The sequence below is a fragment of the Triticum aestivum genome, chromosome 3D (assembly GCF_018294505.1).
Source record: "Triticum aestivum cultivar Chinese Spring chromosome 3D, IWGSC CS RefSeq v2.1, whole genome shotgun sequence".
Taxonomy (NCBI): Eukaryota; Viridiplantae; Streptophyta; class Magnoliopsida; order Poales; family Poaceae; genus Triticum; species Triticum aestivum.
In genome coordinates, this window is record NC_057802.1 from 563,753,857 (window position 1) to 563,825,945 (window position 72,089).

The 72,089-nt window shown below is 45.2% G+C and overlaps 1 protein-coding gene and 3 pseudogenes across 1 annotated transcript; all 4 read left to right on the forward strand.

Moving 5' to 3' along the window:
• Nucleotides 1-30,077: 30,077 nt before the first annotated feature.
• Nucleotides 30,078-33,779, forward strand: LOC123076518 (uncharacterized; annotated as a pseudogene).
• Nucleotides 33,780-36,750: 2,971 nt separating this feature from the next.
• LOC123075470 (putative glutaredoxin-C2) lies at nucleotides 36,751-37,386 on the forward strand. Its single transcript, XM_044498066.1, has one exon. The coding sequence runs from the start codon at nucleotides 36,820-36,822 to the stop codon at nucleotides 37,126-37,128; it is 309 nt and encodes a 102-aa protein (XP_044354001.1). The 5' UTR covers nucleotides 36,751-36,819; the 3' UTR covers nucleotides 37,129-37,386.
• An 18,331-nt stretch (nucleotides 37,387-55,717) lies between these two features.
• LOC123080515 (uncharacterized) lies at nucleotides 55,718-57,233 on the forward strand (annotated as a pseudogene).
• Nucleotides 57,234-57,381: 148 nt separating this feature from the next.
• LOC123080516 (putative glutaredoxin-C2) lies at nucleotides 57,382-60,135 on the forward strand (annotated as a pseudogene).
• The last annotated feature ends 11,954 nt before the right edge of the window (nucleotides 60,136-72,089 follow it).

Sequence of the window (72,089 nt, forward strand, 5' to 3'; positions counted from 1 at the left end):
ATGAGCCGGCTCAAATCAATCTGGGGCCTAATGTTGAGGATATAAACCTTAGAGTCACCCGCCCGGAGGGGCCGGGTTACTCATAATGGTCATTGCCTGAAGCCCTGCGCCAAGCTTGAAGACGGTGGGCCAAAGATGGGCTTAAGACCCGGAGATGGCTTAAGGCCCGTAGTTACAACCGCTATTATGGTAGAACTTGTAGTGTAAGGCAAGAATAGTTGAGAGTCCGAGCCGGACACTCTTATGAGCCGGCCGGGACTCTGAGAGCTGCTGGGCGTCAACCTCTCTATATAAAGGGACGACCCGGCGGCGGTTTAGGGACAAGTAAGATCTCATCGAGAGCCAGGCATAGCAATCAAGCTCCCTGCTCATCGAAACCCTAATCAATACCACCTCAATTGGACGTAGGCTTTTACCTTCACCGTAAGGGTTCGAACCAGTATAACCCTCGTGTTCCTTGTCCCGCTTAACCCCTTTAAGCTTCCTAGTTGCGATGGCTCCATGACTAAGTCCTAGCTCGAGGACATCTGCCGTGACAATTCCACGACACCTTAGGTTCTTCAAACAAGTCTTCATATTGCAACAGTAACTGCTGTATTTGTGGAGGAGTTTTAAAATCCTCAGGGGCATCCATAAGGATATTATGGATTTGACAGAGAAATATTTCAGGTCCATTTTCTAGCAGCTTGTCCACTCTTTTAGGTGGTACTTCTTTTAGGTTAGCAACTATAGAGAACATTGTTGTTGATACAGTTTGTTTTCCTTCATGTGTGAATCCAAATTGTTGTGCAGGGATATCAAATGAGACGGGACTAACATCAGTGTGTAGGGTAACGCAGCAAAAAACAAAAAATTTCCGACCTACGCACCAGCCTAGGACCACTATGGAGACTGCATACATGGTTTGATCTTTTTCGTTACCGACTCGTAGCGCAGCGGGAAGTAGAGTCGATGACAATCGGCGGTGCAGATCCCCGCAGCTAGGATTTACAACCTCCCAACCGCGAGGATGTATACCCTCATCTGCTCCTCAGACAGCCCTCAGGGAGGCGGTCGAACAGCCCCCCCGGACGGTGTCGCGGACAGCCCTTCGGGAGGACCTTCGAAACTCGGACGGTCACATGGACAGCCCTTCGGGAGGCACTCACGAACTAAGACCGAAACTACGATCTCTCTACAGAGTTGCACACATAGGGTGTCATCTATCCGGCAGGGCTTCGCCGTCCAGAACTAGTTCCTGCCGGAACCCAGACAGCCTTTCGGCTCTACGAAACTATTTCGCGGGGAGGGAGAGAGAAGCCAGATCATTGCATGGCACTTGTATGTGAGAAGGGATGAGGTTTGGGCTGCCCACTCCTCCTCTATTTATAGGAAAGCCAAGGGGTAGGGATGGCTCACAAAAACCCAAAATGCCCCCATGTAAATGTCACACGTGAAGGGCATAATGGGGAGGGAAGTGGAGCTCCATGGAGCCCCACACATGTGGCCGGCCAACCCCATTGGGGGACCCCCATGAGAAGCATGCTTGGCCCCCAAGCCCTTCTAGAAGCCTTTTGGAAATATCCCAAAAGGTGACTCACCATAAAATATCCCAAAAAGCACTTTCACTATTCACGACGACATTTTTCAGCGTCTGTTCGAACTGAAAATATTTGTGTGGGCTTAGAACATTTCCAGTACCCACCAAAATTATTTTCAACGCGTTCCGAAACAATTCCGGTTTAGTGATTTTCATCTGCGAAAAGCATCTGAAGTGGTTCCGGCAGCTCCGGAGCATATCCGGTTATTATCCCGGAAAATTCCAGAAAGCTTCCAGAATGATTCTGGCACCCTCCAAGAATTATCAGGCATGTGCCGAAACCAATTTGACTTTATGGTATCCCCTGAAACAACTTTTCAGTTTCATCGAAACTCATCCGATGACCTCTTTCTGCGGAACCTTTTCCGCTGTCCGAAACTTTTCCGGTGTCCGAACTTTCGTGATTTCTCTCAGACTCCTTGTCTAGTATTCAGCAGATAGATGACCCTTAAGCGTGTGACCCTATAGGTTCGGTGAAGTATAGACATGACTGGAACCCTTTCCGATCAATGATCAACATCGGAGCCGTGGACACCCATATTGACCCCTATACCCACACGAATAAATATTCGAGTGAACCTCCAGTTGCCGTGTGCTATTCCTGTTGCTTCGCGATATGTTACAAATACCCGAGGTGAGACATGTTGGCATTCCCGTGGATCAACAACTTGTCCACTATGCTAGTTACCTCGTTACCGGTATTGTTCTCTTTTCTCGTTATCGTGTTCCGGCATCCCCGTGATCAAATCACAAAGTGTCTGGCCAGACGATGATGGATACCGTAACACCGAGAGGGCCCAGAGATATCTCTCCATCGTCGGAGGAGCAAATCCCAATCTTGAGCTATCAAGTTACTTGACACACTCCATGAAACCGTAAGCCGCCGTAATAGCCACCCATTTACGGATGACGTTTAACAAACCCCAAAGTTCATGAAGCAAGAATGAAGAAACTCGATACTCTCATGGTCTAAGGAATCATGCAAACGTTAACCATCTCTGTGTTATGTACCATTAACTTGTGATGAATGAATCTCATAGCATAACATCAATCCGGGTCGATTCAACACAAATGTTCTCTTAACATTGTGCCCTCAAAATTGCTGGCATAGACATGCCCATGATCAGGAAAACAGAACCATCATGCAACGCTTGAGCTAGTCTTAGAGGCCAGACTAGGAATACTTCTTACCGTTTATTATTCCACACGTGCATATGAGTCTTCCTCCGAGCCTCGTGGATATTGCAGACTCGAGAATCATTGCAGTTATAGCATGGAACATAAACATAATTATGAACTCGGAGATAAATAATATCATTTATTATTGCCTCTAGGGCATATCTCCTACAGACTCCCACTTGCACTAGAGTCAATAATCTAGCTTATGCTAATGCACTTCACACCTGTGGCACACCGGTGTAAATATGCTTCGCTTGTGGTATAGCCTGATGTCCAACGGATCTGACGACTTCAGTTCCGTGTGTATCTTTGCATGTCCTCGCGTTTTCACGTTTTCACAAAATTCATATTTTGTGTGGACTTGGCTTTGTATGTATGTGAATCACAGGTCGAACCTGGATTCCTCAGACTGAGTTATGGAGCAACTACCTGCAGTAGTGTCCCATTGTCAAAAGCCATCTTGGAACTATACTAAGTTCATGAATGAACTATATGATTCAACATTTTCTTTGTCGCTTCTAAAGCGTCAACATACTTAGCCCTTGTTATAGAATTCGCCACAGTAACTAGTTTGAACAAATTCCAACTAACTGTGCCACCACATTGTGTGTTACACAAAACCCTTAATTTAAATCGAAAATCGCATGGAGAAAAGATGAAGACTGTATCGATGTAACATTTTACAACGAACTCTTCATGATCTCTGCTTGCGAGAAAACCATGTCATCAGTACTTACTCTAGTACTCTGTGACATCTTTCACTGTTGTCCCATGATCAGTAATTTGATCACTTTGGTATCCATACTCGCAACACCTTGGGAGTATCGGACATATCTGGTTGTTTTACATACCATGGAATACATGATTAATCCAAACACAAAAGTGTGTGGAATCTGCATCATGTATTTTACTCATCAGTGTTTTGGGACACCGAGTCTTGCAAAAACTCTTTCCATGTGACTTTGGCAAGAATCACTCCTTGGCGTTTTAAATGCTAAAAAGTTTTAGCATCTTGTCAATATGTATTCATTGCTTAGCCCCATTAGGTAAATCTATCTCCATAGATCATCATGCCTAATATTGAGGCTATTTAGCCTAAGCACTTCATCGAAAAACTATTTTCAAATGAAGTCCTAATTTGTGTCAAGAAATTTATTTCCAATTACCAATGTGCCAAGCACATAAGGTTTTTAGAAATATTATTACGCTCCCACTTACTTTCTTGAATTACAAGCATCTTCGTTACCCATTGATGAAGTCAAAACCCCTTTGACCATTTCATCAAAACACGAAGATTCCAACTCCATTTTGCTCTCTTCTGTCCATTGCTGGAACTCTGAAGTTTGCATACCTACTAGCATCCTCTGGATTGACAAATTACTTTGGACTGTATCATATGCAAGTCCTAGCTTTCATTTCCATCAGATGGAAATCCTTTTATCATCCATGTTTCATATCTCATGATTGAAATATGTATTAATTGCTAGTTCAACCCGAACCGACTTTAAGCATCCCTACGATGAAAACAACCTCATCGTAGTCAACTCTTGAACTTGTTATTTCAACAAGTCGAGCTTTATGGATAAAACATTTTATCCGTATCAGTTTTAAGTTCCATAAATATTCGTTAGACTCTAAGTCTTCCGAAAGGTGTATCAAGGTTTTAATCTTGAATCACTTATATGGAAACTAACTCGGGTTGTATTGGCATTTAGCCAATTCCGGAGTCAGGGCCCATCAACGCTTCCTTGTGTATCGTAGGTATAATGTTGTCTAACAACAATATCTCGTTTGCGCACCTGAGAGGTTTGCACGAGCCTTGCCTACGTGGTTCAGCTGCAAGTTCGACCGAAGTTCATACATTTTATTGTAGAGACTTCCGTATCAGTCGCAGTAGGAAACTCTGGAATTTCTTCCAAGGTCTCTTTCCTTTGATCTGATGAAGATACTGTTTATCTCGTCGAGTTGCACTATTCTCCCACTCACCTTTTAGAAAGAACCATTCTCTTTTAAAGCATACCGTTCTTTGTGGCAAACCTATTTGCCTCGGTATAGTGAGGGAGGAATACCCAATGACTTGGGATAACCTACAAAGTAGCACTTGTCTGATTTGGAATAGGTTTGTAACCTTTTACACAAGCCCCATATTCCAAATGTTAAGAAAAGATACAACATGGTTGGGCGTACCATACCATGGCTTCATTTCAACAGACCTGATGAAGCTCTTTTCAGTGTAAAAGCCGTAGTCTCTAAAGCATCACTCTTTAAAAGGGATAATGGCAAATTTATTTATGCCATCTTTGATCTTACCATGTCATAAATGGTTCGATTACATCTTCACGGACTTTCCACTTGAAGTGGTGTTCCGGGAGGTGCAAGTTTATGAAACCCCTTTCACAACTCATCAGACATTCGCTAAACATGTAACTCAAATATTCCTTTGTGCAATCAAATTGCAGAAACATAATTTTCTTGTTACAATAACTTCTACTTCATTTTTGAGAACCTTTCGAATGATTTCAAAAGATCCAGACTTACGTCTCATCAAGTAAATATCCATATATCTACTTGAGTCATTTCTGAAGATAAATAAATCCACCACTAACAACACTTATCGGACTACACACATCAAATGTATGATCACTAATAAGTTTGTTGTTCGTTCCTTATGGCCTGTGAACGGTATTTTAGTCACTTCACTTTTCGGAGGAAAGTTGCAAGTGTCAGATGATTCAAAATCAAAAAGACTTCAAAATCCATCATAATGGAATTTTCCATGCGGGTTTCTCCAATGTGACCAAATGTAGTGCCACACTTGTGTGGTATTCTTTTAGTCTTGCGACATTTAGCGTCAGTGTTATGGATGTATCATATTACCCTCAATATTCATAACATACGTCCCATCGATGATGGAAGTATGGCCCTTATGTTATTCATAATACTTAACAATAATTGTTGTTTTTATGAACAACTCTTTTGCAACAAACATTGTGCAATGGGCTAGAGTGTATGAAACTCTAAAATGAATTATGAAAGTAAACCCAGAGGTATTGTATTATTATCAATATTCATAACATACATCTCATTCATAATGAAAGTATGGCCCTTGTGTTATTCATAACATCGAACATAAAAAGTTCTCTTATGAACAACCTTCTTGCAAGATACCTTATGCAATGGGATAGAGTTTGTAAAACTCTAAATGAATTATGAAAATAAATACAGACGGCAATACACCGATGGAAGGTATAGTAACATTTACTATGTTCCCTGTGTATACCTTAACCTCATTTCTAGCTAGTCTTTCAGGCCATAGTAGTTCTTACATCGAGTTGCAACAGAATGCAATCGAGCGGGCATTTTTGTGATGAACTCACAATACCCAAGAATTAGTGATTAACATGTTTAACCATAATTCGCAAGAACTATATCTTTGACCAGCCTTCTATACATCAAAAACTTGTATGACATTCATACATGAGCTGGATATTCCAGTCTTCTTTCCTTTTGCCTTTATACTTCTAGCAGTTTAACTTTTAGTATTTCTCCTACTTTCAGAAGAAGCACCCAACTTAAGAGTGGCATTAGCCCCGGACTTCCTAGGCGTGTAAGTCATACTAACACCCTTTGGACACTTCCTTTCTCTTTAAGTTGTTGTTTTATTCACCTTTCATTATATGACAGGCGTTCTTCTGGATCCCTTTCCCAACAGTCAAATGCATAGTAAACACTTTTACTAATACTTGCAAACAAACATTGCTTTGTTTGTATCTGAAAATAGTTTTCAGTTCCATGAATATCATATAACTATCCCAACTTTCGAAGTTTGGGTTTCATGGAAGCAAACATATTCCACTTGACCGTAACAGAATTCTAGCTTTTGGATCGAAGGACGAGAGTCACATGATCCATAGCATTAGCGGGAGGATACGGAAAGCATGCGATAGGACAAAGTCCTTCTCGGCACTTTTGAGGACAATCCTCATATTACGTTACCAATCGTAAAGTTTTAACCAGATATTTAACAGTTATTCAATTTTAATAGGGAAGGTGGAAATGCGAGCCATTATTCTACAACTATTATGCAAGAAACACTTAGACAGTGTTCATAATTAATTGCACTAAGAATTAAACATGTTAATTCAACAGTGCGCTCCCACTCAAATCAATATCTCTCATAATTGATTTAGAGTGATTCAAGATCCATATTTCTATTCGATGCCATTGACGGGTTCATCACTGATGACACGAATTTCAATCGGTAGGCCAACTTGCCGATCACATCTCTATGTGATTCTTGTTCATCTTTCGATGGGCGTGTTCCGAGCTCAGGACTCTCCTGCCTGAACGTCAAAGACAACCAAGTGATCTTGCTGCGAGGTCTGACCTCACCCGCCTCATTCCTCTCGATTCGTTCGTGCTCATGTGTACATGGCGCACCCCGAAAAGATACGAATTTCAGACGGTGCTACACTTGGGTGAACACTAACTACTTTGATATTTTAAGTGAGAGATCACCCTAATAAAAAGCGACTACCGCGCAATCAAGAAGGGTGCATCATAAGGGATAAACATCTCAGGCAATTCATAATAGCATGATATGGTATAGCCCTTCCTGACGGAGAAGTATTTCATTTCTTCGTCTCCGGCATTCGCGTCAGTGTTCACCTTCGCGAAGATTGCCACCACCTTGTCGATGCACCAGATAATATTGCTATCTCTATAGCTAACAAAATAATGCATTACAACAAGGTTGACACGCAGGTCATTAAAGTGCAATCATATGGCTCCAGCCATCATGCCGAATCATGACACGCAGGTCATGTTAATCAAATTACATCATATAGTCATCTCATACATAATCGAATTAGTATGAGCACTGCTATACCACATCACATGCACATCCTGCAAAACCAAGTTAGACGCCTCTAATCGGTTTATGCAAAATTTTATTTTATGTGGCTTCTAAGGTTTTGACTTAAACCGCAGCTACCAACATTTTATCATCAAGTATGATTATTCAAGTTGCTAGATTAACATCTCGGGGTGTATGAAACACGAGATAATTAAATCTCGAGCCCCATACTAAACTTCGTCATACGCATGACCCCCGTGCAGATAATATTTGCAATGCCCTTTCATCTGCGAATTTCATCTTTCTTTTGACTACGGCAGAACCCAAAGAACTAATAGCACTTCCATGATCAATCAGGATCACGGATTGCCAGAACTTTGTCAAATTCCACCATGCTGTCTTGAGATTGAGCAAACGCAAATTCTAGGGAAGCAACAAGAACCTCGGGTAACAGATTTCATCTGTCACCCGCATAAATAATTTTCAGCAATAGATCTCATCTACTACCTAATTATATTATGCAATACCCGTACATCTCCATGTATTCTAGATCGAAACCTGCATCTACGCATAGCAAGGCTCATGATGCCACTGTAGGGTAACACAGCAGAAAACAAAAATTTTCTGACCTACGCACCAGCCCAGGACCACTATGGAGACTGCATACATTATTTGATCTTTTTCGTTACTGACTCGTAGCGCAGCGGGAAGTAGAGTCGATGACGATCGGCGGAGCAGATCCCCGCAGCTAGGATTTACAACCTCCCAACCGCGAGGATGTATACCCTCATCTGCTCCTCAGACAGCCCTCAGGGAGGCGGTCGAACAGCCCCCCCGGACGGTGTCGCGGACAGCCCTTCGGGAGGACCTTCGAAACTCGGACGGTCACATGGACAGCCCTTCGGGAGGCACTCACGAACTAAGACCGAAACTACGATCTCTCTACAGAGTTGCACACATACGGTGTCATCTATCCGGCAGGGCTTCGCCGTCTAGAACTAGTTCCTACCGGAACCCAGACAGCCTTTCGGCTCTACGAAACTATTTCGCGGGGAGGGAGAGAGAAGCCAGATCATTGCATGGCACTTGTATGTGAGAAGGGATGAGGTTTGGGCTGCCCACTCCTCCTCTATTTATAGGAAATCCAAGGGGTAGGGATGGCTCACAAAAACCCAAAATGCCCATGTAAATGTCACACATGAAGGGCATAATGGGGAGGGAAGTGGAGCTCCATGGAGCCCCACACATGTGGCTGGCCAACCCCCTTGGGGGACCCCCATGAGGAGCATGCTTGGCCCCCAAGCCCTTCTAGAAGCCTTTTGGAAATATCCCAAAAGGTGACTCACCATAAAATATCCCAAAAAGCACTTTCACTATTCACGACGGCATTTTTCAGCGTCTGTTCGAACTGAAAATATTTGTGTGGGCTTAGAACATTTCCAGTACCCACCAAAATTATTTTCAACGCGTTCCGAAACAATTCCGGTTTAGTGATTTTCATCTGCGAAAAGCATCTGAAGTGGTTCCGGCAGCTCCGGAGCATATCCGGTTATTATCCCGGAAAATTCCAGAAAGCTTCCAGAATGATTCTGGCACCCTCCAAGAATTATCAGGCATGTGCCGAAACCAATTTGACTTTATGGTATCCCCTGAAACAACTTTTCAGTTTCATCGAAACTCATCCGATGACCTCTTTCTGCGGAACCTTTTCCGCTGTCCGAAACTTTTCCGGTGTCCGAAACTTTTTCGGTGATTTTCTCTCAGACTCCTTGTCTAGTATTCAGCAGATAGATGACCCTTAAGCGTGTGACCCTATAGGTTCGGTGAAGTATAGACATGACTGGAACCCTTTCCGATCAATGATCAACATCGGAGCCGTGGACACCCATATTGACCCCTATACCCACACGAATAAATATTCGAGTGAACCTCCAGTTGCCGTGTGCTATTCCTGTTGCTTCGCGATATGTTACAAATACCCGAGGTGAGACATGTTGGCATTCCCGTGGATCAACAACTTGTCCACTATGCTAGTTACCTCGTTACCGGTATTGTTCTCTTTTCTCGTTATCGTGTTCCGGCATCCCCGTGATCAAATCACAAAGTGTCTGGCCAGACGATGATGGATACCGTAACACCGAGAGGGCCCAGAGATATCTCTCCATCGTCGGAGGAGCAAATCCCAATCTTGAGCTATCAAGTTACTTGACACACTTTTCCATGAACCCGTAAGCCGCCGTAATAGCCACCCATTTACGGATGACGTTTAACAAACCCCAAAGTTCATGAAGCAAGCATGAAGAAACTCGATACTCTCATGGTCTAAGGAATCATGCAAACGTTAACCATCTCTGTGTTATGTACCATTAACTTGTGATGAATGAATCTCATAGCATAACATCAATCCGGGTCGATTCAACACAAATGTTCTCTTAACATTGTGCCCTCAAAATTGCTGGCATAGACATGCCCATGATCAGGAAAACAGAACCATCATGCAACGCTTGAGCTAGTCTTAGAGGCCAGACTAGGAATACTTCTTACCGTTTATTATTCCACACGTGCATATGAGTCTTCCTCCGAGCCTCGTGGATATTGCAGACTCGAGAATCATTGCAGTTATAGCATGGAACATAAACATAATTATGAACTCGGAGATAAATAATATCATTTATTATTGCCTCTAGGGCATATCTCCTACACAGTGAACCAGTCATAACCCAAGATCACATCATGACTTGGTAGGGATAATACTCTGAAGTTATGGGACAGTGTTAATTTTGCAATTTGGAACTCACACTTGGGAATTACTGCATCAGATATTAATAGTCCTCCCCCAGCCACTGAAATACTTCTAGGTTTTACAGGAAACAAGTTGCAATTGGCCTTTACTGCAAAATCCTGATTGATGAAGGAGGTAGTGCTGCCAGAGTCTAATAAAGCCACTGCTCTTTTTCCATTTATGTGAATTATTACTGCTGGAGTGGGTACGGCCAACTGCTGTCCCATGGCAAAAGCAGAAATGAACATAGCTTGATCTCCTTCAGAGATTGGTTCCATTTGTTCCTCAAGCTGTTGCTCTTCCACATCATAAGTTGCTTGTTCTTCCATTTCTTGCTACATTGCATGTATAGTTGGCACTAGTTTGCACTTATGACCATGCACCCATTTATCTCCACATCTCCAACACTCTCCCGCTTTTCTGACTTTTCTGTGTGCTGTTAAATGGAGCTTCAGTTTGTCTGATTGGAATTTGCTGCTGAACAGTGGAATTGATGACTTGTTTAGGAGGAAAATTTCCAGATGTTTTCTGATAATAGTTGTTATAAGGCACAGTATTTCTTTTGGGAACTGTTGATGCTGGTGGGTGACAAGGTTCTGCATCTTTGGCTAGCCAATAAGCATCAGTGAGTGTTTGTGGCCTCAGTGGTCTGATCTGAAATTTTATGCCCTCTCTCAATCCATTTACATAGCATCTGATAAACCAGGATTCCCCTAGCTCTGGATTTTCCCCTTGCACATCAGCCATAAGATCTTCAAACAGTTTTGTATATTCAGACACTGTACTGTTTGCTTGTTTAACTGAATTGAATTTCTCAGTTAAGTCATAGGAGCCTTGTGCAGAAAACCTCTTAGTAATTTCTGTGCAAAATTCTTTCCATGACACCTTTCTCTGTAACAAGCCTGCTCTTCTTAACCACACATCTGCCTCTCCAATGATATAAAGTTGGGTCAATGAAACCTTATATTCTTCTGGTGCTCCAGACATCTGAAAGTACTTGTTGCATTGCTTGATCCAACTAAGGATGGCAATGGGTAGGGTATGGGGCGGGTAGAGCAATACCATATCCATACCCATGTAGTTAATGAGTACAAAATTCAATCCATACCCGTACCCATGGGTATGAAGTTTTAGCCATACCCATACCCGACGGGTACCCATACCCATTGGGTACCCAATGGGTAGATCACAAAGTACACAAGTTATTCACAATTATACATTCATTGATAGCACATTTGACAAATTTATCTCAACTCAATAACAGATAGATGAGTACATGTGAATTATCTCAATTCAAATTGACAATTGGAGATAACTTTATGTTCACAAGTTCACGACACACTTCACGGATAAGGTCCACATGTCATGCTAAACGGGTAGGGTATGGGTATATCCATGGGTACAAGGCTATACCCGTGCCCTACCCATGACTTAGCGGGTAGGGTATGGGTACTACCCATGGGTATAAAATTATGCCCATACCCTGCCCATGCGGGTACGGTATCCGCGGGTACCCGTACCCATGGGTAAAATTGCCATCCTTAGATCCAACCCACTGGGTCTTCCCCTTCAAACCTAGGGAAATCCATTTTTGGCCCTTTTGTCAGAGATTTCATGAACTGACATTGCTTGTCTTGTTCATATGTTTTTGCATAACCCTGCCACAACTGTCTGTCTCTGTTCTGTTGATAGTGCTGCTGAAATGCAGGTGTGTAAGCATTGTGCCTAGCTGTTAGTGGTGTCCCCAGTGGACTTGCTTGCTCTGTTCTGCCCTGCTGATTGAATCCAGGTGGAACTGCAGGCCTGCTTGTTCCGATAGGAGGTAAATTATGTGCTTGTATTTCCTCTATCTGCCTTGTTTTCTCTTTTTCTGCTTCCAGTTGTTTCCTGAGTTGCTCTGTTCTGAGAGTTCGGTTTTGCAATTGCTCTTGAGACACTGTTGGTGATTTGGGCACTTGCTGCGAACTGGAAGCTGGATCAGTGGCCTCGCGCTGGACAGGAGCCCTAACCAAGGTCTGAAGCACTGCATTGATAGTTGATAGTTGCTTGCCCAAGTCCAAAACCACTTGCTCAACATTCCCCACCTGTATGGAAATTTCTCCCTGTTTTGAACTGACTAAATGAACATCATCATGCAATTTCGCCATATCTGCTTGCATTTGAGCTTGATCTTTCTGTAAAATTCCAAAATCATCACGCAGAGACAACATCTCTTGCAGATTTGACTTGTCAATAGTCTTTGCACGCCCCATCACCTTGATCTGAAGCGGAGCTTAGGAATTTTACCACTGGTAAACCAGCAACCCTGACTCGCCTTCAGATCCTGCCGTCGCCCCGATCCACGCCTCCAAGGTACATGGATCAGCGCTCAGACGTGGGATTTTACCGACCAGACAAGGTGCCTGATCAACCATGCACTCCGGCTCGACCGATCTGTACCCGAACGAATCGCTGCCACCAGCGCCTCCAAACACCGCCGCCAGAACTACAACCCCGACACCAACGCCTCTCGAAGCTCCACCGCCGATCAGAAGAAAAACGGGTGGGAATTCCGCTAGGAAGAAAAATTTCGCCGACTGAAACTCCTCTCCGCCAAGGAACGCATGCTCATCATACCAATTTGTCAGGATCTAGTTCATCAAGGAAGATAGAACTAGGGATTTTGGGCGGGAGGGTTGGGGAAAAGTCGCCCAGATCTGATGTGTAGTGTATTTGTATGAGTTTACTTGGCCATCAGGCAAATTCTCAAAAGATTCGATAGTGACTGCTAGCCACAACCCGGCAGCTTTATAGGCGAGCTCTCCCGGCAACGGGGTGAAACGGAATAGTAAAAGAAAACAGAGTAACGTTACAATCTAATCTAACGGCTAGCGACGAACGGTAACTGTGAGGCGCCATCTCAGCCGTTCGCTTGTCTGAAGCGTTTTCTTCTTGATCTGCTACAGCTAACTGAAGATTGTCGATGCAGGTTCAGTCCTGACAGCTCGCCAGCATGGTTGGCCAGAGCCTGATTTTGCTGGCCATATTTATCAGTGGTGCGATCATCAGCCCCGCGAACCAGGCCATGGAGCTGCATCTCGGGCTCCCAGCGTTCAGCTGGTGTCGCTCCTCTGCCAAGCAGGCTCGCCCTGTAATCCTGAGGCATTAATGACAATGGTTGCCGTGTACTTTCATACTGTATTTGTTTATCAGTTGTACCCCTTGTTAATACTCCCAGACATAATTCTTTGAAAGGGAAAGTGTTCATTCTGATGCAGATTAAAATTTATGCATATTTTTTAACCACAAAACAGCAGACACAGCTCCCAGGCTTCTCGCCACATAGAAATCTCTTCCATTGTGATGATCTGGCCGCCGATCTTCCTGCCACAGAACACATGACATGATCACGAGGAATGACCCCCATGTATTTTTATCTTTAGTTTCTCATGAGGTGACGGAAATAAATGAGAAATCAAAATTATCCTGATGGGATTGCATCTCTGCTGAATAATGTACTCCGTATGATACTATTTCATTGCATTTGAATCCTCTCCTTAGTTTGAAACCGTGTTTGTGTGCATAGTATTTTCCATCACTCTTGATGTGCAATCCTAGCTGCTATTTAGCTAATGCAAAACATAGTAGGTTACCAAATACTAAGCTTAGCAATGTGAATGTGTAGAGTTTATATCACAGTTGTAGAAAACTAGGTATTGCAGTCCTGTAAGTTTGATCTTAAGAGTCTGTTCATTTCAATAAAAGAATCTGAAGTTTGTACATAAGTGTACTGCCAGGTTTCCAATAAAACCGCGCAGAATCTTGTAAGATTGACCACAGTGTGTTAAGAAATTGTCTATATGAGGACTTGTCCGTAAAGAAGATTTTTTTTGTTAGCGATCAGTAATGCCAAATTCTTATTTGGATGACAGGCAAGTAAAAATGAGGAGCGGGAACTGGAACAGAAATAAAGGACTACATGTAGCAAGAAAACTTCAGTTGTGTTCTCAAATGATACAACAAGGTATGCATGCATGCTTTTCACATTAAAACTTAATTTGCTTTCGAAAAAAAGTTTGTCCACAAAGCTATTATTCCGTTCATCATCACCTGCTAGTAGTTCTAAGGGGGAAATCATTAGGTATGATCTGGAACTAGTTCACTGCTGAATTTTGTGATATCTCTATTCTTATAAAAAATCGAGTTGGTGATGATGGTGTGCCTGTCATCTTGCAATATAGACCGTCTGATCTATATATGACAGATAGAAAGCAACTATTGTAATTTTGCAAAAAGATACCCGCACATCTCTCCACATTTGTAGTAAGGCCTTTCCTCGTTCATCCTTATCTCCCACAACCTCATTGTTGAGCAATTAAAAAAGGAAGCCTCTGAAACAATCTGGCGTGGTTGCCTTTGTCGGCGTCGTCCATCCCCGTGCCTCCGCTCAATCCGACCATCAATCACCACCACGCCCCACTCCTCCTCACTTTATCTCTCGTCTTTCTTGAGATATCATTAGTTTTTAAATGGGTCAATCACAACAGGTGTTTTGTTAAAAAATGCATCTTGGTGTTCCGTGCAATGCACGGGCATCTTGCTAGTCCTCTTAAGATAAATGGGTTGTAGCCCAATGACATGCGGAGAAAAAAATGTGATGCAAGATGTCGACATTATGCACCGATGGTATTTCTCCCCACGCACAAATGACAAAAACAGACAATTAGAGTGGATCCAAGCCTAGCATATCAGGAATCGTTGGCTGAAGCACTGGATTTCGTTCTATACATAATACTAATACCTAAAGTTAAGCCTTTCTCAGATCTTTATTCTTCTTCATCTTTACTTGTTGAAAATAACACAAAAATACATCATATATTAGCTACAATCATGACCGTAGCTAACTGATCTTACACCTGCAATACTGCACAGAACACTACCTCCTCATTACCCGCCCCAGTCATCTAACCGTTGGGTCATCACCATCATAAAACTCCAAGAAAACTATCTTAGAAACACTAAACACTTGCAGATTGTTAAGTAGTACTCCTTTCGTTCCAAAGTAAGTGTTGTGGTTTTAATTCAAATTTCAACTAAAACCACGACACGTATTTTGGAACAGAGAGAGTAAGTACTAAGAAGGCCAATACTTGATAATGTTAGAATCAACATGCATATATAGTAGACACTTTCTGCAACGTGAAAGGGCATCGACACAAGCATAAATTTCATGCATCTATGTAACAGTCAGAGCTTCATCATTAGGATTTTATATGCACCAGCAAAGAAACTAGTAGGCTAGTGGATCCAATGCATACATATTGCAGCTCACGAGGATACAAACATCTAGGATATTAAGAAGCACCACCTCACTTAACAATCGTCACATGAAAGGCAGAGCATTCATAACATAACCCTCTAGTGTTGGAAAGAAGGTATGCGAAACAAGAGTTTGTTTAAGCTGAAAGTAAGTAAGATCGACTTCTTTGAGATGGAAAGTGGCGACCAACTTGCCATCCATGCCAACCTGAAGTAGCCACTCAGAAAATTTGACCAGCATGAGCAACCTACCATCCTCAGGCATGACTATCACATCCAAAATCAACTCAAGGTCATACTTGTTGCATTGCGGCATTATAAAGAAAAGGGACCAGCCAGGACTAGCCTTTGGCGGCATATTTTAATAGAAGAAATATCTCTAAGCACCCGCAGCTGAGTGGGAACTCGACAGGGGTGGGCTGCCTGCGCTCCCGCGGAGCTAGCCAACAGATCGACGTTCTGTTCTCTAAACAGGCCATTATAATGGATCCTAATCTAGCTTAACAGGAACGTCGCACACATGGCAAAACAGGCCATTAGAATGGGTCCTAATCTAGCTTATCAGGAACGTACAGAATCAACAACTGAAGCATTCAATTCGATGATCTATATCACCATCCTATTCTTTATATATGATAGTAATGAGTAAAGTCCAACTTATTTTGAATATTATTCATCTTCATTTTTACTTATTCAAAACATCATAATCAAAGGTTATCCACAAGAATGCCCATAGCTAAATGCATATTTTGGCCCCTCCCAGAAGCAATGACTACAGAAGGTGCTAGAATAGAACGTTTCAATTCAACTGATAATATATATTCCTTCCGATTACCTACATCTCCTAGCGACCCCTTAGACCTCAGTTAACCCTGCAAAATACTGCACCGACCATTCCCTCCTGTTTACTTGCAGCGTCTTCTATAATTAAGCACCTCTGCGTCATCACCATCATAAAACTCCAAGAACACAACAGCCTGTAGCTAGCTCACGTGAACTAGCTAACAACAACTTCTAGAACATAAGAAAACCAATAGATAAAAAATAAAATAATACCGCAGTCCAAGAAAAAGGAAACATCAGGCAGAATAGTTAGCACATATTTCAAATGCGCATCCAAATGACTTGATAATCTTAGAATCAAATGCACAACAGCCATTTCCGTCAACGTGGAACAGTATAGATGCAAGCATAGATTTCATTCACGTATGTAACGGTCAGAGCTTTGATTAGAATTTGGTATGCATCAACAAAGAAGCTAGTAGCTCATAGTGGATCGAGTTCATACATATTGCATCTCATGAGGATGCAACAACCTTCAAGTGAAAGGCGGAGCATTCACAACATAACCCTTTAGTGTCGGAAAGAAGGTATGTGGAACAAGAGTTTGTTTGAGCTGAAAATGAGTAAGATTGAATTCTTTGCGATGGAATGTCGCGACCAACTTGCCATCTATGCCAACCTGGAGTATCGACTCGGCAAATTTGACCAGCACGAGCAACTCACCATCCCCTGGCACAACCACCAAACTAAAATGCAACCGACTGTCATACTTGTCGCAATGCCCCCTGATCTCCGCAATAGGTAATTCAATCCGGCAATTGAAGGCCCAGACCTCCCTTTCATAGTCTTGCAACATCCAAATATCAATGGTTGTCTTAAAATCCATGGTGGCCATGCCGATCTTGTCGTCTATCTCAAACAGGTGAGTGTAGTCAGTAACAACAGGAGCACGCATCTCCTGGAACGACTCAGATGTGGTGTCAAACACCGTTATCATCTTGCTTTCACGGTCATCATGCGACGGGAACCAATGCAGGTTACCACGGAATAGTACATGTGGGTCAAATTCCGGCATAATCTCATCTGGCCACCCAATGCGCCTCGCTGGCTGGCCAGAGCCCAACGATAAGACGTGGCATGCAAATTGAGGTGCTAGCTCATTGGCTAGGTAACGCTTGTACGAGTGGAGCAGTAGTCTATGCTCGCCGGTAGGGATGTGAGGGTACATTCCCAGGAGAGTCCAGCTATAATCCTTAGGCAGCAAGAGGGGAGCATACTGACGAGTTGTCGGATTGCATATAAAGAAGTCGACATCGTCGTTGCAAAAGATGAGGAGGCCATCACAGGAGGCAACCAGATAAGAGAAGGCGAAGCCATCGGCCAAGTTCAATAAGGCGACGGATTGGAGTTGGCTGGGGGCAGCCAGACCTGCCCGATTGTTGAAGCAGCAGATGTCAATGGAGTCGTTGATGAGGTCTACATAATCACCGTTGTTAAGAAGGGGGAGGGCGGGCTGACAGGCATGGTGGGCGAGGAGAAAGTCCCGGGTGGAGGTGAGGCTATGCCAGGCACGACAGAGAGCGCGGCAGCGAAGGAGGGCTTTGGGGGGCAGGCGGACGAGAATCTCCCATATGACAATATCATCCAGGAGGCTGCAGAGGGAAGGCGTCGTTCCTACCCTTGAGGCCTTGGCCATGGTCGCCGGCTGAGAGCTCCCTTCGCCCTAGGAGCAAAGCAGGAGGAGTTGTGAAGGCCACGGGGTATCTGTAGGTGTTCTTCCTCTTTATGCATACGATTCGGCTAATCTCTGCCCTCGTTTTGCCCTCCGACCGAAAGTTGAATTAGGATAGGAATCCGGTCTACGGCCGAACGCATCACATAATTCATATGGAAAGACAGGGCCAGAGAGGCGACCGTCCTGGGGATCGCCAATCTCGTGTGCCTGTCCGGTCCCGTATGTGTTTGACGTACGGAAAGTGGTGTACGTACACATGTGTCATCGTGGTCCAAGGGATCACGGGCTCATGTCATGTAGTCGCGGTGGTGCGCACGAAACGGCAACCCATATATATATATATATATATATATATATATATATATATATATATATATATATATATATATATATATATATATATATATATATATATATATATATAGGGTTATTATGTGATTAGCACTATATTTGGCATGAAATTAACTGCACGCTAAACGTGTTGAGCGCTCGACATTGAAGTGGTCTAGGTCATTGGATTGACATGATTTGATGGCCAAGATTAATTGGATCTGCCCCTTTGGGTCTTTTTATATTGGTGTGTGTGTGTGTGTCTATATATGAAAAGACCCAAATGGGCAGATCCAAACCATCTCGACCGTCAAATCATCTTATCCAGTGGTTCAAATCGCTCCAATGTTGAGCACCAAACACATTTAACACTCTAATTACCCACCACTGCCATTGGTTATAAACATGTTTTGACTCAATGCCATCCTTAAAATTCGCCATGTAATTAATATCCTATCATTCACGCGAAAATGTAATTGATATCTGATACGTCCATTTTGCATCATGCCTTTATATCGATATTTATTGCATTATGGGCTGTTATTACACATTATGTCACAATACTTATGCCTATTCTCTCTTATTTTACAAGGTTTACATAAGGAGAAAGAATGCGCAACGGCAGCTGGAATTCTGGGCTGGAAAAGGAGCAAATATTAGAGACCTATTCTGCACAACTCCAAAAGTCCTGAAACTGCACGAAAGTTATTTTTGGAAATAATAAAAAATATTAAGCGGAACAAATACGTCAGGGGGGCCTCCACCTGGCCACGAGGGTGGGGGGCGCGCCCCCTGCCTCGTGGGCCCCCTGTTGGCCCTCCGATGCCCATCTTTTGCTATATGAAGTCTTTCGTCTGAAGAAAAATCATAAGCAAGCTTTCGGGACGAGACTCCGCCGCCACGAGGCGGAACCTTGGCGGAACCAATCTAGGGCTCCGGCAGAGCTGTTCTGCCGGGGACACTTCCCTCCGGGAGGGGGAAATCATCGCCATCGTCATCACCAACGCTCCCCTCCTCGGGAGAGGGCAATCTCCATCAACATCTTCACCAACACCATCTCCTCTCAAACCCTAGTTCATCTCTTGTATCCAATTCTTGTCTCATAGTCTGGGATTGGTACCTGTAGGTTGCTAGTAGTGTTGATTACTCCTTATAGTTGATGCTAGTTGGTTTATTTGGTGGAAGATCATATGTTCAGATCCTTTATGCATATTAATACCCCTCTGATTATGAACATGAATATGCTTTGTGAGTAGTTACGTTTGTTCCTGAGGACATGGGAGAAGTCTTGCTATTAGTAGTCATGTGAATTTCGTATTCGTTTGATATTTTGATGAGATGTATGTTGTCTATCCTCTAGTGGTGTTATGTGAACGTCGACTACATAACACTTCACCATTATTTGGGCCTAGAGGAAGGCATTGGGAAGTAATAAGTAGATGATGGGTTGCTAGAGTGACAGAACCTTATACCCTAGTTTATGCGTTGCTTTGTAAGGGGCTAATTTGGATCCATATGTTTCATGCTATGGTTAGGTTTACCTTAATACTTTTGTTGTAGTTGCGGATGCTTGCAATAGAGGTTAATCATAAGTGGGATGCTTGTTCAAGTAAGGACAACACCCAAGCACTGGTCCACCCACATATCAAATTATCAAAGTACCGAACGCGAATCATATGAACGTGATGAAAACTAGCTGGACGATAATTCCCATGTGTCCTCGGGAGCGCTTTTCTCTATATAAGAGTTTGTCCAGCCTTGTCCTTTGGTACAAAAAGGATTGGGCCACCTTGCTGCACCTTATTTACTTTTGTTACTCGTTGCTCGTTAGAAATTATCTTATCACAAAACTATCTGTTAGCTATTATTTCAGTGCTTGCGGAGAATACCTTGCTAAAAACCGCTTATCATTTCCTTTTGCTCCTCGTTGGGTTCGACACTCTTACTTATCAAAAGGACTACGATAGATCCCCTATACTTGTGGAAATTCCTTCGGGTATGTTAGAAAAACTGCTAGCTAATCCTTTTGCAGGAGATGGAACAAAGCATCCTGATGAGCACCTAATATATGTGGATGAAGTTTGTGGATTATTTAAGCTTGCAGGTATACCCGGTGATTTTATTAAGAAGAAGGTCTTCCCTTTATCTTTGAAGGGAGATGCATCAACATGGTATAGGCTATGTGATGATACGGGATCATGGAACTATAAACGATTGAAATTGGAATTTCATCCGAAATTTTATCCTATGCATCTTGTTCATCGTGATCGTAATTATATATATAATTTTTGGCCTCGCGAAGGAAAAAGCATCGCTCAAGCTTGGGGGAGGCTTAAATCAATGTTATATTCATGCCCCAATCATGAGCTCCCAAGAGAAATAATTATTCAAAGTTTTTATTCTCGGCTTTCTGATAACAATCGCACCATGCTCGATACTTCTTGGGCTGGCTCTTTTATGATGAAGACTATTGAATTCAAATGGGATTTACTGGATAGAACTAAACGCCACTCTGAAGATTGGGATCTCGACGAAGGTAAGGAGTCAGGTATGACACCTAAGTTTGATTGTGTTAAATCTTTTATGGATACCGATGTTTTCCGTAAGTTTAGCACCAAATATGGACTTGACTCTGAGATAGTAGCTTCTTTCTGTGAATCTTTTGCTGCTTATGTTGATCTCCCTAAGGAGAAGTGGTTTAAATATCATCCTTCGATAGAAGTAAAAGTAGCTGCACCTATTAAAGTTGAAGAAAAGACTATCACTTATAATGATCCTATTGTTCCTACTTCTTATGTTGAGAAACCACCTTTCCCTGTTAGGATAAAGGATCATGCTAAAGCTTCAACTGTGCTCCATAAAAGCAATATTAGAACTTATACACCTCCTGAGCAAATTAAAGTTGAACCTAATATTGCTATTGTTAAAGATCTCTTGTCTGATAATATTGATGGGCATGTTATTTATTTCTGTGATGAAACTGCTAGAATTGCTAAACCTTGTGCTAAAGATAAACATAGACCTGTGGTAGGCATGCCTGTTATTTCTGTTAAAATAGAAGATCATTGTTATCATGGCTTAGAGATGTTAGAGATGTTGAAGTCTTATGTGGGAAAACAAAATATCTTGCTGATTTTCTTGTTCTTGGTTCCCCACAAGATAGCTTTTGTCCCATTATATTTCGTAGACCCTTCTTGAACACTGTTAATGCTAAGATAGACTGCAAAAAGGATGTTGTTACTATTGGTTTGGGTGATATGTCTCATGAGTTTAATTTCTCTAAATTTCGTAGACAACACCGTGAAGAGGAATTACCTAGTAAGGATGAAATTATTGGTCTTGCTTCTATTGTCGTACCTCCTAGTGATCCTTTAGAACAATATTTGCTAGACCATGAAAATGATATGTTTATGAATGAAAGAAGGGAAATAGATGAAGTATTCTTTAAACAGGAACCTATCCTGAAACACAATTTGCCTGTTGAAATCCTAGGTGATCCTCCTCCACCCAAGGGTGATCCCGTGTTTGAGCTTAAACCGTTACCTGATACTCTTAAATATGCCTATCTTGACGAGAAAAAGATATATCCTGTTATTATTAGTGCTAACCTTTCAGAGCATGAAGAAGAGAGATTATTGAAAACTCTGAAGAAGCACCGTGCTGCTATTGGATATACTCTTGATGATCTTAAGGGCATCAGTCCCACTCTATGTCAACACAAAATAAATTTGGAGAAAGATGCCAAACCAGTTCGTGATCACCAACGACGGTTGAATCCTAAGATGAAAGAAGTGGTAAGAAAGGAAATACTAAAGCTTCTTGAGGCAGGTATTATTTATCCCATTGCTGATAGTCAGTGGGTAAGTCATGTCCATTGTGTTCCGAAGAAGGGAGGTATTACTGTCGTTCCTAATGATAAAGATGAATTGATCCCGCAAAGAATTATTACAGGTTATAGGATGGTAATTGATTTTCGCAAATTAAATAAGGCTACTGAAAAAGATCATTACCCCTTACCTTTTATCGATCAAATGCTAGAAAGATTATCCAAACATACACATTTTTTGCTTTCTAGATGGTTATTCTGGTTTCTCTCAAATACCTGTGTCAGCCAATGATCAATCAAAGACTACTTTTACTTGCCCTTTTGGTACTTTTGCTTATAGACGTATGCCTTTTGGTTATGTAATGCACCTGCTACCTTTCAAAGATGCATGATGGCTATATTCTCTGACTTCTGTGAAAAGATTTGTGAGGTTTTCATGGACGACTTCTCCGTCTATGGATCCTCTTTTGATGATTGCTTAAGCAACCTTGACCGAGTTTTGCAGAGATGTGAAGAAACAAATGTTGTCTTGAATTGGGAAACGTGCCACTTTATGGTTAATGAAGGTATTGTCTTGGGGCATAAAGTTTCTGAAAGAGGTATTGAAGTTGATAAAGCCAAGGTTGATGCTATTGAAAAGATGCCATGTCCCAAGGGCATCAAAGGTATAAGAAGTTTCCTTGGTCACGCCAGTTTTTATAGGAGGTTCATTAAGGACTTCTCAAAAATTTCTCGGCCTCTGACTAATCTATTACAAAAATATATACCATTTGTTTTTTATGATGATTATGTAGAAGCATTTGAAATACTTAAGAAAGCATTGATCTCTGCACCTATTGTTCAGCCACCTGATTGGAATTTACCCTTTGAAATTATGTGTGATGCTAGTGATTATGCTGTAGGTGCTGTTCTAGGGCAAAGAGTTGATAAGAAATTAAATGGTATCCAATATGCTAGTAAAACTCTAGACAATGCTCAAAGAAATTATGCTACTACTGAAAAAGAATTTTTAGCAGTTGTATTTGCTTGTGATAAGCTCGGACCTTATATTATTGATTCTAAAGTAACTATTCACACTGATCATGCTGCTATTAAATATCTTATGGAAAAGAAAGATGCTAAACCTAGACTTATTAAATGGGTTCTCTTGCTACAAGAATTGGATTTGCATATTGTTGATAGAAAGGGAGCTGAGAACCCCGTTGCAGACAACTTGTCTAGGTTAGAAAATGTTCTTGATGACCCACTACCTATTGATGATAGCTTTCCTGATGAGCAACTAAATGTCATAAATACTTCTCGTACTGCTCCATGGTATGCTGATTATGCTAATTATATTGTTGCAAAATTTATACCACCTAGTTTCACATACTAGCAAAAGAAAAAGTTTTTCTATGATTTGAGACATTACTTTTGGGATGACCCACATCTTTATAAAGAAGGAGTAGATGGTGTTATTAGACGTTATGTACCTGAGCATGAACATGAACAGATCCTAGGCAAGTGTCACTCCGAGACTTATGGAGGACACCACGCTGGAGATAGAACTGTACATAAGGTATTGCAATCCGGTTTCTATTGGCCCACTCTCTTCAAGGATGCCCGTAAGTTTGTCTTGTCTTGTGATGAATGTCAAAGAATTGGCAATATTAGTAGACGTCAAGAAATGCCTATGAATTATTCACTTGTTATTGAACCATTTGATGTTTGGGGCTTTGATTATATGGGACCTTTTCCTGCCTCCAATGGATACACACATATTTTAGTTGCTGTTGATTATGTTACTAAGTGGGTAGAAGCTATTCCAACTAGTAGTGCTGATCATAACACTTCTATCATAGAATTGCATCTCCTTATCACCCACAGTCTAGTGGTCGAGTAGAATTGAGTAATAGAGAGCTCAAATTAATTTTGCAAAAGACTGTTAATAGATCTAGAAAGAATTGGTCCAAGAAACATGATGATGCATTATGGGCCTATAGAACTGCATATAAAAATCCTATGGGTATGTCTCCGTATAAAATGGTTTATGGAAAAGCATGTCACTTACCTCTCGAACTAGAACATAAGGCTTATTGGGCTATTAAAGAGCTCAACTATGATTTCAAACTTGCCGGTGAGAAGAGGTTATTTGACATTAGCTCACTTGATGAATGGAGAACCCAGGCCTATGAAAATGCCAAATTGTTTGAAGAAAAAGTTAAAAGATGGCATGACAAAAGAATACAAAAGCGTGAGTTTAATGTAGGTGATTATGTATTGCTATACAACTCTCGTTTAAGATTTTTTGCAGGAAAACTTCTCTCTAAATGGGAAGGTCCTTACGTTATCGAGGAGGTCTATCGTTCCGGTGCCATAAAAATCAACAACATCGAAAGCACAAATCCGAAGGTGGTAAACGGTCAAAGAATCAAACATTATATCTCAGGTAATCCCATAAATGTGGAAACCAATGTTATTGAAACCATAACCCCGGAGGAATACATAAGGGACACTTTCCGGAACGTTTCAGACTCCGAAAAGGAATAGGTATGTGGTACGGTAAGTAAACCGACTCCAAAACAGTTTTTATGGCAATATTTCTCCGTTTTGGAATATTTAGAAAAATAGAAAGATAAGAAGCTGTCCGGGAAGGACACGAGGCCTCCACGAGGGTGGAGGGCGCGCCCTACCCTACTGGGCACACCCCCTGCCTCGTGGGCACCTCGTGTGTTCTCCGGACTCCGTTTTCTTGCACGATACATATTTTGGTCGGTAAAAATTCATTATATAATCTCCCGAAGGTTATGACTCCTGTATCACGCAATTGTCCTCTGTTCTTGTTTCGAGCTGTTTTCTGTCAGGGTTGTCAAAGCCAGGCATCATGTCGTTCCCCTCCTCCAACAATGGTGACAACGATGCTTGGCTAATGAAGATAGAGCTGAACAGGGAAGAACCCATGGAGATCAACAAGGATGAAGGGATCAAGAAGGCCACGGAGGACCAAGTTCCGGCAACAGAAGACATCCTTTAACTTGATCACAATCTTCTTACCCCAACTGAGATCGAAGCTTTCAAGATGATTGAGTTAGCTCGTATACAAAACAAGTATCTCACCCGTGAAAATATTTTGTTGAAGGAGCATATTTTCGCACTCAAGGGCATTATCCGCAAGTTGGAGGATCTCTTACGCTCGATGTGCGATTACCCATCATCAACAACTCCACCTTCTTCACCAGTAAAGGAGACATAGTTATATGGGTATGGGCGCTCCCCTTGGCAACTGCCAAGCTTGGGGGAGATGCCCCGGTATCGTATCACCATCACACTCCTATCTTTACTGTTTTTCTTAGTTCGATTCTATTTAGTAGTATCTTGATCTAGTAGAATAAAAGTTTTGGTATGATCTAGTTTTGAGTTTTGCTTTATGATCTTTCTATGTATTCGAGTCCGTGAGCTATATATAATAAAGATTAGTGTTGAGTCAAGGGCTTGATTATTTTGCTATGATCTTGAGTGAATAAATATAGAAAGAAAGAATAAAAAGGAATAAAAATATCATATTGATCTTATTGAGAGTAATGACTTCACATAGAAAGAGTATGATGATTAAAAATTGTTGGGAGTTGGCAAACATAGCTTTGGTCATCGTTGCAATTAATAGGAAGTAATAAAGAAAGTGGGGTTTCACATATAAATATACTATCTTGGACATCTTTTATGATTGGGAGCACTCATTAAAATATGACATGCTAAAGAGTTGATGTTGGACAAGGAATACAACGTAATGGGTTATGTTTTCTTATATCTGAAATAAAATATATTGTCATGGATCATCCAACATGTTGAGCTTGCCTTTCCCCCTCATGCTAGTCAAATTGTTTGCACCAAGTAGAGATACTACTTGTGCTTCCAAATACCCTTAAACCAGTTTTTCCATGAGAGTCCACCATATCTACCTATGGATTGAGTAAGATCCTTCAAGTAAGTTGTCATCGGTGCAAGCAATAAAAATTGCTCTCTAAATATGTATGATTGATTGGTGTGGAGGAAATAAGCTTTGTATGATCTTGTGATGTGGAGGAAATAAAAGCGACGGACTGCATAATAAAGGTTCATATCACAAGTGGCAATATAAAGTGCGTTCTTTCGCATTAAGATTTTGTGCATCCAACCCTGAAAGCGCATGGCAACCTCTGCTTCCCTCTGCGAAGGGCCTATCTTTTATTATTATCTTCTACCTTATGCAAGAGTCATGGTGATCTTCACCTTTCCTTTTTATATTTTATCCTTTGGCAAGCACAGGATGTTGGAAAGATCCTGATATATATATATCTAATTGGATGTGGGTTAGCATGAACTATTATTGTTGACATTACCCTTGAGGTAAAAGGTTGCGAGGCGAAACTATAAGCCCCTATCTTTCTCTGTGTCCGATTAAAACTCCGTAACCACAAGTATTGCGTGAGTGTTAGCAATTATGAAAGACTAAATGATAGTTGAGTATGTGGACTTGCTAGAAAGCTCTGACATAGACTCTTTCTGATGTTATGATAAATTGCAATTGCTTCAATGACTGAGATTATAGTTTGTTAGTTCTCAATAAAGTTTCTGATTCATACTTTTCATTGTGAATAGATTATTACTTGAGCATAAGAAATCATATGAAAATATCCATATATGTTGCTGTTATGAGAATAATCATGATGCCCTCATGTCCGTATTTTATTTTATCAACACCTCTACCTCTAAACATGTGGACATATTTATCAGTATCGGCTTTCGCTTGAGGACAAGCGAGGTCTAAGCTTGGGGGAGTTGATACGTCCATTTTGCATCATGCTTTTATATCGATATTTATTGCATTATGGACTGTTATTACACATTATGTCACAATACTTATACCTATTCTCTCTTATTTTACAAGGTTTACATAAGGAGGGAGAATGCCGGCAGCTGGAATTCTGGGCTGGAAAAGGAGCAAATATTAGAGACCTATTCTGCACAACTCCAAAAGTCCTGAAACTCCACGAAAGTTATTTTTGGAAATAATAAAAAATATTGAGCGGAAGAAATACGTCAGGGGGGCCTCCACCTGGCCACGAGGGTGGGGGGCGCGACCTACCCCCCTGGGCGCGCCCCCTGCCTCGTGGGCCCCCTGTTGGCCCTCCGGTGCCCATCTTCTGCTATATGAAGTCTTTCGTCCGAATAAAAAGCATAGGCAAGCTTTAGGGACGAGACTCCGCCGCCACGAGGCGGAACCTTGGCGGAACCAATCTAGGGCTCCAGCAGAGCTGTTCTGCCGGGGGCACTTCCCTCCGGGAGGGGGAAATCATCGCCATCGTCATCACCAACGCTCCTTTCATTGGGAGAGGGCAATCTCCATCAACATCTTCACCAACACCATCTCCTCTCAAACCCTAGTTCATCTCTTGTATCCAATTCTTGTCTCATAGTCTGGGATTGGTACCTGTAGGTTGCTAATAGTGTTGATTACTCCTTGTAGTTGATGCTAGTTGGTTTATTTGGTGGAAGATCATATGTTTAGATCCTTTATGCATATTAATACCCCTCTGATTATGAACATGAATATGCTTTGTGAGTAGTTACGTTTGTTCCCGAGGACATGGGGAAGTCTTGCTATTAGTAGTCATGTGAATTTGGTATTCGTTCGATATTTCGATGAGATGTATGTTGTCTATCCTCTAGTGGTGTTATGTGAACGTCGACTACATAACACTTCACCATTATTTGGGCCTAGAGAAGGCATTGGGAAGTAATAAGTAGATGATGGGTTCCTAGAGTGACAGAAGCTTAAACCCTAGTTTATGCGTTGCTTCGTAAGGGGCTGATTTGGATCCATATGTTTCATGCTATGGTTAGGTTTACCTTAACACTTTTGTTGTAGTTGCGGATGCTTGCAATAGAGGTTAATCATAAGTGGGATGCTTTTTCAAGTAAGGACAACACTCAAGCACTGGTCCACCCACATATCAAATTATCAAAGTACCGAACGCGAATCATATGAACGTGATGAAAACTAGTTGGACGATAATTCCCATGTGTCCTCAGGAGCGCTTTTCTCTATATAAGAGTTTGTCCAGACTTGTCGTTTGCTACAAAAAGGATTGGGCCACATTGCTGCACCTTATTTACTTTTGATACTTGTTGCTCGTTACAAATTATCTTATCACAGAACTATCTGTTACCTATTATTTCAGTACTTGCAGAGAATACCTTGCTGAAAACCACTTATCATTTCCTTCTGCTCCTCATTGGGTTTGACACTCTTACTTATCGAAAGGACTAAGATAGATCCCCTATACTTGTGGGTCATCAATATCTTACCAAATACCAACATGCAACAGATATATCTTACCTAATATAACGTGCAACTAATATTCTACTTAATATAAACGTGCATTGCACGTAGATTATTACTAGTATGTCTAAGCGGGAATCATATAGCGCGCGACGTCTACTACAACTTTTGAGTAAACCGCATTGGAAACCAGTAATTGTGTTTGGCTCCCTAGCTCCATTGAGCCTGGGTTTTGATAAAATCCAAAAATAATAATATAATTTTTAGGTTTCATAAAAATACTACATCTCTATAATACTCTACATAGTGGATCAGTTTTAAATTGGACTAAAAGCATCAGTCATAACCGTTGGTCTTCTAAATCCAACTGCAATTATCCGCAGGATTCGTATGAACAGTAGACTGTTTTTTTCTTCACTATGTTCTAGAATCATCACGTGGCTCTTCGAGAATAATCACGTGGCCCTTCCAGAAAAAGAAGCCCATAACTGGTGCCTAATGGGCCGTGTTGCCACATGAACCCGTGATGGTTTGACTGAGCCCAGGCATGCTAAAAAAAGATTGAGCCCATGCAAGAATGTTTTAGTAGGAGAATTTGGATAAAGTGAAGCAGCATGCAAGATAACTTGCTGCGGAGAAAGAAAACTTTCCCTCTCGCTAGGGTTTTGGTCCTCACAGGTGCTATGAGCGCAGCCGACGGTCGCGGGCCGGGGGCGGGCAACGATGATGCTGTTGTAGAGGCGGACTGGTGGCTAGGATTCCCTTTTGACGACGATGCAAACACGGCGGCCGGGGTTTGCAACGGTGCGAACGACCTTCTACGCAATGGCGTCCAAGGGTCCTACTATGCAATGACGTCATGTGGTCATGATGCGACCTGCGCGAGGGGCGTTGGTGCTTGCTCATGCAAGAGGTTGAGATGTCCGTGTGAGATGATGAAGAGAGGATGAGATGCAACGTGTGAGATGAAGATGACGTAAGGGATGACGCATTGGCACAATCCAATTGTTATTAGTGTCCTAATCGAACAATGAAAATTGGACTGGCAAATTACTCAAGAATAAGAAGCACGTGTTAGATGAAGATGATGTAAGGGATGACGTGGGGGCACAATCCAACCATTATTAATGTTCTAATCCAACGGTGAAAAATGGACCGGCGGAATACTTGAGGATGAGATGTACGTGTGAGACGAAGATGACGTAAGGGATGATGCGGGGCCACAACCCAACCATTATTAGTGTCCTAATCCAACGGTGAAAAATGGACCGGCGAAATACTCAAGAATAAGATGCATATGTGAGGTGAAAATGACGTATGGGATGACGCGAGGGCACAATCCAACCCCGTTATTAGCGTCCTATATAATTCGAAGAGGAAGGAAACACATTTCCTGCTCCGCTCCCACCGAAACCCCTCCAAACCCCTCCCACCGGAAAATCCCCCAAACTTTGGCTGGCCAAAACTATGGACGGAGATCGACGGTTGCTGGCGGTCGCCGCGCCCGCATCGGCGGCGGCGGCGGTGCTTGGCAACGACGACCTCCTGCGCGAGATCCTCCTCCGCCTCGGCTTCCCTACCTGCCTCGTCCATGCCGCCCTCGTCTCCAAGCGGTGGCTCCACCACGCCTCCAACCCGGCCTTCCTCCGCCGCTTCTGCGAGCGCAACCCGCCCCGCGTCCTCGGCGTTTTCGCCTGCTACCCTGGAACACCGTACAAGTACCTGCCGCTTCCGCAGCCCCCGGAGCTCGCCGCCCTCCCACGTCGTGCGGCCTCCTCCTTCGACGGCGCCTTCACTGCCAACACATACCAGCGCGTCGTGCACTGCCGGAACAGCCGCCTCATCACCGTGTTCTTGCATGAGGGAGCATACTCGCTGGGGAGTCCGAAGCGGTCCTCCCACAGACCCCGCTGCCCCGCCATCTCCCACAGGCTCACACTCAAGGGGTATTATCTCTGACTTTCCTGCCCAAGGACGGGGGCCACAACGGCATCACCCTGGTGAGTCTGTGGAAGGTTTGGAGAGAAGTCCGTGCGGAAGTGTGCGTGCTGGGATCTGGCGGTGGGGCGTCCCTACCACGGCTGTGACAGAGGTTGATCTCCCGTATGCCGAAACCAACTTTATAGAAATGCTACCACCCGTCCATGGCAAGGTCTTCATGGTGACCGGCTTGGGTTACACCCTGGGTCTAGGTTTGGCCACGTCAACCTTCTTCACCCTTGAGCTACCAGTTGGAGTGCGGAGCAACTATATGCTTTCATGTGCGGAGGGTTCCGGGATCTATCTTGTCAGTGCAGACGGGTTTCATCTCAGTGTGTGGCTTCATGGAGTAAATAGCATAAAACTACTACTTTACAGGCTAGGGTTTCAAAAAACTACCGATTTTTAATTTTTCTCGGATAACTACCAAATGGGTGGTTGGCTGTTTCAAAAAACCCAAAACACCCAGTGCTTTACAATTGATCGTGATTATGACAATTCGGACCCGCATGTAAGAAAACTGATTGTTTGACCGTCTGTTTGACTGTTAACTGACATGTGGGGTCCACATGTCAGCTCTCTTCCTCCTTCTCTTCACTCCTCCTGCCTCACTACTTCCCCAGGAGGTCGATGGGGCGCCGACCGCAGCTCCTTCTACCAGCGCCGGCCGCCCCTCCTTCCACCTCGTCGGCGTCGGCCAGCCGCTCCTCCGCCTCCACCACTGCCCCCGGGGCACGGTCACTGCCCTAATTTCGCCCGGATTCCGGGAGAGCATGCGGGGCCTGCGCGTGCTTCGCTCCACTAGTAGAAAAAGGGTCTAATGTGAAACTCATTAGTCCCGGTTTGGTATTGAACCGGCACTAATGTGACCATTAATGCCGTTTCCAACGGCCAGGCGGGCGGCGCTCATTAGTACCAGTTCATGGTGAATCTTTAGTACCGGTTCGTGCCACGAACCGGTACTAAAGAGGTGGTGGCCTTTAGTACGGGTTGGTGGCTCCAACCGGTACTAAAGGGGGGGTCTTTAGTACCGGTTGGAGCCACCAACCGGTACTAAAGATGGTGTGCTGCCACCCGCAGTGCACAATGTTTAGTCCCACCTCGCTAGTTGAGAGGAGCTCGCACCAGTTTATAAGCCCCGCCGCGGCTACCGTGTCGAGCTCCTCTCTAAGTAGGCCTTTGTGGGCCTATTGCAAGTCTTCTGCCCTGTGGGGCCTACTGGGCCGTACGGGCCTGCATCCTGGCCCAACTAGAGATTGGGTTTCTAGTCGTATGTAGGCCGTGCCGGCCCAGTAGGCTGGCTGTTTTTGCTTTATTTCAAAAATAAAAATAAAATAAAATCCTTACCAACCGGGACTAAAGGTCCCCCAGACCACGGCGCGCCTCGTGCCACGTGGTGGGCCTTTGGTCCCGGTTCGTGTTAAACCGGGACTAAAGGGGGGGACCTTTAGTCCCCACTCTTTAGTACCGGTTCCAGAACCGGTACTAAAAGTCGTTTTTCTACTAGTGCTCCTGTAGGAGACGCAACATGGCTGCCGGCGCGCGGAGAGTGGAGGAGGTGGGGGCGGTCCTGCTGCCGGCGCGGCGCGGCGCGGCGGCGCGGTGCCGGGACGAGCTTAGATGAGGCATCAATGGCCGCGGCCAGCGAGCTTCGAGGCGGGAGAAGAAAGGGGCATGCGGCGGGTGGCGGCGGGTGGCGGCTGGAGTGTGACGGTGACCTCGCCGGCGATGAGGGCTGCTGGCCAGCGACCCTCACGGCGGCTGCGGGCGCACGGCCACAGGAGGGATCTGATTGCTTTTTTCAAAACTTTGCAGGTACCCGATGGCGTTTTTGAAAAGTTTACAGGGACTTGATGGCATTTTTTAAAGTTTGCAGACACTGACATGTGGGTCTCACATGTCAGTTAACGGTCAAACAAACGGTCAAATAGACGGATCGTTTAGGTGCGGGCTCGACCTGTCATAAACCTGTTTAAATTTTTAACAGCGAACTTTTGGGGTTTTTTGAAATAGCCGACCACCCATTTGGTAGTTATCTGAGAAAATTTAAAAACCGGTAGTTTTTTGGAACCCTAGCCTGTAAAGTAGTAGTTTTATGCTATTTACTCGGCTCCATGGGATGATGGGCGACAGCGATGGTGCAGGCGGCTGGCTGCTGGTGGACACATTTTGTGTTCGATGTTCTGCTGGTCACGATTGGGTTTGGATGTCACAAGATGGTGATTTTCTTGGTGTTGCTGTAGTCGGGGACAATGCTGAGTTTGTATTCTTGGATTATGCGAGATATGGTGTTGTCTTCTATGTTCATTTAAGAAGCAGGGTAGTTGAGAAGGTGCACGAGCAGGCACTGCTTGATCATCATTTTATTCGTCCGGGTATGAACCACATACCTATCTATCCTTTTATGATGATCTGGACGCCTTTTTCCCTGCACTGAAGAACAGGCGACATGATCAAGAGCAATGACCCCCCTATGTTTTGATCTTTGTAAAATCATCACTGGGTATGAGTATGACTTCTATGACATAAAGCTATGTTTCTCTGATAATGTATGGAAAATTGGAAATGGATGAGCAATCGATATTATTCAGATGGGCTTGATTACATCTCATCTAACTAGTGTATGCCACTTTACCGTGTTTTATTCTTTAGCATTTGTCACTACTCTGCAATCAACACATGCTGTCCTGTTTGTTCGATAGGCTTGTACTTGCTTCCGAGTTTGATAGCAAATATTAAGCTTACGAATAGAAAAGTAGATTTTTGTTGTCATGTAAGCTGAATCTTCAGAACCTCTGTTCATTTCACTCAAAAAACCTGAAGTTTCAAAAGTGTATTGCAAGTAATCCACGCGGAACTACATTGAGTCTTCTAAGATTAACCGTGGTGCGTATAAGATATTGCCTATAGTCATTTCTCTTCCTGAAACAGTAGGTATTGAAGTCCATCGGTCATGTAAGTTTGGAAACGTATAAGATATCCAGCAAACTGCACTGAACCTTCTAGGCTTGACGGCAGTGTATTAGATATTGCCCTTTTACCTTGTTTTGAACCACATACATATATCTCCCTTTATGATGATCTGTCCACCTATTTTTCATGCATTGAACGGGCGACATGATCAAAAGTAACGACCCCCCAGTGTTTTAATCTTTATAATATTGTCACCGGGTATGACTTCTATGATAGAGAGCTATGTTTCTCTGATGAGATATGGAAATGGATGAGCATTGAGCAATCAATATTATTCAGATGGGCTTGGCTTGCACTCAGCTAACTAGTGTATGCCCTTTTAACTTGTTTTATTCTTTAGTATTTGTGACTACTATGCAATCAACATGTGTTGTTTTGTCTGCAATTTGGCCAATAAGTATATGAGTAGGCTTGTACTTGGTTCTGAGTTTGTTAACAAATATTAAACCAAGCAGTTCAAATGTGTAGACGTTCATGCCACGTCATAGAACACTAGATTATGCGGTAATATAAGTTGGATCTTAAGAACCTTTTTTCACTTCACTGAAAAACCTGAAGTTTGCTGAAGTGTATTGCAAGTAATTATCCAGCAGAACTACACCGAGTCTTCTAAGATTAACCATGGTGCGTATAAGATATTGCCTATAGTTATTTCTGTTCCTAAAATAGTAGATATTGCAGTCAATCGGTCATGTAAGTTGGGTAACCTCTGTTCATTTCAGTACAAAAAACTGAACTTTGCAGAGGTATATTGCAAGATATCCAGCAGAACTGCACTGAATCCTTTAAGTTTGACGGCAGTGTGTATAGGATATAGCCTATGTGAAGACTTTATGGCGATGGCCGGTAGTGTAGAAAAACTTTGGAAGACTTCCAAATAAAAATGACGAGCAGCATCTGAAAGAGGAAATACTCTGGAAATGGCTGGAAGTTTCCTTTTGTGTTCTGGACAGGGGTGGCTGAAACGACAAGGCAAGGTACACATATTGAATGTTATTCACATTATTCTTTTTTCAAAATTTAATTCCTTTTTTTTTGCATTTTTTATGTTAACAAAGCTGTAATCCACCCATCACCACTAGTTAGCACTAGCAATTCTAAGGGTAAATTTGATATATGCCATTTCATGGAGTGGTCTTAATGGCATTCCTTGTCATGCACAATTCCGCAACTGAGAAAAAGAAATGTGATCCATGATGTCCACAACTCCACCCCAGTGATATTCCTTGTCACACACAAATGGCAAAACAGCCAATCAGAGTGGATCCTAATCTAGCTTATCAAGAACCTAATGACTCAACAGCTGGAGCCTGGAGCATTGACCCCTAAAAAAATAGCTGAAGCATTGAATTTGATCCATCGGTACCAGCATCCTTTTTTCTACGGAAATACTAACGCCCACACGTGTGGCAGTTTTGCAACTCACCCACACGCGTGGATCATCGTCCAGTGCAGTTTGCATGAATCTTGACACATTGAGGCAGAATTTGCATGTCACGTAGGACAGGGCTGGTGTGTGGGTGTTGGAGAGTTTGCCCACACGCCCCGCACCACGCTGTTTGCTAGCTGCGTGTGTGGGCGAACTAGTTTCTGCCCATACAGCCACCACCTAGTCCATGCGCGTGTGGGCGAACTGCTTTTCGCCCACATGACACTCCTATGTTGTGGATGGCGACTGCAGTTACGCGAACGTGGCAACTAGGTAAACACACATGGCAACTATAATTCGTTGCTAGACGGCAACTGCAGTTGCGCGTACGTGACAATCAGATAAACACACATGGCAACTGTGATTAACCATGCATGGCAACTATGGTTGGACCACACGTGGTAACTAGGTAAACACACATGGCAACTACTGTTTGACCATATGTGGCAAGTAGTTAATCACACACGGCAACTACGGTTTGATTACACGCGGCAACTACCATAAATTAGACATGACAACTATAGTTAACCAAAACAGATAGAGTTGCCATGCTTTTACAACTACACTTGCCATCCCGAATAACTACATCTCCCATCCCGGGTGGCAACTAAATCGTCATCCCACGGGTACCTAACGTAGCTGCGCCAGGACGTGTGGGCATTCTTGCTTCGTGCCACACACGCGAGGTGGAGATGAGTAGTACTTGTTAGGAGTGCGCACGAAGTAGCTGCGCCCACATGTCTGGGCAATTCTAATGTCCGCGCACACACAGCCCGTGTGGGCTGCCTCCTGCTCACGCCAAACACGGTGTGTTGGCGGATGTCTAATATACCACACGTGTGATGTCTAATATATGTTTTTCTATATATGTTAGTAATGACCAAAGTCCCGCCAGCTTATCTTGGATCTTATTCGTCTTTGTTTTTACTTATTCGAAACATCATAAAATAACAAGTCATGCCTAGCCGGCAGGTGCTACGCAGTGTCATGCCTGGTCGGCAGGTGCTACGCACGACAGATCCTCCAGAATCTTTGCGTCTGGATGGATAAGCGCAGAACGGTGGCGGCGTTGGGCGCCGTGGTGGCGTCAACAGATGGACGGACTGACAAGGATGATGCGGATCTCTCTCCTGAAGATGGGTCAGCGGTCCGATGATGATGGCGGCTTCTAAAATGTGTGCATGTGATATACGCTCTAGGTCTGCAGTACCGGCTATTTGTTCCGATACGTTATGTGGACGGATCGGCGACGACACCGGTTTTAGATATGAGGAGTGAGAGCACTCCACATTATCGAGTTTTGTAGGTGTGAGTGATGGGTTTGGGTGGCTTGATGTATGTTCTTGTTAGACCTATGTTGAATAATAAATAAAGATGGTTGTATGCATTGATTGATGCAGAGGCCGGGGGTTTTAACCTCCTTTTCAAAAAACATCATAAAATAATATAAAAGATTAGCCACAATTCTGGCCGTACCTAACTGTATGATTTTTTTGCCCCTCCCAAAAGCAATGTCTACAAGTAGTGCTACAACAGAACCTTTTAACACAGGATGTATATTATCCCCGATTTTCTACACGTCACAGCTATCTCCTTACACCTCGATTAAGCACTTCCTCTTATCAACAAACTTTGCCCCAGCCATCTATAAATGTTGGGTCATCACCATCACAAAGCTGCAAGAAGCAGCAGCCTATAGCTAGCTCAACTCAAGTGAGCTGAGCGATCAAGATATACAGAGGAGAGATCGAGAGCTAGGCAATTCAGCAATGGCGGAGAGGGTGACCGCGATGGCGTCGCAGGGCATCGTGGTGATCTTTGGGGCGAGCTACTGCTGCATGTCCCACACCATGACGGGGCTCTTTGCGCAACTGGGCGTGAGCTCTACGGTGCACGAGGTGGACAAGGACCCCCAGAGAAAGGATCTGGAGAGGGCGCTCGCTGGCATGGTGGGCCAGAGCCCGGCGGTGCCTGCGGTATTCATCCGTGGCGCACTCGTCGGCGGTACCAGGCAGGTCATGGAGCTGCACCTCGGCGGCCATCTCGTGCCGCTCCTCCGCCAAGCGGGGGCCCTGTAGTCCTGATATGTACTTACATACTTGTTTATCAGATGTACCTCTTGTTAAGAGAAGGGAACAATTCTTTGTGAGAGAGTGTTCATTCTGATGCTGATTAAAGATATGCTTAATTTAGACACAATACATCACGCATAGCTCCCATGGAGAGTTTCTGAGAGAGAGTGTTCATTCTGATAGATGCCATGAAGAGTTTGTGTGAGACAGTGTTCATTCTGATGTGTACTGGTTACCAAATTGAGCAAATACTAAGCTTAATTAGCAACGCGAATGTATAGAGTTTGTAGCACTGATTCACACTTGTAGAACACTAGGTATTGCAATCATGTAATTTTGATCTTAAGAGCCTCTGTTCATGTCAACCAAGAAGCCTGAAGTTTGCACTGAATATTCTAACTACTGATCAGTAATGCCAAAAAAAAAGAGCGGCATCCCTTCTTGGAGTGCAGCAGTTCCCGCAGGGCAATTTTGCAAAAGGGAAAATGGTGATAGATGAAGGTGCACAACGGAAAGCCACACTGCATGTGATATCAAAACCGAGAGAGGTCAAATCATGGGCTCTCCCGCCGATGGGCTGGGTGAAACTCAATGTAGATGGGTTGTATTCTGAAGCGGACAATAATGGAGGTGCTGGGATGATTCTAAGGGATGATACTGGTAGCATAATATTCTCCTCGTGCAGGTTCCAGCGCCCTAGAAGCTGAGGTTCTAGCATGTATGGAAGGTATTGCGCTTGCTCTTGAGTGGAGCTTGGTCCCTTTCATCCTTGAGACAGACTGTTCAGTTTGCAGCGTCAATGATACAAGAGCATGGTACTAATAGATCACCAGTGACGGCTTTGATCGGTGAAATCAAGCGTTTACTCCAAGGGCGGAGGGAGTATGGGTCATGCAAATGGTGAGTAATATGTAGGACAGTTACAACCATCAATATTACGAACCAAACTGTATGTGAGTGTATTACAGCAGACTAACGCCTCCTACTCATGGGGGATAAGGTGCTCAAAGTATTTGAGAAGTGCATTAAAGCTTTGAAGCCTTGTTGTGGTAACTAATGATCGCACAAGTAGACGTGCACATCTCCGCAAGATGACCGAAGAAAGGTAACCAAATGGTTTGTGAAAATGGATGACCGATGCAACACGCCCTTCCAAACCTACTTGGTTGGGATGCCCTCCTCCAATGTCAGCCGGCTTAAAGTGCAAAATTATTATGGTCTTTTTACAACTTTTTGAACTTTTCTTGTGCAAAGTTTAAACCTTTTTTTTAGGTTTTAGAACAAAGTTTAACTTAGGTCGTGCAAAGTTTAACTATCACCACGGGGTACTGGAACCCCTTGCACCACGGGGTATGCACCAACGCCTTTCGATCTATGCGGATGATGTGATGATCTTCGTAAAACCGACACCAAGGGAGCTGCAGTGCTGCGCCGAGATTCTCGACTGCTTCGGGATGGCCTCCGGTCTACGAGTTAACTTCCAGAAGAGCGCTGCGATGCTAGTTCGGTGCTCAGTTGAGCAAAAGGTGTTGACAAGTGAGATGCTGGGCTGCATGATTGGATATTTCCCGTGCAAATACCTAGGCCTGCCTCTAAGCATCAGGGAGCTGAAAGCACCCCAATTTCAGTACCTTGTGGACCAACCACTAGTAGAAAAAGGGGCTTTCGTTCGGGCCTGGCCAGCCCATTAGTCCCGGTTCTTATACGAACCGGGACCAATGGGTGCATTCGTCCCGGTTCGTGAGCCCAGGTGGCCGGCCGGGGCCTCGTGGGCTTTGGTCCCGGTTCATCTGGACCCATTTGTCCCGGTTCTAGGCACGAACGGGGACCAATGGGCCTCCACATCCATTGGTCCCGGTTCCAGCCACGAACCGGGACAAATGAGTTGCCTATATATAGCCCATCGCCGGCGAGCAGAGCACTCCACAGTTCTTTGTTTTTTGCTGGCCCGCGAGGGGAGGGCATTTGGGTGCTCTAGCTCACCTCCTATGCACATGAGGTGTTCGATGAAATGTCCGAGCCACACTAGTTAATATTTCTTCTCTCGAAACTCGACCTCCGAGCTCCATTTTTCCCGAGATTTTTCTAAGTTTAGCGGTCCGTCTCACGTCCCGTCCCCGTCTTCACCGCCGTCGATCGCCCGCGCCAATCTCGTCGCCGGCACCACCGTGGTGAGCCTCTTGTTCTTATCTTCTTTCTGAAAAAAAAATTCTTACTTCAGATAGATACTTGTCTAATTTTTTACTTTTATTATTCCTTGTTATTATATAGTGCGATGGTTCTGGTATCCGCCCCCGTCGGCGCTCGTCCTGTCTATGATTCGGATGTGGTATATATTATCTTTTTATAACTATTTGGTTCATTTATTGTTTATGACAATTATGCCGACCAACGTGACATAGATTTTATTTATGTAGGAGGTGGTTGAACCGGAAATTCCAACCGACCCTATTGTCGAGAGGTTAAATTTAGTTGAAGAAGAAAACAATTACTTGAAGGAAAAAATAAAAAAAATTGAGGAGGAGAAGATGATATTGGAGTTGCATGTTGCGGATGTCGTCAATGATCACAAGATCAAGATGGATGCAATGCGGTTGAAGATTAGGAAGATTAGAAAATATGCCATTCATACCGAGGCTTGGTATCATTCTACCGTTGGATCAATTGTTACCTTAGTTGTGATTATGATCGCATTTGTTGTTGCATTGAAAGGTTTTACATAGTTTCAATGTATGGTTTAACTAGATGCTCTCGAGAGCTATATGTTGTTCAATTTGAACTATGTATGTACTTTGGTTTTAATGTGATGATGAACTACTATTAATTTGGTCACTTATCTATCCATGTTCATTTGTAGTTCTTTTCAATTTCAGGGTCTTATAACTGAAAAAAAATCAGTAAATGCATGAAAAATAACAAATGAAGTCACAAAGGGTTAAAAATTGATGATGTGGCTTTGAATGGTGCATTTTGAACGCAGAAAAACTATGGAGTTCAAATAAGTTCCAAAAAATGAAATCCCTTTGTAACAGACGAGTTTCCGTATGAAACCCTGATACTTCGAAAGAGATTGTCCGTTTTGTACACGAAGTGCATCCAGTTTTTGCCGTAAGCCTCTCTACTTTCTTGCACATGCTATGTGGGTGAAATGATGATACTGTTGGGGAACGTAGTAATTTCAAAAAAAATCCTACGCACACGCAAGATCAAGGTGATGCATAGCAACGAGAGGGGAGAGTGTTGTCCACGTACCCTCGTAGACCGAAAGTGGAAGTGTTAGCACAACGCGGTTAATGTAGTCGTACGTCTTCACGATCCGACCGATCAAGTACAGAACGCACGGCACCTCCGAGTTCAGCACACGTTCAGCCCGATGACGTCCCTCGAACTCCGATCCAGCCGAGTGTTGAGGGAGAGTTTCGTCAGCACGACGGCGTGGTGACGATGATGATGTTCTACCGACGCAGGGCTTCGCCTAAGCACCGCTTCAGTATTATCGAGGTGGACTATGGTGGAGGGGGGCACCGCACACGGCTAAAGGATCAAATCAATTGTTGTCTCTAGGGTTCCCCCTGCCCCCGTATATAAAGGAGCAAGGGGGGAGGTGCGGCTGGCCAGGAGGAGGCGCGCCAGGAGGAGTCCTACTCGAGTAGGACTCCCTCCCTTCCTTGTTGGATTAGGAGAAGCGGGGAAAGAGGAGGGAGAGAGGAAGGAAAGGGGGGCGCCGCCCCCCTCTCCTTGTCCTATTCGGACTAGAGGGGGAGGGGTGCGCGGCCCTGACCTTGCCGCCTCTCCTCTTCTCCACTAAGGCCCCCTATGGCCCATTAAACCCCCGGAGGGTTCCGGTTACCCCTCCGGTACTCCGGTAAAATCCCTATTTCACCCGGAACACTTCCGATATCCAAATATAGGCTTCCAATATATCAATCTTCATGTCTCGACCATTTTGAGACTCCTCGTCATGTCCGTGATCACATCCGGGACTCCGAACAACCTTCGGTACATAAAAACTCATAAACTCATAATATAACTGTCATCGAAACTTTAAGCGTGCGGACCCTATGGGTTCGAGAACTATGTAGACATGACCGAGACACGTCTCCGGTCAATAACCAATAGCGGAACCTGGATGCTCATATTGGCTCCCACATATTCTACGAAGGTCTTTATCGGTCAGACCGCATAACAACATACGTTGTTCCCTTTGTCATCGGTGTGTTACTTGCCCGAGATTCGATCAACGGTATCTCAATACCTAGTTCAATCTCGTTACCGGCAAGTCTCTTTACTCGTTCCGTAATACATCATCCCGCAACTAACTCATTAGTTGCAATGCTTGCAAGGCTTAAGTGATGTGCATTACCGAGTGGGCCCAGAGATACCTCTCCGACAATCGGAGTGACAAATCCTAATCTCGAAATACGCCAACCCAACAAGTACCTTCAGAGACACCTGTAGAGCACCTTTATAATCACCCAGTTACGTTGTGACGTTTGGTAGCACACAAAGTGTTCCTCCGGTAAACGGGAGTTGCATAATCTCATAGTCATAGGAACATGTATAAGTCATGAAGAAAGCAATAGCAACATACTAAACGATCGAGTGCTAAGCTAACGGAATGGTTCAAGTCAATCACATCATTCTCCTAATGATGTGATCCCGTTAATCAAATGACAACTCATGTCTATGGTTAGGAAACATAACCATCTTTGATCAACGAGCTAGTCATGTAGAGGCATACTAGTGACACTCTGTTTGTCTATGTATTCACACAAGTATTACGTTTCCGGTTAATACAATTCTAGCATGAATAATAAACATTTATCATGATATAAGGAAATAAATAATAACTTTATTATTGCCTCTAGGGCATATTTCCTTCAGTCTCCCACTTGCACTAGAGTCAATAATCTAGATTACACAGTGATGATTCTAACACCCATGGAGCCTTAGTGCTGATCATGTTTTGCTCGTGGAAGAGGCTTAGTCAACGGGTCTGCAACATTCAGATCCGTATGTATCTTGCAAATTTCTATGTCTCCCACCTGGACTAAATCCCGGATGGAATTAAAGCGTCTCTTGATGTGATTGGTTCTCTTGTGAAATCTGGATTCCTTCGCCAAGGCAATTGCACCAGTATTGTCACAAAAGATTTTCATTGGACCCGATGCACTAGGTATGACACCTAGATCGGATATGAACTCCTTCATCCAGACTCCTTCATTTGCTGCTTCTGAAGCAGCTATGTACTCCGCTTCACACGTAGATCCTGCCACAACGCTTTGTTTAGAACTGCACCAACTGACAGCTCCACCGTTCAATGTAAACACGTATCCGGTTTGCGATTTAGAATCGTCCGGATCAATGTCAAAGCTTGCATCGACGTAACCATTTACGACTAGCTCTTTGTCACCTCCATAAACGAGAAACATATCCTTAGTCCTTTTCAGGTATTTCAGGATGTTCTTGACCGCTGTCCAGTGATCCACTCCTGGATCACTTTGGTACCTCCCTGCCAAACTTATAGCAAGGCACACATCAGGTCTGGTACACAGCATTGCATACATGATAGAGCCTATGGCTGAAGCATAGGGAACATCTTTCATCTTCTCTCTATCTTCTGCAGTGGTCGGGCATTGAGTCTTACTCAACTTCACACCTTGTAACACAGGCAAGAACCCTTTCTTTGCTTGATCCATTTTGAACTTCTTCAAAACTTTGTCAAGGTATGTGCTTTGTGAAAGTCCAATTAAGCGTCTTGATCTATCTCTATAGATCTTGATGCCCAATATATAAGCAGCTTCACCGAGGTCCTTCATTGAAAAACTCTTATTCAAGTATCCCTTTATGCTATCCAGAAATTCTATATCATTTCCAATCAACAATATGTCATCCACATATAATATCAGAAATGCTACAGAGCTCCCACTCACTTTCTTGTAAATACAGGCTTCTCCAAAAGTCTGTACAAAACCAAATGCTTTGATCACACTATCAAAGCGTTTATTCCAACTCCGAGAGGCTTGCACCAGTCCATAAATGGATCGCTGGAGCTTGCACACTTTGTTAGCTCCCTTTGGATCGACAAAACCTTCCGGTTGCATCATATACAACTCTTCTTCCAGAAATCCATTCAGGAATGCAGTTTTTACATCCATTTGCCAAATTTCATAATCATAAAATGCGGCAATTGCTAACATGATTCGGACAGACTTAAGCATCGCTACGGGTGAGAAGGTCTCATCGTAGTCAATCCCTTGAACTTGTCGAAAACCTTTTGCAACAAGTCGAGCTTTATAGACAGTAACATTACCGTCAGCGTCAGTCTTCTTCTTGAAGATCCATTTATTCTCAATGGCTTGCCGATCATCGGGCAAGTCAACCAAAGTCCACACTTTGTTCTCATACATGGATCCCATCTCAGATTTCATGGCCTCAAGCCATTTTGCGGAATCTGGGCTCACCATCGCTTCTTCATAGTTCGTAGGTTCGTCATGGTCTAGTAACATAACCTCCAGAACAGGATTACCGTACCACTCTGGTGCGGATCTTACTCTGGTTGACCTACGAGGTTCAGTAACAACTTGATCTGAAGTTCCATGATCATCATCATTAACTTCCTCACTAATTGGTATAGACGTCACAGTAACCGGTTTCTGTGATGAACTACTTTCCAATAAGGGAGCAGGTACGGTTACCTCATCAAGTTCTACTTTCCTCCCACTCACTTCTTTTGAGAGAAACTCCTTCTCTAGAAAGGATCCATTCTTAGCAATGAATGTCTAGCCTTCGAATCTGTGATAGAAGGTGTACCCAACAGTCTCCTTTGGGTATCCTATGAAGACACATTTCTCCGATTTGGGTTCGAGCTTATCAGGTTGAAGCTTTTTCACATAAGCATCGCAGCCCCAAACTTTAAGAAACGACAACTTTGGTTTCTTGCCAAACCACAGTTCATAAGGCGTCGTCTCAACGGATTTCGATGGTGCCCTATTTAACGTGAATGCAGCAGTCTCTAAAGCATAACCCCAAAACGATAGCGGTAAATCAGTAAGAGACATCATAGATCGCACCATATCTAGTAAAGTACGATTACGACATTCGGACACACCATTACGCTGTGGTGTTCCGGGTGGCGTGAGTTGCGAAACTATTCCGCATTGTTTCAAATGTAGACCAAACTCGTAACTCAAATATTCTCCTCCACGATCAGATCGTAGAAACTTTATTTTCTTGTTACGATGATTTTCAACTTCACTCTGAAATTCTTTGAACTTTTCAAATGTTTCAGACTTATGTTTCATTAAGTAGATATACCCATATCTGCTTAAATCATCTGTGAAGGTGAGAAAATAACGATACCCGCCGCGAGCCTCAACATTCATTGGACCACATACATCTGTATGTATGATTTCCAACAAATCTGTTGCTCTCTCCATAGTTCCGGAGAACGGCGTTTTAGTCATCTTGCCCATGAGGCACGGTTCGCAAGTACCAAGTGATTCATAATCATGTGGTTCCAAAAGTCCATCAGTATGGAGTTTTTTCATGCGCTTTACACCGATATGACGTAAACGCCAGTGCCACAAATAAATTGCACTATCATTATCAACTCTGCATCTTTTGGCTTCAACATTATGAATATGTGTATCACTACTATCGAGATTCATCAAAAATAGACCACTCTTTAAGGGTGCATGACCATAAAAGATATTACTCATATAAATAGAACAACCATTATTCTCTGATTTAAATGAATAACCGTCTCGCATCAAACAAGATCCAGATATAATGTTCATGCTCAACGCTGGCACCAAATAACAATTATTTAGGTCTAATACTAATCCTGAAGGTAGATGTAGAGGTAGCGTGCCGACGGCGATCACATTGACTTTGGAACCGTTGCCCACGCGCATCGTCACCTCGTCCTTGGCCAGTGTTCGCTTAATCCGTAGTCCCTGTTTTGAGTTGCAAATATTAGCAACAAAACCAGTATCAAATACCCAGGTACTACTGCGAGCTCTGGTAAGGTACACATCAATAACATGTATATCACATATACCTTTGTTCACCTTGCCATCCTTCTTATCCGCCAAATACTTGGGGCAGTTCCGCTTCAAGTGACCAGTCTGCTTGTAGTAGAAGCACTTAGTCTCAGGCTTAGGTCCAGACTTGGGTTTCTTCTCCTGAGCAGCAACTTGCTTGCTGTTCTTCTTGAAGTTCCCCTTCTTCTTCCCTTTGCCATTTTTCTAGAAACTGGTGGTCTTATTGACCATCAACACTTGATGCTCCTTCTTGATTTCTACCTCCGCAGCCTTTAGCATTGCGAAGAGCTCAAGAATCGTCTTATCCATCCCTTGCATGTTATAGTTCATCACGAAACTCTTGTAGCTTGGTGGCAGTGATTGATGAATTCTGTCAATGACGCTATCATCCAGAAGATTAACTCCCAATTGAATCAAGTGATTGTTATATCCAGACATTTTTAGTATATGCTCACTGACAGAACTATTCTCCTCCATCTTACAGCTGTAGAACTTATTAGAGACTTCATATCTCTCAATCCGGGCATTTGCTTGAAATATTAACTTCAACTCCTAAAACATCTCATATGCTCCATGACGTTCAAAACGTCGTTGAAGTCCCGGTTCTAGGCCGTAAAGCATGGCACACTGAACTATCGAGTAGGCATCAGTTTTGCTCTGCGAGACGTTCATAACATCTGGTGTTGCTCCTGCAGCAGGTTTGGCACCTAGCGGTGCTTCTAGGACATAATTCTTCTGTGCAGCAATGAGGATAATCCTCAAGTTACGGACCCAGTCCGTGTAATTGCTACCATCATCTTTCAACTTTGCTTTCTCAAGGAACGCATTAAAATTCAACGGAACAACAGCACGGGCCATCTATCTACAATCAACATAGACAAGCAAGATACTATCAGGTACTAAGTTCATGATAAATTTAAGTTCAATTAATCATATTACTTAAGAACTCCCACTTAGATAGACATCCCTCTAATCCTCTAAGTGATCACGTGATCCATATCAACTAAACCATAACCGATCATCACGTGAAATGGAGTAGCTTTCAATGGTGAACATCATGTTGATCATATCTACTATATGATTCACGCTCTACCTTTCGGTCTCAGTGTTCTGAGGCCATATCTGCATATGCTAGGCTCGTCAAGTTTAACCTGAGTATTCTGCGTGTGCAAAACTGGCTTGCACCCGTTGTAGATGGACGTAGAGCTTATCACACCCGATCATCACGTGGTGTCTGGGCACGACGAACTTTGGCAACGGTGCATACTCAGGGAGAACACTTTTATCTTGAAATTTAGTGAGAGATCATCTTATAATGCTACCATCAATCAAAGTAAGATAAGATGCATAAAAGATAAACATCACATGCAATCAATATAAGTGATATGATATGGCCATCATCATCTTGTGCTTGTGATCTCCATCTCAGAAGCACCGTCATGATCACCATCGTCACCGGCGCGACACCTTGATCTCCATCGTAGCATCGTTGTCGTCTCGCCAATCTTATGCTTCTACGACTATCGCTACCGCTTAGTCATAAAGTAAAGCATTACAGGGCGATTGCATTGCATACAATAAAGCAACAACCATATGGCTCCTGCCAGTTGCCGATAACTCGGTTACAAAACATGATCATCTCATACAATAAAATTTAGCATCATGCTTTGACCATATCACATCACAACATGCCCTGCAAAAACAAGTTAGACGTCCTCTACTTTGTTGTTGCAAGTTTTACGTGGCTGCTACGGGCTGAGCAAGAACCGTTCTTACCTACGCATCAAAACCACAACGATAGTTTGTCAAGTTGGTGTTGTTTTAACCTTCACAAGGACCGGGCGTAGCCACACTCGGTTTAACTAAAGTTGGAGAAACTGACACCCGCCAGCCACCTGTGTGCAAAGCACGTCGGTAGAACCAGTCTCGCGTAAGCGTACGCATAATGTCGGTCCGGACCGCTTCATCCAACAATACCGCCGAACCAAAGTATGACATACTGGTAAGCAGTATGACTTATATCGCCCACAACTCACTTGTGTTCTACTCGTGCATATGACATCTACGCATAAAACAAGGCTCGAATGCCACTGTTGGGGAAGGTAGTGATTTCAAAAAAATTCCTACGCACACGCAAGATCAAGGTGATGCATAGCAACGAGAGGGGATAGTGTTGTCCACGTACCCTCGTAGACCGAAAGCGGAAGCGTTAGCACAACACGGTTGATGTAGTCGTACGTCCTCACGATCCGACCGATCAAGTACCGAACGCACGGCACCTCCAAGTTTAGCACACGTTCAGCCCGATGACGTCCCTCGAACTCCGATCCAGCCGAGTGTTGAGGGAGAGTTTCGTCAGCACGACGGCGTGGTGACGATGATGATGTTCTACCGACGCAGGGCTTGGCCTAAGCACCGCTACAGTATTATCGAGGTGGACTATGGTGGAGGGGGGCACCGCACAAGGCTAAAGGATCAAATCAATTGTTGTCTCTAGGGTGCCCCCCTGCCCCCGTATATAAAGGAGCAAGGGGGAGGTGCGGCCGGCCAGGAGGAGGCGCGCCAGGAGGAGTCCTACTCCCTCCCTTCCTTGTTGGATTAGGAGAAGGGGGGAGAGAGGAAGGAGAGAGGAAGGAAAGGGGGGCGGCGCCCCCCTCTCCTTGTCCTATTCGGACTAGAGGGGGAGGGGCATGCGACCCTGCCCTAACCGCCTCTCCTCTTCTCCACTAAGGCCCACTATGGCCCATTAAACCCCCGGGGCGTTCCGGTAACCCCTCCGGTACTCCGGTAAAATCCCGATTTCACCCGAAACACTTCCGATATCCACATATAGGCTTCCAATATATCAACCTTCATGTCTCGACCATTTTGAGACTCCTCGTCATGTCCGTGATCACATCCGGGACTCCGAACAAGCTTTGGTACGTCAAAACTCATAAACTCATAATATAACTGTCATCGAAACTTTAAGCGTGTGGACCCTACGGGTTCAAGAATTATGTAGACATGACCGAGACACGTCTCCGGTAAATAACCAATAGCGGAACCTGGATGCTCATATTGGCTCCCACATATTGTACGAAGGTCTTTATCGGTCAGACCACATAACAACATACGTTGTTCCCTTTGTCATCGGTGTGTTACTTGCCCGAGATTCGATCAACGGTATCTCAATACCTAGTTCAATCTCGTTACCGGCAAGTCTCTTTACTCGTTCCGTAATACATCATCCCGCAACTAACTCATTAGTTGCAATGCTTGCAAGGCTTAAGTGATGTGCATTACCGAGTGGGCCCAGAGATACCTCTCCGACAATCGGAGTGACAAATCCTAATCTCGAAATACGCCAACCCAACAAGTACCTTCAGAGACACCTATAGAGCACCTTTATAATCACCCAGTTACGTTGTGACGTTTGGTAGCACACAAAGTGTTCCTCCGGTAAACGGGAGTTGCATAATCTCATAGTTAGGAACATGTATAAGTCATGAAGAAAGCAATAGCAACATACTAAACGATCGAGTGCTAAGCTAACGGAATGGGTCAAGTCAATCACATCATTCTCCTAATGATGTGATCCCGTTAATCAAATGACAACTCATGTCTATGGTTAGGAAACATAACCATCTTTGATCAACGAGCTAGTCAAGTAGAGGCATACTAGTGACACTTTATTATTGCCTCTAGGGCATATTTCCTTCAGTCTCCCACTTGCACTAGAGTCAATAATGCTATGTGGGTCAAATGATGATACCATGCCAACTTTCAACCTTTTCAGAGTTCATTTGAAATGTTTTTCAATTTTAGGGTCATATAGCTGAAAATAATCAGTAAATGCATGAAAAATAACAAATGAAGTCAGAAAGGGTTGAAAATTGATGATGTGGCTTTGAATGGTGCATTTTGAACACAGAAAAACTATGGAGTTCAAATAAGTTCAAAAAAATGAAATCCCTTTGTAACAGACGAGTTTCCGTATGAAACCCTGATACTTCGAAAGAGATTGTCCGTTTTGTACACGAAGTGCATCCAGTTTTTGCCATAAGCCTCTCTACTTTCTTGCACATGCTATGTGGGTCAAATGATGATACCATGCCAACTTTCAACCTTTTCAGAGTTCATTTGAAATGTTTTTCAATTTCAGGGTCATATAGCTCAAAATTATCAGTAAATGCATGAAAAATAACAAATGAAGTCAGAAAGGGTTGAACATTGATGATGTGGCTTTGAATGGTGCATTTTGAACATAGAAAAACTATGGACTTCAAATAAGTTCAAAAAAATGAAATCCCTTTGTAACAGACGATTTCCGTATGAAACCCTGATACTTCGAAAGAGATTGTCCGTTTTGTACACGAAGTGCATCCAGTTTTTGGCGTAACCCTCTCTACTTTCTTGCACATGCTATGTGGGTGAAATGATGAATTATCAAAGTATTTTCTATTCAAAATCATTAAAAGCAAAATGAATTTTCATAAACAACTTTTTTGTTACAAACTTTAATAGAAAAAGAATTATCATAAAATAAAAAAATAAGTAATTAGAAACAAAATCATATAAACAATAATAAAATATATAAGTAGAAACGAAATAAAATAAAATAAAATAAACTTTAATAACATAAATGAAATTTATGAAACTAAAATTATCAAAGTATTTTCTGTTCAAAACATTATAAGCAACCTCTACTAAAATTATATAAAATTCATGCAACTAAAATTATCAAAGTATTTTCTGTTCAAAATCATTAAAAGCAAATAGAATTTTCATAAAGAACTTTTTTTGTTAGAAACTTTAATAGCAAAAAGAATTATCATAAAATAAAATAAATAAGTAATTAGAAACAAAATAAATAAAATAAAATAAATAAGTATTTTGTTGTAAGTAGAAACAAAACAAAAACAAGCAAAAAATAAAACAAAAAAACTGGTAAAAAATAAAAAAAATTGCCACCTACTGGGCCACCACGGAGTGAATACGACTAGAAACCCATCAATGGGCCAGGATTCAGGCCCGCAGAAGGCCCATCTGGCATAGCAGTGACAATTAGGCCCGTAAGCCTTCAATAGAGAGGAGCTCGAGAGGGGTGCGGCAGTGGGGCTTATAAACCACTTCGCGCCCCTCTCAACCAGCGAGGTGGGACTAAACTCCCACCACCACGCCACTGTGCGCGGCCTTTAGTCTCGGTTGGTGGCACCAACCGGGACTAAAAGGGTGGCATTGGTACCGGTTCGTGCCACCAACCGGTACCAATGCCCCCCTTTAGTACCGGTTGGTGCCACCAACCGGGACCAAAGGCCGCCGCTTCCCGCCCTTTGGGCTGCTGAAAAGAGACCTTTGGTCCCGGTTGGTGGAACCAACCGGGACTAAAGGGGGGCATTGGTACCGGTTGGTGCCACGAACCGGTACTAATGCCCTTGGTATATAAGAAAACACTTTGCGTTTTTCACACTCATCTCTGTAGTTGCCCCGCCCCGACGATGCCACCAGGCTGCCCGAGCTCGCCCCGTCGACGCCGTCGCCGCCCTCTGCCCCATTGACGCCGCCGCCCCTGCCCCGACCACGCCGCCGTCGCCCTGCCCCGCCCCGACCACGCCGCCGTCGCCCTGCCCCGGCCCGACCACGCCACCGTCGCCCCGCCCCGACCACGCCGCCGTCGCCCCTGCCCCGGCCCGACCACGCCGCCGTCGCCCCTGTCCCGCCCCGATCACGCCGCCTCTGCCCCTGCCCCGACCACGCTGGTCAGGTCGGCGCGCCCCCTTCCTCCCTGTTTTTTCCCACATTTATATGATGTTTTTTCTTCAGATTATATGTATATGTGTGAGTATATGTATGTGTGTATATATGATTATATGTCCTTTTTCAGATTTTTTGTTCATATATATGATGATTTTTTTTTACTTTTTATAAAAATGTATATATGTATGTATGTTCTCTGTGTATATATGTTCATATATGCAGAAGTTAGATTTTTAGAAAAGTTTTATCTATATATGTTCTCTGATTTAGTACATTTTAGGTTAGTTTCATTTTTAGAAAAGTTTTATATATTTAGGAAGAAGGAAGCGAGAACGAAGAAGGAGAAGAAGAAGAAAAGGTTTTATATATGCATATTTTTAGAAAAGTTATATATATATATATATATATATATATATATATATATATATATGCAAAAGTTACATTTTTAGAAAAGTTTTATATATCTAGCTAGGAAGAAGGAAGAAGAAGAAAAAGAAGGAGAGGAAAAAGGAAAATAAGAAGAGGAAGAAAGGAGAAGAAGGGGAGAAATAAATAAGAAGAGGAAAAAAGAAGAAAATTCTATTTTTTTTCTTCTTCTCTTCTATCCCGATAACTTCAACACGAGGGGGGGTCGATATACCCCCTCCCCGATAACATTATTTTCCCATGTATGTATGTCGTCGTTGTCGACATAACCCCCTCCCGGATAACTTCGACATGAGGGGCGGTCGATATATATACCCCCTCTCGACCGTGATAACTTATACCACGGGAGCACCCCCCGGCCCTCTCGCTCGACCAAAACTCTCGAGGACACCCAAACCCTAGAAAAAAACGATGTCTGTCTCCTACCCCCTCCCGCCGCGCCCCTACCCGATCGACAAACTCTCTTGAGGCCACCCAAATTTACCAAGTTAAAAGAGCGTTGTCGTCGAGGCCACCCCGAACCCTTGAAGCATTGTTGAGGCCACCCCAAACCCTTGAAGCGTTGCCGAGGCCACCCCAAACCCTAGAGAAGCATCGAGGCCAGGCCACTAATATGATTCCTTATTGTGCTGCTAGCTAGTTCTACGTTTGCCACTAATATATCCATCTGTCATGTTTGAATAATAATTGCCATGTTGTAAATATTTGTAGAAACTATGGATCCGCACCCTCGAGACGAAGCAAAAGAAGCAGTGTTGGGGGAGATAATCGCACACGGAAGTGATGCCGTCTTGTCGTTTCTCAACGACACATGCACCGATGGTCTTGAAAGACAGGATGAAGAAGCAGGCTACGACGATGATCAAACAATGGAGGAGGAAGGACACCGTGATGACGGCTCCGGTGACCGAATGGAGGAGGAAGGACACCATGATGACGGCTCCGGTGACCGAATGGAGGAGGAGGACACCGTGATGACGGCTTCGGTGACCGAATCGAGGAGGAAGGACACCGTGATGACGGCTCAGGTGACCGAACGGAGTCCGGCCAGGTATATATATTAATTAATTAAGCATGTGCTGACTATATAGCTAATTGATGCATTAATTGTTTTTGGTATGTACACATATTAAATCTCTTCTTTTTCTTCTTTTCTATCCCTCCAGATCGAGCAACACTTCGGTAACGAGACGTGGCCTGAAGAGAAAGTTGCGCACGGATGAAAGGTACACGATCATCGAAATTGATCGCGCTGGCCAACCGATTGAACCCCTCCGGACCAAGCAAAAATTCAATGCTTAGTGCGGGGTTCTAGTTAGGGACATGATCCCGATCAGCATCGAGCAATGGTTGAAGCCTAAGGACATAGACTCTCAGGTGTCTTATGTCAGCGATAGGCAGAAAGCTGTTCTTTGGACCGCGCTGTAGGAAAATTTCACCTTCCCGCCAGAGGAAGATCCGGAGAATCCAGTTAAAAAGCCAATGATCAAGGCTTATGCTCTTGGGAAGATGGCTGAGCTATTCAGGAGGTGGAAGAATGAGTTGAAATCATCGTTTGTCGACCAAGACAAGACTCCAGAATTCATCGGCCGATTTGAGAAGGTCAAAGATCAGTGGCCCGCATTTGTCACCAAAAAGAAATCTAAGAGAGCAGCGAAGATGTCAGCGACAAACAAGAAAAATGCTGCAAAGAAGAAGCATCACCATCACACGGGGTCAGGTGGCTACCTGAAAGCCCGGCCGTTGTGGGACAAGGCTGAGAATGACCTCATTGATAAAGGGATCGAACCAGAGATGCGACGCTGGCCAGACCGTTGCAGGACTTGGTTCTTCGGGGTTGGGGGGAAATTGGACCCTGTAACAGGGAAGTGTGTTTGGACCAACGAGCAGCTGGACACACCCATCGAGAAGCTTCAGGAGTATATCAAAAAAGCGCAGCAAGGGACGTTCGTTCCGGACAGAGAGAACGACGAGCTCACAGAGGCCCTCGGGAACCCTGAGCACCCCGGACGGACACGAGGCACGCCAGGCTCCCTTTCGTGGAAGGCTGGATTTCCCGACGCAGGCGGTTACAAACGCCGGAAGAGGAAGAAGAAAAAGGAGTTGACCCAACTACAGGCGCTGCACGCAAGGGTACAAGTGCTAGAGGAACGAGACGCAGTTCGCAGCACGCGACCTGCCGAAGCTACACCCGAAGCTACCCCGCCATCTCAGCGGAGAAGCAGCGTGGCTTCCACGGAGCTGCTTCAGGAGCCTGTCTTCATGGCTCCTGCTAGCTACCCCGTGGATGCTATCATGGAGTCTCAACATTGCCACCTTATGACGCAGTGGATGGAATTGAAAGTCAAGGCGGCTGTTGGCTCTGTTGCACCTCCTGAACCTGGCGCAACTTTTCACTGCCGGCCGATTCCAGAAGGATATGCTAGGGTGATGGTGGATGAAATCACAGAAGGATTTGAGGACCTCCAGCTTGACCACCCTACGGGTGACGGGGAGACTCGGCTGGGTTCTTTTCTAAAGACTCCATGCCTATGGCGGAAGGAGCTCATCAACCTTTTGAACTGGACGCCTCCGCCTCCTCCGACGACGACGAGTCAGGGCACTCCGCCTCCTCCTCCACCACCTCCTCCGGCGAGTGATCAGGGCACTCAGCCTCCTTCTCCGGCGCGTGGCGGCACTCCGCCTCCTTCTCCGCCTGCGCCGGCGCGCCCGAGCAGCCATCAGCCTCCTCCTTCTCCGCCTCGCCAGCAAGGGCGGAAGAGACCCGTTGCCGTCCCGTCTGCTCCGGCGCGTCGTAGTCCTTCTCCTCCGCCTCGTAAGCAAGCACGAAAGAAGACAGCCGCAGCCGCTCCGTCTGCTCCGGCTTCTAGCAGTACAGCCAGAGGCGGGAGGCAATACAGATACGGTCCACCTCTCAAGCCTCTAGAGAAGTTACCGTACGAGAGGACCGTGGAAGAAAACAAGAAGATCGTGGAAAAAGAAGTGAAGGACTTCTTTGAAGGGGTGAAAGCAAAGAGACATCCACCTCCGGAGGAGAAGGTAGATCCGGTGAAAGCAAAGCGCACTATCGATGCCCTGAGGAAACCACCAAAGTCTCCGCCGAAAACCAACTATGAGCGCGTTACTGAAAAGGTATATATCGAAGCGGAGCGGTCGGGAAGTATTATAAGTGATCAAAGGTTGAGATTAGCGTCACGAGCGAGGCAAAAGCAATATACCAGGTAGCAGTGCATACAACTATTGGCAATGGTGACAAGGCCCTATTCTGGAAAGATAGATGGTTTGATGGCAACAGGATACAAGATGTGGCACCAAGCATCTACGGTGTGGTGGCCCCTAGGACTAGGGCCTCGCGAACTGTACGTCAAGCTCTACAAGACAACGCTTGGGCGACAGACGTTGGACCCAACCTCGGGATAGAAAACATCGACGAATACTTTCAACTATGGGACTTGCTGGCTGAAGTAGATCTACATGAAGAAAGGTAAGACGCCATCTGTTGGGCATGGGAAGCCAACGGTTCCTATTCCATACGCTCTGCATACGCGGCACGGTTCATAGGTCGTGAGGTGGCTCCATGCGGACTTTGTCTGGAAGCACAAGGCGCCACTACAATGTCGCTTCTTCGCGTGGCTGGCTATGCGAAACCGCTGTTGGACGTCGGATCGTTTGGCTCGAAGAGGCCTCCCACACCAAGCTACGTGCCCCTTCTACAACCACTTCTACAACCAGCAAGGTGAAACAATCAACCACATCCTTGTAACTTGCGTCTTCGCGAGAACATTGTGGCTTTGGATTTGGGAGGCCCTGGGCGAGCCAGATAAGGCTCCTGGGAGAGAGGACGAGTTGGTGGAGTGGTGCTCCACACGAGTGGCTACACAATGCATACTAAGAGACTTAAAGGCAATCCTCACACTATGCTTGTGGGAATTGTGGAAACACCGCAACGCCATTATATTCGACGGTGAGACACCATCACTCCAAACGGCACTCCGTGACATTGATCGTGAAGGACGCACTTGGAGATTGGTAGGGAAATTTAAGGGTGACATAGAATTTTTCTTTGATGGTATCCATAGGCGGGCTAGCGGTGAATAATCCCGAACGAGCTGTGTGTGTGTGGAGGTGGAGGCCTGTGTGAGCCTTGTAATTACGGTTGTAAACTTTGTGGAGGGTCTCTTTGCCCCTTTTTTCTTTAATATATGATATGCATACTCGTGCATATTCTAGAAAAAAAGTTTAACTATCAACATGGTATATGCCCAACTCATAAAAAAACATGATAGCATGCCTTGGCCCAAAGTAAGCTGAATTTGGTACTCCGGTCTTTACTTCTCCATTAAATCATTTGCCTTCCCTAAGAGGCTACCGGGTGGGGCCCGAAGCCACTGTCATTGAGATAATCAGAAGGCAAATCATCCAACCCCTTAGAGAAATTCACCCCTAAAAAAACTTGCAGAGAAATCCCCTTTCTTCTGAGAAATCCCCCAGATCCAAAAATCATGGACGGCGACAGGCCGACTCCGGCGGCCGCGGCCGCGTCGGTGAGGTCGGTGCTCGGCGACGACGACCTCTTCCGCGAGATCCTCCTCCGCCTCGGCTTCCCCAACTGCCTCGTCCGCGCCTCCCTCGTCTCCAAGCGGTGGCTCTTCCACGTCTCCGACCCGGCCTTCCTCTGCCTCTTCCGCGAGCGCAACCCGCCCCGCCTCCTCGGCTTCTGCGTCAGCAACCGCAGTCCCCAGTGCCCCTGGTATGAGTTCGTGCAGCTCCCGCAGTCCCCGGAGCTCGCCGCCCTCGTACGCCGCGGGGCCTCCTCCTGCAACGACGCCTTCCGCCGCAGCTGCCAATGCCAGGGTATCCAACACGTCCGGAACGGCCGCCTCATCGCCTGGTTCTCCAACGACGGAAGGCTCAAGCACTCCATCCTCGCGCCGCTGCTCGCCGGGGAGTCCGAAGTGGTCCTCCCGCCGACCCCGCCGATCTCACCGCCCCACCGGGAGGAGCCCGCTCTAGGGGTGTTCAGTAGGATTATCCTACCCGAGGATGGGAGCCGCGGCTTCATCACCTTGGTATATCTGTGGCAGGTCCGGCGGAATGTCCGTGCGGAAGTGTACGTGCTGAGATCTGGCGGTTGGGGCTTCCCTGCCACCGCAATGACAGGAGGTCCCGAATGCTGCAGCCTTCCTTACAAAAATGCTACCACCCGTCCGTGGCAAGGTTTTCATGGTGACCAGCTTTGGGTGCATCCTGGGTCTAGATTTGGCCGCGGCAAGGTTCCTCAAGCTCGAGCTCCCAGCTCAAATAGGGCGCAATTACATGCTCTCATCTGCCGAGGGTTCCGGGATATATCTTGTCAATGCAGATGGGTTTCAGCTCAGTGTGTGGCTCCATCGGATGATGAGCAACAGCGATGGTGCGGGCGGCTGGCTGCTGGTGGACTCATTTTGTGTCCGCGAGGCATACAGTTCTGCTGGTCACAATTGGGTTTGGATTCCACAAGATGGCGATTTTCTTGGTGTTGCTGCAGTTGGGGACAATGCCGAGTTTGTATTCTTGGATTATGTGAGATATGGTGTTGTCCTTTATGTTCATCTGAGGAGCAGGGTGGTTGAGAAGGTGTATGAGCAGGCACCGTATCATCATGGATTTTTTCGGCTGGGTTTGAGCCACATACATGTCTCTCCCTTTATGATGATCTGGCCGCCTGTTTTCCCTACACTGAAAAGGGACACAATCAAGAGCAATGATCCGGCTGTGCTTTGGTCTTTGAACTATCATCGCTAGGTACGAATTCTATGATAGAAAGCTATGTTTCTCTGATGAGGTACTGAAATGTATGACTAATCAATATTGTTGGGATGGGCTTGACTACATCTCATTTAGCTAGTGTATGCCATTTTATCGTGTTTTATTCTTTAGTATTTGTCACTACTCTGCAGTAAACATGTGTTGCCTTGTCTGCTATTATGTCAATAAGTACGAGTAATAGGCTTGTACCTGGTTCCGAGTTCATTAACAAATATTAAGCGAAGCAACTCAAATGTGCAGATGCTCAGGCCACGTCGTAGAACACTAGATTCTGCGGAACATAAGTTGGATATTAAGAACCTCTGTTCATTTCACTGAAAAAATTCTGATGTTTGCAGAAGTGTATTGCAAGTTATCCAGCAGAAATACACCGAATCATCTAAGATTAACTGTGATGTGTATAGTACTTTGCTATTTATTTCTCTTCCTAAAACAGCAGATATTGCAGTCAATTGGTCATGTAAGCTGGGTCTTAGAACCTCTGATCATCGTTTTATTCGTCCGGGTACGAACCACATACATATCTCTCTCTTATGATGATCTGGCCTCCTAGTTCCCCTGCACTGAACGGGGGGCATGATCAAGAGCAATGATCCCCCTGTGCTTTGATCTTTGTACTATCGTCACTGGGTACAACTTCTATGATGGAAAGCTATGTTTCTTATGAGGTATGGAAATGTATGACCAATAAATATTATATTATTCAGATGGGCTTGAGTACATCTCATCTAGCTAGTGCATGCCTTTTTACCGTCTTCTATTCTTTAGTACTCCTTCCGTCTCAAAATAAGTGACTTAACTTTGTACTAACTTTGTACCAAGTCACTTAGTTTGGGACGGAGGGAGTATTTGTCACTACTCTGCAATCAACATGTGTCGTTCTGTCTACTATTTGGCCAATAAGTATGAGTAGGAATAATAGTCTCGTACTTAGTTCCGATTTTGATAGCAAATATTAAGCTTACAAATACAAATGTATAGACGTTCATGCCACGTCGTACAACCTCTGTTCATTTCACTGAAAAAACATGAAGTTAGTACAAGTGTATTGCAAGTTCTCCAGCAGAACTATACTCTGTCTTCTAAGATTAACCACGGTGCGTATAAGATATTGCATATAGTTGTTTCTCTTCCTGAAATAGTAGATATTGCAGTGAACCGGTCATGTAAGTTTGCAGAGGTATATTGCAAGATATCCAGCAGAACTGTACTGAATCTTCTAAGTTTATTGGCAGTGTGCATTAATATTGACTTTCTGGTAATGATGGGTAGTGTAGAAACTTGAAGAGACAGCGACATAAAAATGGCGAGCATCAACTGAAAGGGAAATAACTGAATATACAGTTTTTGCCAAGGAAGTTGTCCTGTACAGGGATGGCTCAAAGGATAAGACAAGGTACTCATGTTATTCGTGATATGCTATTTTTTTTAAATAAAAAAATCATCCATTTTGTCCAATTTTTATGTTACCAGAGCTGTAAGCCACCCATCATCACTAGTTACCAGTACACTAGCAATTCTAAGGGAAAATTTAGTGGATGCCATTTCATATAGTAGTTTTAATGTCATTCCTTGTCACGCACGACTCCACAACCATGATAAAAAGATATGTGATGCATGACATGCACAAACTCCACCCTGGTGCTACTCCTTGTCACACACGAATGGCCATTAGAGTGGATCTTAATCTAGTTTATCAGGAACCTAACAAGTCAACGGCTGAAGCATTGATTTTGATTGATCAATTAATACCATGGATCTTTTTTCTATATATGATACCTAAACTCCAGGTTATCTTGAATCCTATTCATCTTCATTTTTCACTTCTCGAAAACATTGTAAAATACTACGTATTAAAGATTGGCCACATTCCTAGTGATACCTAACTGTATGAAATTTTGCCCCTCTGAAAGGCAAAGGTTAAAGTGGTGCCAGAAAAGAACCTTTTCACACAGGATATATGTTATCCCTAATTTTCCACACGCCAGTGTTTACCTTACACCTCGATTAAGCACTTCCTCTTATCTATGCGCTTGCTCCAGCCATCTATAAATGTTGAGTCATCACCGTCACAAAGCTGCAAGAAGCAACAGCCTACTGCTAGCTCAAGTGAAGTGAGCTGATCGATCGAGATACATAGGAGAGAGAGCTAGGCAATTCAGCAATGGCGGAGAGGGTGACGACGATGGCATCACAGGGCATGGTGGTGATCTTTGGGGCGAGCTGCTGCTGCATGTCCCACGCCATGACGAGGCTCTTTGCGGAGCTGGGTGTTAGCTTACGGTGCACGAGCTGGACAAGGACCCCCAGAGGGAGGATCTGGAGAGGGCGCTCGCTGGCATGGTGGGCCAGAGCCCGGCAGTGCCGGCAGTATTTATCTGTGGCGCGCTAGTCGGCGGCATCAGGCAGGTCATGCAGCTGCATCTCGGCGGCCATCTCGTGCCGCTGCTCCACCAAGCTGGTGTCGTGTGGTCCTGAGGCATTATTAATAATAATGGCCGATGCGTACTTGTGTAGTAATCTACGTGTGATCATAACCTCAAAAGCTATAGCTAGTGATCGACAATACAGTGTGTGCCGCTACTTAATGTTGGAGTATATGAGAGAAGGGAACAATGCTTCTCGCCAGACATTGAACCCAACTCTCAGGCTTCTTGCCAGATAGATATATCTGTCCCACTATGATGATCTGGCACGGAACATAGGACATGATCGATAGGAATTCATTCCCCGTGTTTGATCTTTGTGATATCTTCACTGGCTATGTTTCTGATGAGGTTTGGTTGCATCTCCTCTGACCAATGTGTGCTATTTCACTGTCTTTAATTCCTCTCCTTAGTTTCAAACGTGTTTGCATGCATAGTACTTGTTATTACCTTCGAAACAACGTGTCCAATTATATCTGCAATTTGGCATGTACTGGTTACCAAATTGATTAGCAGATACTAAGCTTAGCAATGCGAATGTGTAGAGTTTGTATCACTGACTCAGAGTTGTAGAACACTAGATCTTGCAGTCATGTAAGTTTGATCTTAAGAGCCTCCGTTCATGACAACAGGAGAGCCTGAAGCTTATACACAAGTGTACTGCCAGATATCCAACAGAACTGCGCCGAATCTTGTAAGCCTGACAGCTGTGTGTTAAGATATTGCATATATGAAGACTTGCCAGTAATGCAGATTTTATCATAGCGATCAGTAATGCCAAAAAACCTTTGATGACAAGCAAGTAAATTGAGCAGCAACTGGAACAGAAATAACTGAAAGTATTGCTTGTGCTGGAAGTATTACTTGTTGTGAGGATGCTTCATTTCTATTTCTGGATAGGGATGGCTCAAAGGATACAACAAGGTGTGCATCTTTTCACATTAAAGCTTAATTTTGTTTCCAGTATTTTTTTCACAGCTTTTTTTTCATTATATTATGTCCACAAAAATATAAATCCGGCCATCATCACTAGTTCACTACTAGTATTTCCAAGGGAAAATCGTTAAGTATGAACTGGTTCGCTACTTAATTTTGTGATATCCTTTGGCCCAAGGCATCCGGAGAGAAAAATGTCATGCTAGATGTCCACGTTATGCACCGATGGTATTTCTCCTTGCGCACAAATGGCAAAAACAGTCAATTAGAGTGGATCCAAATCTAGCTTATCATGAACCCGTTGAAATTCAAGTTTGTAAGGGCTGTTGCCCGGATCTGGATCGTGTGTTCTGTTTGCCTGTTCAATAAAATGGGGCGGGGGACCCTATCTTTAAAAAAAAAACGTTGAATCATCAGCTGAAGCACTGAATTCGTTTGATACCGTCGTTCCTTTTTCTATACATCATACTAAACTTCAGGCTTTCTCAGAACTTTCTTCTTCTTCATTTTCACTTATATATTCACAATCCTGGCCATGGCTAACTGTAAGATTTTGGCCCCTTCAAAAGGCAAAGGTTACAAAACATGGTAGAAGATAACCTTTCAACAGAAGACATATTTTCAAAAGGTTAGAATGCAATATGCTCAACAAAGAAGCTAGTAGCTCATAGTGGATCCAATTAATATATCTTGCAGGTCCTGATGAGAATACATACATCTAGGATGCCGAGAAGCACCAGCCCACTAAACAACCTTCAGATGAAAGGCAGAGCATTCACAACATAACCCTCTAGTGTTGGAAAGAAGTTATGTGGAACAAGACTTTGCTTCAGCTGAAAATAAGTAGGATCAACTTCTTTGCGATGGAACGTGGCGACCAGCTTGCCATCCATACCAACCCGAAGTAGCCACTCGGCAAATTTGACCAGCACGAGCAACTCACCATCCCCAGGCACGACCACCAGATCCAAATCCAATGGACCGTCATAATTATTGGTTTGCCCCCTGATCTCTGGAACAGGTAATTCAATCCGGCAATTGAAGGCCCAGACCTCTCTTTCATAGTTTTGCAACATCCAGATATCAACGGTCGTCGCAAGATCCAAGATGGTCATGCCAAGCTTGCCGTCTACCTCAAACAGGTGAGCGTAGTCGGCAACGGGAACACGCATCTCTCGGAACGACTCGGATGTGGTGTCGAACAACACTATCATCTTGCCTTCAATGTCTTCATGTGACGGGAACCAATGCAAGTTACCACGGAATAGTACATGATGTTCACATTCCGGCATAATCACATCTGGCCACCCGATGCGCCTCGGTGGCTGGTCAGAGCCCAATGAAAAGACATGGCACGAAACTTGACCACCGGGTGCTAGCTCATCGTCATTGTCTGGGTTAGGCTTGTACGAGTAGAGCAGTAGTCTGTACTCCTCGGTAGGGGTGTGAGGGTACATTCCCAGGAGCGTCCACCTACGATCCGTAGGCAGCAGGAGGGGAGCATACTGACGAGTTGCCGGATTGCAGATGAAGAAGTCGTTGTCGTCGATGCAGAAAATGAGAATGCCATCACATGAGGCAACCGGATGAGAGTAGGCGAAGTTGCCGCCCAGATTCAATAAGGCGACGGACTGAAGCTGGTCAGGGGCGGCAAGACCTGGCCGATTGTTCAAGCAGCAGATGTCTATGGAGTTGTTGATGAGGTCTATATATTCGCCGTTGTCAAGGAGGGGGAGGGCAGGCTGGAGGGCGTGGTGGGCGAGGAGAAAGCCACGGGTGGAGGTGACGCTGCGCCAGGAGCGGCAGACGGCGCGGCAGTGAAGGAGGGCTTTGGGGGGCAAGCGGACGAGGATCTCCCAGATGACGATCTCCTCCAGGAGACCACTGAGGGAAGGCGTCGCTCGTGCCCTTGCAGCCTTGGCCATGGTCGCCGGCTGAGAGCTGTCGATCCGTCCCAGGAGCAGAGTAGGACGGCGGAGGTAGCTAGGTCTTCTTATACTTTCACGGAATATATGCATGCGCTGGGGAGCAGCGGTTATGAGATAAGTACGATCCATCTAATCTCTGCTATATATATAGCTCGTTTGTTTTCACCTCCGACGGACGGACGGAGAGTTGAAGACGGAGAGCAGACCGACCTCGATCGTGTGGTTTTACCGAACCTGCTGGCCATCCCGAATCGAACTTGGTGTACGTGTGTCGTCGTGGTCGGTGGTCCATCCAAGGGATCGATCAATTAACCTGTAAGTACCATGCATCAATCAATCAGACTTGTAATCCCTGAATTTCTTGGTTGACGCTGTTCACCGCTTGAATGTATAAAGTCCAGATGGGCGGTTCTCAAAAAATAACCTGTTTACTTGTACGCCTCACATCCTTGTTTACTTGTACAGTTTTTTTTCAGATTTTTTCGAAACTGAAATTTTCGAATTTTGAAATTTTCAAAAATTCAGCCTGCATGGAGGCCGAGATCCAAAACACCACTCTCCTATTTATGGCCTTTTGCATCTGATCTGCCAGCATTTATCCTATGTCATATACACAGGAGGGCTGAGCAGGTTATGTTCAGAGAGTGCTACATTGCACAAACACAGCCGCAAACCCATCCAGAGTTCCAGACTAGTCCATCAGGTTCGCTTTGGTCGCAACAAAGTTTCATGCCGCGGTCAATGGCTTCACTCTAGAGGAGCTCCTCAACAAAATTCAGCCCCTCAACAATCTGTGACCGCGAAACAATCACAGTCCATGCCGCCTCAGAGAAAGAAGCTATCTTTTCCTTCACCAATGAGCAAAATGTTTCTTCCGTTCAAGAAAATAGAAACATCACCCAGATAGTTCGGACACATTTCAAACGCGTATCAAAATGACTTTTGATAATCTTAGAATCAACACAAACATCACTCGCTTCCTTCAACATGGAAGGGTATCGACACACGTATAGATTTCATGCAACTATGTAACATTGAGCTTTGAGATTAGAATTTTATGCGCATAACAAAGAAGCTAGTAGCTCATAGTGCATCCAATTCATACACCTTGCAGCTCATGAGGATCAAGGTTTTGGTTACCGAATGAGTCAATTTTACCAAGGGGGACTGGTAAATGTGGTTACCACGGTTACCGAGAAATATCGAAAATATTTCGAGCGAATTTTGTAGTTGAATTTTGAATTCAAATAAGTGAATGAACGAATACTCGAACCAGAGACCTCTCAAAACAGGAACTAGGTTGCTACCAACACGCCAGAACCAACTCTCATGGCCTTAATTAGATCCTACGTACTTTACAGTAAATCGAGTGTTTAAATTCAGAATTTTCAAAAAATGGTATTTTTTGCTTGGTATGGCGATTTACCGAGGGGCACGGAAATACGCGGTAACCATGGAAAATCTTGAAATTTCGACCGGTAACCAAAACAGTGATGAGGATACAAACGTCTAGGATGTTAAGAAGCACCAGCTCACTCAACGGTCTTCAGATGAAAGGTAGAGCATTCACAACATAGCTCTCTAGTGTCTGAAAGAAGGTATGCGGGACAAGCGTTTGTTTGAGCTGAAAGTGAGTAAGATCCACTTCTTTGTGATGGAAGGTAGCAACCAACTGGCTAATCCATGCCAACCTGGAGTAGCCACCTGTCAACTTTGACTAGCAAGAGCAATTCACAATCCCTAGGCACGACAAGCACATCCACCTGCAGTCGACCGTTATACTTGTCGCAGTGCATCCTGATCTCCGCAACCGGCAATTTAATCCGGCAATTGAAGGCCCGGACCTCCCTTTCATAGTCTTGCAAGACCCAGATATCAATTATTTTCACACTATCAAAGATAATCATGCCGAGCATGCCATCCATCTCAAACAAGCCAGCCCAGTCAGTAGCAACGGGAGCACACATCTTCCTGAATGACTCAGATGTGGTGTCGAACACCAGTATCATATTTTCGCTGTCATCATCCAATGGAAACAAATGCAGACTACCACGGAATAGCACGTAAGTGTAGAATTCCAGGGAAATCGCATCTGGTGACCTGATGTGTCTCGGCCGCTGGTCGGAGCCTAATGGCCAGACGTAGCATGAATCTTCATTGCGAGGTACGGGCTCATGGTCCCGACCCTCAGGGTGGAGCAAAAACTTGTGCGAGTAGAGAAGTAGTCTGTACTTGCCGGTAGGTGGGTGAGGGTACAATCCCAAGGGCATGATACCATGGCGCAGTGGGAGGCAAGCATACTGACGAGTCGCCGGATTGCAGATGAAGTAGTTAACAACGTGGACGCAGAAGATGAGCAGACCATCGCAGGAGGCAACCAGTTCGAAGAAGCAGAGTTCCTCACAGCTGCCGGCATCCAGGTTGAAGAAGGTTTGGGCGAGCCGGGCGACGGGCTGGAGCTTATCGGCGGCGGCCAGCCCTGGCCGATGATCAAGGGGACGATTTCTAGGGAGTCACTGATGCGGTCCATATAATCGCCATTGTGGAGGAGGGGGAGGGAGGGCTGGTGCATGTGGTGTGCGAGGAGAAAGTCGTGGGTCGAGGTGAAGCGACGCCAAGCGCGGCAGACAGTGCGGCAGCGGAGGAGGGCTTTGGGGGGCAGGCGGACGAGGATCTCCCAGAGCAGGATCTCTTCCGGGAGGGAAGGCGTCGCTCCTGCCCTTGCGGCCTTGGCTGTTGTCGCCGGCTGAGAGCTCTTGATCCGTCCCAGGAGTTATGAGATACTACCATCGAGCTAATCTCTGCTATATACCGCGTGTGGCGGCGGCTCCACGGAGCGAGCGAGTTGAAGACGAACAGGATTCGACCCAGAGTAAACGCATCGCATACATATATAATTCTCGTGCACAAATAGAGGAGATCGATCGAGCCGGCCGTATCAAGATCAGACTAGACGGAGAGAGCACCTCACCTCGGTCGCAAGGATCTGACCACCCATCCATCGGCCGGCTGGCCCTCATGCAGCAGTGGTGCATCGACGTAGCACAAACACAGCCACAAACCCATCCATACTACTCCATCAGCTTCCCTTTGGTCGCAACAACGGTTCATGCCGCGGGCAATAGCTTCACTCTAGAGGAGCTCCTGAACAAAATTCAGCCCCTCGTCGATCTGTGACCGCGAAACAATCACAGTCCATGGCTCCATGCCGCCTCAGAGAAAGAAGGTATCTTTTCCTTCACCAATGACTGTGAAGCACGCCTAGGATATGAGCTGCTCACCGGCTGCATGGAGGCCATAACACACGGTGCAACCATCAAATTCAGGCGGTTCCTCCCAACAGATGAGCTCAGCTTCGATGTTGCCGAGCAGCGAGTGCGGGTTTCCATCACGGATCTTCCTCTCCACGATGTATGTGGGGGGCACCTACTTGTATGACAAAATATTATGATAGAAAATGGAATTTTCGTCCTGGGCAGATAGGCCGCACACCTACATCACGTTCTTTGGATCTTTCATGATGTAAAAAATCATGTAGAAGTGAGGGTGAGAGTTTTTTGGAGATTTCTCCGCCTCTCATGGTATACGGTGGGTGGTCGGGCCCGAACGATGCAGGGGTGGTTTGCGCATTCTCGTACGTGTGTGAGAGGCTTCACATTATTGACCCCGAGCGATCGGTGCTCATACACGCGTGGTACTTTCCCACGATCGATCGTTGCTTGTGCGAGGTAGTTTGAAGGGCCCCAATTGATCGATATGCTCGTGAGCGTGGTAGTTGCAGGCACCTGTGCCTTTTTGCATGCGCTCGACTTTCGCATTACAGAGAACAACCGATGCGAGTTTCTCGCTAGCCTGCAGCTGTGCGTGTGTGTGATAGTTGTGGAGAAGCCTGAATATGCGCGACTCGTGGCAATCGTGCACGATACGTAGGAGGCCCCGACCAATCGATATGAGCACTCTCTGTCACTTGCGATGCTACGTTGTGGTGTGTGGTGCGTGAAGCAGTATACGCTGTAGTTGGAGGCCAATCTGGATGCGTGATACAATAACCCCAGCCCCATCCAGTTGCCTCTCAAGGTATAGTCCCCATTGTCGTCGCGCGCCTACACCCCACCCCAGCCGGTTGCCTTTCCATGAACAGGAATCGTTGTGGCCGTTTATGATGAGCTGGTTGTCTGTTTTCCCAGCACCGAATGGAGGACATAATTAGGAGCAATAATCCCAGTGTGTTTGATCTTTATTCTATTGTCACTGGATACGACTTCTATGACAGAAAGCTCTGATGAGGTATGAAAATGGACTACCAAATCAATACTATTCCGAATTTCAGATGGACATGACTACATCTCATCTATCTAGTGCATGTCATTTTAGAGTGTTTAATTCTTTATTATTTGTCACTGCTCTGCAATCAACATGTGTTGTTCTGTTTGCTATTTGGCCAAAATTATGAGTAATAGGCTTGTATTTAGTTCCGAGTTTGTTAACAAATATCAAGCTTAGCAATGCAAATGTGTAGACGTTCATGCCACGCACTAGATTCTGCGGTCATGTAAGTAGAATCTTAAGAACCTCTATTCATTTCACTGAAAAAAAATTGAAGTTTGCGGAGGTGTATTGCAAGTTATCCTGCACAATCGCCTATATGCACTTGACAATATTTCCCTTCTAGTTATTTTTCTTCCTAAAGCAGTAGATATTGCAGCCAACTAGTGTAAGTTGGGTCTTAAATACCTCTATTCATTTCAGTAAAAAAAACTAAACTTTGCAGAGTTAAATTCCAAGATATCCATCAGAACTGCATGAATCTTCTAAGTTTGACGGGAGTGTGTATAATATTTCCTATATGAGGACTTTCTGTTAATGATCGGTAGTGTATAAAAACTTTGTAAGACAGCCAAAAAAAATGGCCAGCAGCAACTGAAAGAGAAAGAACTGAAAATACAGATTTTGTCAAGGAAGTTTCATCCCTGTTCTGGACAGGGATGGCTCAAACAACAAGACAAGGTACAAATGTCGAATGTTATCATCAATATCCATTTTTTTCAAAATTATATTCCTTCTTTCCAATTTCTGTCAGCAAACCTCTAATCCATCGATCGTCACCAGTTACCACTAGCAGTTATTCTAAGAGAAAATTTGATAGATGTTATTTTCTCCGTTCGAAAATAACTAAAACCACATCAATTATTTCTCCTAATGAGGGAATATTTCATATAGGGGTTTTAATGACATTCCTTGTCACACACAACTCCACACTTAAGAACATAAATGTAATGCATGATGTCAACAACTCCACACTAATGGTATTCCTTGTCATCATGCACCAACGGCAAAACTGGCTATTAGAGTGGATCCTAATCTAGCTTATCAGGAACCTAATGAATCATCAGTATAAGCATTGATGGAAGCAGTGATTCTAACAACTAAAGTTTGAATTATCTCGAATCTTGTTCCTCTTCATTTTTACTTATCCAGGACTACCTCCGTTATGTAAATATAAGTCTTTTTAGAGATTTCACTACGGACTACATACGGATGTATATAGACATATTTTGCAGTGTAGATCCACTCATTTTGCTCCATATATAATCTGTATTGTAATATTTAAAAAGACTTATATTTGGGAGCGGAGGTAGTATATGATTGTTGCCGCTCCAAAACAGTAGTGCTCCCAAAAGCAAAGGTCACAAGTGATGCTAGAATAGAACCCTTTTTAACACGGGACATACTCCCTCCATTCCAGATTGTAGTGCGCATAATTTGTAGCCCAGGTACCAATGTGTGTGCTGGCGATTATTTTTGGACGAAAAAGTCCTCAGCCCATGTGCAAGTAGTACTACTACGCTGTATGCCAGCCTCCTCTGTCTCGCATGACATGAGCGTCCACGACCAGCAAGCCGGAAGCGGGGATGCGGCCAAGGAGGCAAGGACACAGCAACGCCACCCATGGACGCGCTGGACGCGGAGACGGCGGCCGTGGCGAATGCGGAGCCACCCATGGACGCGCAGGAGACGCCGCCCGTGGCTGATGCGGAACCATCCGCCGTGGGCGCGGAAGGCACCAGGCGCCTGTGAGCCGCCGCCGCTACCGCATAGGAAGCTGGCGCTGGCGTGCTGCCACTCCATGTTCAAGAATCGCCCAGCCTCGTCGGCGGCCCGCTGGCGTCGGCATCGATCTTGAACCCAACGCGAAGTCCATTGGCACCCATAGAAGGTGGATGGGCAAATGGTGGAGTGCTCAGAGTGGCTCACTCGCAGGAGGGCGATGGTGCGCCTTGACCGGCGTCCATGGGCGTCGAGAGCTCCATGATTGGCCCGCCGGCCGTCATCTCCTGGATCTCGTCGGCACCTCGTCATCGCAACCTCCTGGGTCTCGTCGGCACAGAGGAGAGGAGGCTGGTCTAGAGCTCATCGGAGCACCACCGTGCGCCGGAGGTGGTGGGGAGGAAGCGCGCGGCGAGCGAGATGGGTCACTCCAGCCACTACCAGAATAACTGCTTGCGCCGACGGCCCCCGTCGGCATAGATGGACCTATGCCGACAGCCAAGGACAGGCCGTAGGCGTCGAAAAGCCGTCGGCATACATCCATCTATGCCGACGGGGCCGTCGGCATAGACGTGGCCGTCGGGACCGCTCGAGATATGCCTACGGGGACCGTCGGCATAGGCGCGGCCGTCGGCATAGCCCGGGCCCACCTCCCGGTCAGCGCTGACCGTTTGACGGCGTTGAAACTACGCCGACGGGAGGTAACGGCGGCCGTCGGCATATCTATGGCAGAGGTATGCCTACGACATAGCCGTCGGCATAGACCTGGCCCATGCCCCTCTGCCACGTCATCGATCCGTGTGCGCAGCTATGCCAACGGTCTTGCCGTCGGCATATATTTATTTAGTTTTATTTTTAATTTTGCTTTATACTATCTATGGCAAAGGTATGCCTACGGCATAGCCGTCGGCATAGGCCACTCTGCCACGTCATCGATCCGTGTGCGATGCCACGTCATCGATCCGTGGGACTGCATCTCCGTGTGTGCACAGATATGCCGACGGCCTTGCCGTCGGCATACATTTATTTTACTTTATTTTTAATTTATTTTGTTATTTTTACTTTATTTTAATTTTTGTTTTTCCATAAGATAATTATGCTTTATCTAAAAAAATGTACCCCGATGGTATATCGATTGCCCCCGTTACGAACGTCGCTATCGCCGTGTCATGGAGGGGGGAAATTGTCGACGCGGAGGGAATTCTGGTTGGTGGGGGGATTCGGGGTGTAGCTATGTCACCGAAACATCGCACGGGTCCCGATGCATATGTGAAAGTGTTCAGGCATGCGTAGACGCCCGTCTTGGGGCTCCGCGGTGTGCCCCCCTGCACGCAAGGCAGTGCCGCCGTCACTTGGAGGGGGCCAAACCCCAGACACGCGTGCCGCCTTTTCGGACATGCCACCACACCACCCCGCATGTATGGGGGCCCGGTGCGACGCTCGGGTGGCATTGCTACCCCCCAGGCCCCCCGTCCCGCCTAACCCTGTAGCGTTTGACCACGGGATCTAGCCCTTTGACTTTGCACGGACGGGCTTTGAGCAGTGGACCTATCCACCCAGTTGTGTTAGGTCAGCCCATAGGAACACTTTGGAGCAACATCCGGGCCAGACCCACAGCAAGATCCCCTCCATGTAGACCCGACGCGTCCGTTTCCCCCCTCCAGGTGCCGGCGGCGGCGCCGTCCGTGAGGGGGGGCACACCCCGGAGACGCGTGCCGGGCGTTTGCACCCGCCACAACACTTCCAGACTTGTGAGAGGCCGCCTACGCAAGATTTGGCGGCATGCTAGCCCCCGGAGGCCGCCGGCCACAGTCGTAGACACGCGAAGAGCAATCCGCATAGAGGGAATTGTTCAGATACTACTCCATCACGAACAATTATGAAAAATTACCATCAGTCCTACAGCACATGTGCCCGCGTCGTGTAAAAAACTCATGATTTTATCGCGCTCCGAGTATTTAACAATATTCACGCCGCATCATTACCGGAGAACGTCTACTACCGTGTCATCGCCGTTCGTGAGGGGGTGGGGGCACACCCCGGAGATGCGTGCCGCCTCTTCGAACATGCCACCACACCACCCCGCATGTATGGGGGCCCGGTGCGACGCTCGGGTGGCATTGCTAACCTCCCAGGGCCCCCGTCCCGCCTAAAGCTGTAGCGTTTGACCACGGGATCTAGCCCTTTGACTTTGCACGGACGGGCTCTGAGCAGTGGACCTATCCACCCGGTTGTGTTAGGTCAGCCCATAGGAACACTTTGGAGCAACATCCGGGCCAGACCCACAGCAAGATCCCCTCCGTGTAGACCCGACGCGTCCGTTTCCCCCCTCCAGGTGCCGGCGGCGGCGCTGTCCGTGAGGGGGGCACACACCGGACACGCGTGATGGGCGTTTGCACCCGCCACAACACTTCCAGACTTGTGAGAGGCCGCCTACGCAAGATTTGGCGGCATGCTGGCCCCCGGAGGCCGCCGGCCACAGTCGTAGACACGCGAAGAGCAAAACGCATAGAGGGAATTGTTCAGATACTACTCCATCACGAACAATTATGAAAAATTACAATCAGTCCTACAGCACATGTACCCGCGTCGTGTAAAAAATTCATGATTTTATCGAGCTCCGAGTATTTAATAATATTCACGCCGCATCGTTCCCGTAGAACGTCTACAACCGTGTCATCGCCGTTCGTGAGGGGGGCACCCCCCGGAGACGCGTGCCGCCTCTTCGGACATGCCACCATACCACCCCGCATGTATGAGGGCCTGGTGCGACGCTCGGGTGGCATTGCTACCCCCCCAGGCCCCCCGTCCCGCCCAACCCTGTAGCGTTTGACCACGGGATCTAGCCCTTTGACTTTGCACGGACGGGCTTTGAGTAGTGGACCTATCCACCCGGTTGTGTTAGGTAAGCCCATAGGAACACTTTGGAGCAACATCCGGGCCAGACCCACAGCAAGATCCCCTCCGTGTAGACCCGACGCGTCCGTTTCCCCCCTCCAGGTGCCGGCGGCGGCGCCGTCCGTGAGGGGGGGCACACCCCGGAGACGCGTGCCGGGCGTTTGCACCCGCCACAACACTTCCAGACTTGTGAGAGGCCGCCTACGCAAGATTTGGCGGCATGCTAGCCCCCGGAGGCCGCCGGCCACAGTCGTAGACACGCGAAGAGCAATCCGCATAGAGGGAATTGTTCAGATACTACTCCATCACGAACAATTATGAAAAATTACCATCAGTCCTACAGCACATGTGCCCGCGTCGTGTGAAAAACTCATGATTTTATTGCGCTCCGAGTATTTAATAATATTCACGCCGCATCGTTACCGCAGAACGTCTACTACCGTGTCATCGCCGTTCGTGAGGGGGGGCACCCCCCGGAGACGCGTGCCGCCTCTTCGGACATGCCACCACACCACCCCGCATGTATGAGGGCCCGGTGCGACGCTCGGGTGTCATTGCTACCCCCCCAGGCCCCCCGTCCCGCCAAACCCTGTAGCGTTTGACCACGGGATCTAGCCCTTTGACTTTGCACAGACGGGCTTTGAGTAGTGGACCTATCCACCCAGTTGTGTTAGGTAAGCCCATAGGAACACTTTGGGGCAACATCCGGGCCA

Coding starts and splice junctions, on each gene's coding strand:
- LOC123075470 (XM_044498066.1), top strand. CDS start 36,820: ATGGCGGAGAGGGTGACCGCGATGGCGTCGCAGGGCATCGTGGTGATC.